Source organism: Cornus florida, unplaced genomic scaffold (genome assembly GCF_030987335.1).
Source record: "Cornus florida cultivar Cherokee Brave unplaced genomic scaffold, ASM3098733v1 CherokeeBrave_3.0.0_Hap2_Chr01, whole genome shotgun sequence".
NCBI classification, from domain to species: domain Eukaryota; kingdom Viridiplantae; phylum Streptophyta; class Magnoliopsida; order Cornales; family Cornaceae; genus Cornus; species Cornus florida.
Window position 1 is genome coordinate 111515637 of NW_026775571.1, and position 72089 is coordinate 111587725.

The 72089-nt window shown below is 35.2% G+C and overlaps 3 protein-coding genes, 2 long non-coding RNA genes and 1 pseudogene across 5 annotated transcripts; 5 read left to right on the forward strand and 1 right to left on the reverse strand.

Annotated features, from left to right (window-relative positions):
- Positions 1–1842: 1842 nt before the first annotated feature.
- LOC132280837 (stemmadenine O-acetyltransferase-like) lies at positions 1843–6996 on the forward strand. The gene is made up of 2 exons (XM_059782593.1): positions 1843–2144; positions 6825–6996. Exons 1-2 carry the CDS (start codon positions 1843–1845, stop codon positions 6994–6996), a joined length of 474 nt encoding a protein of 157 aa, XP_059638576.1.
- A 4894-nt stretch (positions 6997–11890) lies between these two features.
- On the forward strand, positions 11891–21737 carry LOC132280844 (stemmadenine O-acetyltransferase-like). Its single transcript, XM_059782603.1, has 4 exons — positions 11891–12046; positions 12091–12532; positions 12627–13091; positions 21640–21737. Exons 1-4 carry the CDS (start codon positions 11891–11893, stop codon positions 21735–21737), a joined length of 1161 nt encoding a protein of 386 aa, XP_059638586.1.
- A 7518-nt stretch (positions 21738–29255) lies between these two features.
- On the forward strand, positions 29256–33100 carry LOC132314060 (putative pentatricopeptide repeat-containing protein At5g08490; annotated as a pseudogene).
- Positions 33101–33471: 371 nt separating this feature from the next.
- Positions 33472–37486, forward strand: LOC132314070 (uncharacterized). The gene is made up of 4 exons (XR_009483476.1): positions 33472–33566; positions 35536–35615; positions 35752–35896; positions 37123–37486. It is a non-coding gene; the product is annotated as an uncharacterized LOC132314070 (long non-coding RNA).
- Positions 37487–41793: 4307 nt separating this feature from the next.
- LOC132314076 (uncharacterized) lies at positions 41794–45495 on the forward strand. The gene is made up of 2 exons (XR_009483477.1): positions 41794–44691; positions 45095–45495. It is a non-coding gene; the product is annotated as an uncharacterized LOC132314076 (long non-coding RNA).
- A 402-nt stretch (positions 45496–45897) lies between these two features.
- Positions 45898–47043, reverse strand: LOC132280851 (agamous-like MADS-box protein AGL62). Its single transcript, XM_059782613.1, has 2 exons — positions 46882–47043; positions 45898–46506 (listed from the first exon to the last, which is right to left on the reverse strand). Exons 1-2 carry the CDS (start codon positions 47041–47043, stop codon positions 45898–45900), a joined length of 771 nt encoding a protein of 256 aa, XP_059638596.1.
- Between the last annotated feature and the right edge of the window lie 25046 nt (positions 47044–72089).

Consider the following 72089-nt stretch of genomic DNA (forward strand, 5'->3'; position numbering starts at 1 on the left):
TCTATAAATTTTGAGGGTTCGCCTCACTAATAAACGTCAGTTTCTGCTTCTAAGAACATAGCTGTGTTAGTAGGGATCCAAGAGATGAGTCTTTAAAATTTTGCTTTCGAACAACACTCTTGACTTAAATGGTACGTGTGTTGTGGAACCTATACACGTGATATAAGAAAAAAAATATAATAAAATAAAATAAAGGTGAATTTCTTGCTTTCTTTTCATTTTTTTTTATACAGTATATTAAGGTTATTTAATTTTTTTTTTTTTTTGTTCGGGCAACGAACTCTGACAAATAGAGTTGGGGAAATTTGATATATCATTTTTTTATTTTTTACTCCTGGTGGTTATTGATAAATAAAGATTTCAAAGAGTTTTGTGAAATTAGCCATTCTTTTTATTTCAAAGAGTTTTGTGAAATTAGCCATTCTTTTTCTTTCTAGTTCTCTTCTTCACAAGGTGTTGGTCATTCAAATCAACCTAGAAGTATAGGGTTTAGGGTTTGGGATTAGTCGGGCTTTCTACCATTTTGTGCCCACCTATTCCTTGGACTCTAAGGATGCAAAAAATTGGGCCAGCTTAATACAGGCCCAAAGTGCAGTGTAAACCTCATGATATTCAATTTACAACAGTAAATGATTGCTGGATTGATGAGTTTTAGAATTCCGAAATAGCTTTCAAAAAGATTTCTAATGCTTATAAATTGTCTAAAATATAATAGTGGCTTCTTCTCTGGTTTAGATCTGAGTAATACTGTCATAAAATTTGACACTCTAATTTTTTTGAGGTCATTCTTAAATTTTACTTAAAATCGTACTACTATAAAAGTTTGAAAATGTTATTTTATTTATATATTAAATTAATAAAATTACAATATAATAATCATTTAACACAATTGGATCAAAGACTGAGTGTTGTATTTTTAAAATTATTAGAGAGGTTTTGACAATCTAGGTAAAGGTAAATATAATTAAGCCTTCAAAATAATACCAAACTTGTATTCTCCCCAGGTCAAAGAGGTAGGATGCTTAATATTAGGGGCAATTTGGTGGCTTAATTTGTTAATCAGAACTCACTTTGTAGAAAAAACAACTAATCATTTGAATTTGGGTTTTCACACATTTCTTGAAAACGATGATATGAATCGTTGATCGAGGTTAGGGCATTTCTTGGTGGTTGGAACCCACGTCATATTTGCTTGAAGGCCAAACCAGGAGCTTTTCTTCCTTAATTAAATCGGATATTCATAAATCAAAAAATTTAAAGCTATAAACCTAACAAATCGGATCAGATCAAATTAAATGATATTCATGCATCATTTAATATTTAAAATTAAGTGTATGTCTCTCATTCTATATATATATATATATATATATATATATATATATATATATATCATGCTGAATGTCCATCACCACTATGGTTACAACCACGATCCCCTCCTGTGGGGAACAGTACCACATTGATTCGGCATGGTAGTAGTTTACTGGTAAGAATATTAATTACAAATTGATGCCTTATTTTATGAAATTAGTAGTTATCACGATCAGCTATATATATAAGCACACATTCATTACCAGTACTGTCAAAGGACAGCATAACAACAACTCATCACATTCAAACACTTTAAAGATGAATATTGAAGTACTTCTCTCCAGGGAGACAATCAAACCATCATCTCCAACACCCCAACACCTCAGAAACCATAGACTTTCTTTATTAGACCAACTTTCAATCCAATTTTATATCCCCGTCATACTCTTCTATTAGGTGCTTTCAGCACTAATTTTGAAAACTTTCATGACCGCAATTCGATTAAAATCCAAACCGGGGAAGACTTGCGTTGCAATGCATACAGTGAACTTGCGGGAGAGGATGGTACCAACAGTGCTGAATCACTTCTTTGGAAATCTTTCAAAAACTACAATGGCACCAACAACGGTAGATGGCGACAAAGATTTTGGTGGCTTGGTGAGTTTGATAGGGAATTCTGTGAGGGAAATCAATGACGAGTATGTGAGAAGGATAATAATGGATGATGGTTTTGAGGATTCATACAATAAGGAACGTGAATCAACTATAGAGGGTGAAATAGAGTTCTTTGAGTTCAGTAGTTGGAGTAGATTTCCATTTTATGAGGCTGATTTTGGGTGGGGAAAGCCTACATGGGTGTGCACTCCAATTGTTCCATACAAAAATGTGTGTTTTGCAGAGCACTAAAGAAGGGGATGGAATTGAGGCATGGGTGAACCTATTGGAAACAGACATGGCTCTCTTCGAACGAGACCTAGACCTACTCTCATTTGTTTCCTCGGTATTCTAGTGATGATTACTGTATAATACTGTATTATCCTTATTTCTTCCTATAATTTCTTTCATTGTTGCATGTATTACCGTATATATTACAATGCTTTGTGATAGGAAAAAATAACCTACCTTGACCAGCCGCCAGACCTCTTCGACATATTTCGTTATCAGAGATAAAGATTTTCATCGGATAAGAATGATGACAATTCTTATCTAGGATAATGAATGACGACGTGGTTCAATAGGGTGAGGATAACCTTGGCAAAATTTGAGAAAGTCAAAGTAGTAAATCATATCCCCGACAAATCTGGCAACAAACAATCTCCTCTAATCTCGCACAAGCAGATCTCCCGCGGAACCAATTTGATTCCAATCGACAGCCATAAATAAGGCATCAAGCCGTTAAAGAAGGTATGTGAAAAAACCCCTAGACATGATATACATAATTATTATGTGATACGATTACAAGTACTAACTTGATCGTCGAAGGGACCTTAGTTGGCACCCCACCAGTGCCATATATTCGAGGTGACGTCCCTTTGTTTTGCAGGTAAACGCCGTCATTCCGAGTCGCGAGAATTTTTGCATCAAAAGCTGGCGCCGTCTGTGGGAACGATTAGTTCTCTGAAGAAATAATAATCCCGATGCGACTTGGCTCGGATGGCAAGACGAAAGTTTCCGATCATGGAAACCATTCCAAAGTCATCAGTTGACAACGGGTTTTCATGTTCTTATATAAGGACGGGACTCTATATCCTGACTACCCGTCCATTATACTGGGGGCAGAACGGTGGGTTGCGTGATGCCATCTAGTGTATGATGACAATAATCAAAATTTGGCACATCGACCCAGGCAGTCCAATATGTTGTTTTCCATCTAGCGATGCTTGTTCCCTCACTACTGAGGTTTGGTCGTCTAAGACCAGACTTTATCTCATATCGAGCAGCAGCTAATTACCAAGGCCCGATCGTTGAAGACTAAGGCCTGGTCCTCTTGCACCTACATAAATGGGTAGGTCTCCACCCATCAAGAAAATCACTACCAACAAGGGGGTCTTTACCTACTAATAAAGCCTCTACTTCTGAGGATGTCTCTAGCAACGGAGTCTTATTACTCCGTCCATTCGTGCAATTAGGGTGGCCTTCTATACCCAAGAATGTATCGAGGCCTTCAGGTCCAAGGATGTCCAATATCCCTCAAGATCCCATGTCCAATGAGGTCTGTATTCCCAAGGAGGTTCCTAAGTCTTTATTGGACCCAACGAGGTACGGGCTACCAAACCGTCATCTGGTACTGCTCACCAAACCGTTATCTATCAGCTGTTGGGTACCACGCCCCTATCCACTAGGCATCAAGCCAGTCGCTGAACATTAATCCTCCACCTACCAGACGACAGTCGTCACCTCTCTTCGCTTGCAGGAATTGCCTATCGACTTCAGATTATGCAGAATTTTGGATTGATAATCCATTACAGGTTAATTTTCAGTAATTATTTCTAACACAATCTAATATTTTTAGACAACTGTAAATTGTTGCAGCACCAGGCACTCCGTCCGCTGTATAAACATTTATAGAATGGGTCATCACCCAAGATCCCACCATCGAGGGCAGAATAGTGGATCATACGATATCAATCGTCGATCTACATATGATGAAAAGGTTTAGAAGATTGACGTACCAACCTTGGTACATTCGAGCTAGTCGGGTTTCTAGTATCTCTCCTTTAGCAACCCCTCGGGGGCACCAATAGTCCAAGACCGGTGCCCGATCCTCCGAAACCATAACCTGGTAAGTCTCTACACACCGGAAAGGGTACAACCCTTGGTTATCATAAATCAAGGCTTGGTTATCCGAAACCAAGGCCTAGCTAACCAAGATTAAGAATTGATTGCCCAAAGTCTACAAAGGCTAGGTCATCCAAGATCAGTGCCCGGTTACCCCAAGTCTAGTCATCAGAGACCAAAACCAGGGCCTAACTGACAAAAGTATGGTCATCAGAGATCAGGACTTAACCTACAAAGGTCAGGTCAAAAAATGATCCTCCCCCTCACATGTTATACCTATGTGGTAATTAATTCCTTTACTAAATGGACAAGCTAAGTGAAGCTCGTCAAACTTAATTCCTTTACTAAATGAACGAGCTAAGTGAAGCTCGTAAAACATAATTCCCTTACTAAAGGGACGAGTTGAGTGAAGCTCGTAAAATTTATTCCCTTGCTAAAGGGACGGGCTGACTGAATCCCGTAATCAATATCCCCGTATTATAAGGGATAGTACATAAATGTCCTGTACTAAAAGGACTCGGGCTGAATGAATCCCGTAATCAATATCCCCGTACTATAAGGGATAGTAAATGAGTGTTAAAATGATCCAGGCTGAATGAATCTTATAATCAATATCCCCATACTATAAGGGATAATAAATAAATGTCCTGTACTACAAGGACCCGAACTGAATGAATCCCGTAATCAATATCCCTTTATTATAAGGGATAGTAAATAAAAATCCCTTACTAAAGGGACGAGCTGAGTAAAGCTCATAAAATTTAATTCCCTTATTAAAGGAATGACGACCTGAGTGAAGTTCGTACAATTTATTCCCTTACCAAGGGAAGAGTACCCAATGGTACCAAAAAGAGTACCTAGAGGCAGAATACACAAGGATACTAAAAATAGTACCTAAGGGAAGATTACCCAAGAGTACAAAAAATAGTATCCAATGGTACCAAAAATAGTACCCAGGGGCAAAGCACCCAAGGGTACCAAAAATAGTACCCAGGGGCAGAGTACCAAAGGGTACTAAAAATAGTACCTAAGGAAAGATTACCCAAGAGTACTAAAAATAGTACCCAAGCGAAGATTACCCAAAGGTACCAAAAATAGTACCCAAGGGAAGAGTACCCAAGGAAAAAAATTACCTAAGGGAACCGTACTAGGGGAATAGTACCCAGGGCAAAAAAAATAAAATAAAATAAAATAAAATAATTATTCCAGTGAACAGTACCCGCGGGTACTGTTCCCTAGGGAATAGTGCCAAAGGCAAAAAAAAAAAAAAAATTTACATTCCCAAAGCTAGACCAGTAGGTTTGGAAATGGGGGGCAACTGATAGGGAAAAATAACCTACCTTGACTAGCCGCCAGACCTCTTCGACATATTTCGTTATCAGAGATAAAGATTTCCATTGGATAAGAATGATGACATTTCTTATCTAGGATAATGAATGACAATGTGGTTCAATAGGGTGAGGATAACCTTGGCACAATTTTAAAAAGTTAAAGGAGTAAATCATATCCCCGACAGATCTGGCAACAAACGATCTCCTCTGATCTTGCACAAGCGGATCTCCTGTGGGACCAATTTGATTCCAATCGACAACCATAAATAGGGCACCAAGTCATTAAAGAAGGTACGTGAAAAAACTCCTAGACATAATATACATAATTATTATGTGATACAATTACAAGTACTAACTTGATCGTCAGAGGGTCCTTAGTTGGCATCCCACCGGTGCCATTCGAGGTAACGTCCTTTTGTTTTGCAGGTAAATATCGTCGTTCCGAGTCGCGAGGATTTTTGCATCAACATTTTGGATGTTAAATGTTAATGATGATGAAAATAAATCTCGATTTTTATTTTCTATTTGGTTCTTACATCCCATGGCTATAGACCAATATGATGCTTATCTGAACAATGTTATTTTCTGTGTATTTAAAATGATGGTTCGCCACGTATTTTCATAAAGTAATGAAAGAGAAAGACGAGACGTCTTGACCTTTTTGTTGGGGAGACTAATTACGTACAACTATATATATCAACCTTTTGTTTCCTTTTAGCTGGGGGAGTAATTACGTACAACTATATATATTGTTTCTTTTTAGTTGGGGAGTTATTACGTACAACTACATATCTACCTTTTGTTTCTTAATAAAATATCACACCTACCATATAATATCGTAACGAGGTTTGTTTGTTCAGATAAAAATATTTTTTAAAAAATAATTTTTTTATTTTTTTAATGTTTGATTATCATAAAATATTTACGCAAAAAAAAAAAACAAAATTAAAATTTAATAAAAATAATTTATTCATTAATTTTTAGATAAGTTATTTTATATGAGCGGTGCTACATGACCCGACTGTATTGCACCCGACATCTACCAACTCATCTACATGGCTGTCCACGTTGCCATCTTCTTTCCGACTTATCCATAGCCACGCCGCTATTTCTCCTCAACCAAAATCGCCGCCATTATCTCCCTTCTTATACTGGTACCACTTCTCAACCATAACCGCCGCCGCCACCATCACTTCTCCTTCACCACAGCGGCCGCCACCATCTCTCTCCACACAGTATCACCCCTTGGGTTCCATAACCACCACATCTTTTATCCCTTTATTTCGTCTGTGTTTTATATACACAGGCCCATACACACATATATCCAACTGAAATAATAAACTGCCTAAATGGAGACGATGAATTCTTTGGATTACTTTGATTACCACTTGCTGGGTTTGGCTTCAGCTTCAGTGAGAACGTGAGCCGGATCATAAAAGCGCTGCTGGTGAATGCAAAGATTTCAAAGGACGCGAAGGAGACAGTGCAAGAGTGCGAGTCGGAGTTCATCAGCTTCATCACCAGCAAGGCCTCTGACGATTTGCTTTTTGCTTTCAACCCATTTGTTTCCTCAATTTGAACATCAATTTCAACAAGACGCTAGCTCAATTTCTTCTCCAATAACCCAATTTCAGACTCTTTCTCTTCCCCTTCTCAATCTCACTCTGCTCCCTCACAACTTCCCTCATTTCTCTCTTTAGTTTCTGCAATCTCCCCTCACTCTCTGCTCTTTCTCTCACAAACCCATTTCTCTCCTCCGCAATCACTTCAATCTGTTGATTGACATGCACAAAAACAAATTCAGAAACCAAGTTCCTCTCCAACTCCGGTCGCGCTATACCGTCTTGCAACTGAGTCAACTCGCCCTGCAAAACCCCTTTTTCCATTTCAGACCGTGTTAGCTGTGACACCCCTCGGATCCGAGACACGGGTTGATCAGACCCAGGCCCAAACCCGAGGGATATCAAACAATTAATATTTTATAATGAACACAGAATACAAACCGAAATAAGAAAATAAAGTTTAAGCTGATAGAAATTAAAATAAAATCCTCAAATAATAAAGATTCAATAATCCAGCTCAAAAACCTCTAAGGTTACAACTTGGGAATCCAACTAGTGGACCCCGAAATAAAACTCCAACTGAAACTGAGAACTGAAAGTAAAGATATTCCAAAACTAAACCATGAAGCGAAATCCTACATTGTCGGTAGAATGAATGAGAGTCCCTGCTTAGCATGATCAAGCTTGAGATTGGAACCGTCCGTTACCTGAAAAGAATAATAAAGAAGTGGGTCAGGCCCACATGCAAGTCATAGTCCAACTGTAATCCATACAGTGCCCGATACGCAGATACACCCTAGATACCCTCAACATAACTACGTAATCCATAAATATACATATATATCCACACTAAGGACATTCACTGAACTATAATAGAGGTCTCAACCTGAATAGAAAGCAACATGCGAAAACGCACCCAAAGGTGGGCATGAGTACCTAGACCTAACAGGGTACACCTACCTACTATATCCAGCTACGCATCCACTGCATATACGCATCCTAACCAACGACTCTGAGACTCACGCTCATATCGTGGTACCATAACCATATATTTAAAGTCCGTCCAAAATCATAGTATGTCATTCACTTATTCAATGAGGAGACATACAAAATACCGTCCAGATAAACACTCAACTTATTCAGTTGAAGTGACTTAACTACAACCAATTAATCCAGGAAGTCACTCAACCTAGTCAGTTGATTCGACGTAAACACATTAATGGATTCCATATTTTACAATCCATATTTTTCATCCGGTAGGTTAGGTTAGCGTTTTTAAGCTAAACCATCCCCTAGTATGCTACCGTCCCATACCGGTGCATACAATCCTCCATAATCATACAAATTATAACTTATAAACAATTATTAAGTGATTTACAGTTCAAATCCTCATCCATGTAATTGCAGAAAAACAGTTTATATTCTAGCAATTTAAATCCGAGCAAAAATTCAGTTAATTGCAGAAAAGATTTAAATTTGTCAACCATTAATATCCAGAGCATGCATATAACACATTTATTAAACAGGTAACCCTAACATGCATTTAGAATCAACATATAAGCTCATGTTAATCCACTGGATTCACAAAGTTTTGTCTAAGCAACTAAGTCTCCTTCCGTCGGTTAATCGTATATAATGTACATAACCTTTCTATAATTTGTTTTGTTAATTCAGAGGCAAGCTTTGATCAATCAAGGATCCTATTAGCACTTAAAATTAGCTTCTTAGTCACACTAAAAAGTCCTAGAATTTTTTAGACATAGTTCGGACCCTCAAAATTCCAAACAGCTCGTTAAAATTCAACTTCAGAACAAAGTTTGAGAGAGAGCCTGCTCTACTTTTGAAAGAGCAGGCTCTTGGAATTCCTAGAGCCGCCTCTAAGGAGGGTAGAGCCGGCTCTACCTCTCCTAGAGCCGGCTCTTTGCATTCCGGAGTCGGCTTTCTCCTCCTTCTCGAGCCTTCTTCAATCTCTGTTGCTCCTACGACTTCCTGCAGTGTTTCCGGCCATTCACAACCTGTCTAGTTGGTTTTAAACTGATCCTAAGAGTCCTATCTAAGACCAGTATCATTCCCAATAAGTGTTTATAGCAGTTAAATACAAAAAAAGAGGTTACATATTCATCAGATTTTTCATGCTTTAAGAAACAAACTGCTCACAGATACGCACCAACTGAAACATAACAACTTTTCACATATACAGAACATGGATATAACATCTATTAAACATAAGAAACTCATTTAAATGTTTAATTAAATCCTAGAGGCTATCTAGGTGCACAGAACACAGGCAAAGGGAAGAATAAAGAAAAGAACTTGCCTTTGAGTTTCAGACTTGAAACTCTAAATTCTCAGCTTCTGTGGTGATATGTTTGTGTCCTAAATTTCAAGTCTGCTCCCCCAGTACCTTGGTTCAACCCAGAGACACCTCCTATCTTCCTCTGTTCTCCCTCTGTACCTCACAGTTTCTGTGTCTTTTGCAAAACTCAATTCACGTCTCCGAGATAATTGCTATGAATCTAAAACCCTAAGCTTACTGCATGTAATATATTTATAAGCTTAACTCTGAACCCTAATCCTTGTAACCTTAAAGCCAGAGCCCATCTCGGCCCATAAACCAACCTAGGATATATACCTACGTCGGCCACCCATGTGAATTGCAAACCTAAATTCACGTGGAAAATAGAAAAACTAAATTCCATTAAATTTAAATTTCCATTAATAACAACGATTAAACAATTAAATAAACACAATTAAATAAAAATAACTAAATAAACAATTACCAAAACAATTTAAGCAAACAATTACATAACATGACTAATTAAACAAATAAACCATTAAGCAATTAATTAAATAAAACTATTACGCAAATAAGCAAATAAAATGCAAAAAACCATAAATTAAATTCCAGGAATAGCCTTTTAAAATTAGGGGTATTACATTAGCTCTGATTTCAAAAACGATTTTTCCTGGGGGAGTGAGTCCAGTTGTTTGCAGCCTCAGTGGTCTCCTTGAGAAGAATACTGTTTGGGGGTGGTTTGGTGGAATTAGTGGCGGTTGTGGTTGGGGGCAGTAAGAGGAGGAAGAGAGAGAATGAAGAAAGGACATATGAGAGAGAGAAGAATTGGACGAAGCTCTCTGGCTTTTGGGATCAACCCATGTTGTCCTTTTGGTGCAATCCTCAGCGTGAAGCTCGGACTCATCTGGACCGTGAAGGCATAGAGATGAGAGGCATTGCAGGAGAGAGAAGGGAGAAAGATGAGAAGAAATGCACTGGACTAAAATGGGTTTCGTGGACATCCTAAACCCATGAACGAACCCATTACCAGCTACCTCATCCTAGACTAATGGAAGAGAGAAGATGAACTAAAACGATGACACTATGGGTGTGTTTTTACTATTACAAGCTTGGGGGTATTTTCGGTATAACACATTTAAATACACAACACTTGTTTGGCTCATGTGACAACAGAGGTATTTTCGTGACAAAAGTCAATTTGTCAAAGCATTTGTTAACCACGCGCTGGGTTAACGGAGCCAATTGACAGAATTGGGGTAAAATGATAACGTTGTAATATTGTTGAGGGTTTTTAAAACTGGTTAGGGTTTTATGATCATTTTTTGAAAGTATTGGGGGTTTTGAGAAATTTGCCCTTGATTAATTGCATCAGGTGAAGATCCTTTGAGTTAGAGTTTGTAAAAATACTTTATATCTTCATAAATATATAGTAAAGCCAAGACTTAAAGTCCTAAATATAGAGTTACTAAAAATTAATTTGAAACATATAGAGCTCCAACAAATATAATTAATGTATTGTCTCATTTCAAATTATTAAGTTGTCATTTAAACTTTAAATATATATAATATTATTTTTTAAAAAATAGAAGAGTTATTATAAAAATATTGCATTTAATTTCATTGACTTTAAAAATTTTACAACAAATTTGGAATACCTAAAATGGAAAAATTGACCATTCATATGAGACAAAGGGAGTATAGTCATTACGCACACATTTGAAACCTGGGAGGACTATAATACATACATTGGGAAGAATACAAGATCGTGATGATGATGAACATTGAAGTTTTCTCAGTCCATATATACCCATTTCACTCATTTCATATATACTTATTTTACTTTCCATTTGAATCCGATGTGAAATAAGACTCCCCTTATAGCAATGAGGAACCACAGAATTAAGATTACTCATAGTAATGGTTAAAATATTTAAAATTGATACATTACTATTGTTTTATGGAAGTACTCAATTATCACAACTAGCTATATTATACTCCCTTCGCCCCATATTATTCTGTCCATCCCATATTAGATGTCCATGTTTAGAATTTAAAATTTTTAAGAGAACATACTATTAATTCATTGTTCCCTTATAAAGTTACAAACTTGTCTTTTTTTAGTTTAAATATGAATAGTTATCAAGTTTGAATTTTTTTGAAAACATAAAGGACAGTGATGAAAATAGTTTATTTGCTTTGACTTTTTCAAGGGAACAAATAATTTGGGACATCTAAAAATAGAATAATGGACTACTAATATGGGACATAAGTAGTAGTTGTCAATCTCTTTTTTTTCTTTTTTTTTTTTTTTTTAAGGGGAATTGTAATTAATGTATTCTCCTCTTTCAAATTATTAAGTTGTCATTTAAACTGTAAATAAATAAAATATTATTTGAATTATTTTTAAAAAATTAAAAGGATAATTATTAAAATATTGCATCTAATTTTTTTGACTTTTAAAACTTTTCAGATACCTAAAATTTAAAAATTGACCACTGACATGAGACAAAGGAAGTACAGTCATTACGGACACATTTGAAACCTGAAGGACTATAATACATGACATTGGTACACAAAACCGCAACTCACATTTCTCGGAAGAATACCAGATGGTGATGATGATGAACATTGAAGTTCTGTCTAGGGAGACAATCAAACCGTCATCTCCAACACCCCAACACCTCAGAAACCTTAGACTCTCTTTGTTAGACCAACTTTCAGTCCGATTTTATGTCCCCATCATATTTTTCTATGATCACATGCGGATTATAGCAATTCACATAGTGATGACGATCATCTTGAAAGATCAATCCAGCTCAAGAAGTCTCTAGGAGAATGCTTGAGTCGCTATTACCCATTGGCCGGGACAATCCGAGATGATATCTCAGTTGACTGCAACGATGCGGGCGCCGAGTATATTGAAGCCCGGGTGGGCTGCAAGCTATCTGAAGCTATAAAGAAATCGGATTTTGAGTTGTTGAAGCCGTTGCTACCATTTGATCCATATGGTAATGTGATTGGACGTAGAGAAGCACTGGTAGGTGTGAAATTCAATGTATTTGATTGTGGAGGAGTGGGAATTGGTATGTGTGTCTCGCACAGGATCGCTGATGCAGCTTCTGTGTCTGCATTTGTTAACGCTTGGGCAACTATGTCTAGAGGTGGCGGTAGCAGTACTGAAGCTGATGATCCCATTTTTGATGCCGCGTTGCTGTTCCCACCAATAGATATTGTGCCTGCAGGATTCAAGCTTGAGAGTACTACTGAGTACTGAGTCTACGACGACAAGGAATGAGAAGATCGTGACCAAAAGGTTTGTGTTCGACAAATTTAACATTGTTGCACTCAAAGAACGAGCATCATCATCTTCTTGTGTTGGGGTATTGAATAAGTACTCCCCAACCTGCGTTCAGGTGGTTTCAGCACTCATTTGGAACACATTCATGACGACAATTCGATCAAAACCAAAACCGGGGAACGAGTGTGTTGCAGTTCATGCAGTGAACTTGCGGGACAAGATGGTACCACCATTGCCCAATCACTTCTTTGGAAATCTTTTGCAAATTGGAGTGGCAGCAACAACGGTAGACGGCGACAAAGATTTGGGTGCCTTGGCGAGCTTGATAGGGAATGGTGTAAGGGAAATCAATGATGAATATGTGAGAAGGTTAAAAATGGAGGATGATCATGTGGATTCATCCAAGAAGGAGCGTGACCGATTTTTAAAGGGTGAGAAAGAGGTGTTTGCCTCCAGTAGTTGGTGTAGATTTCCACGTTACGAGGTTGATTTTGGGTGGGGAAAGCCTGTTGGGAAACGTGCTAGTTTAAAAAAAAACTTTTCATGGGATTTTTATTCAGATATCTTGATTCATTACATAGAGACAAGTTTTATACAAAAATAAAATATGATGTGTCATTCAATTAACAGATTGAATACTTACATCGAAGGTCTGAGTAAACCTTTAATTCTTTCCTCTAAAGTGAATGTTCTCACTTATTGTAAATCCCTTAGCAAGATGCCTTTTCCTTTGATCTCCATTTTCTTGGTAATTGTTTTGCCTTTAAGAATCACTCATAAGCCTCCATGAATGACCTTAGAAAATTAGGTTTGTGGGAACCTTCATTAGATGAGAGCATTAACCCTAATTTTTTAGAGAGAGAAAATATATTCCTTTTTCTCTTCTCATCAAAATCACCCCTCAAATATACATAGACCATGTATATTTATAAGCAACATAAAGATAAAGAAAATGAAATAACAAATCATCCTCAATCTCTAATTCACATGTCTCAAATCTAATATGATTCCAATATCAAGTTGGGCTATGAGTGATAATCCATTGGACTTATTATTCTATTGGTTACAATGAATTAATAATTGGCCCGATCCATGAATCCAATTCAATTAATTCATAAATCAATTTATACTCAACTAAAAGAAATTAATTAAACTCCAATTAAATAATAAATAACCTCTAAGTCAATGTTACACTTTGACCCCTCTATACATAATTAGTTATTGGATAAATAAAGCCATCAATCCGACTACTTAATTAATATATTTATTTTGGTATCATTGACTATTTCTGACTCGATCATAATAAAACATTTGTTTGACAAAAATAATAATTTAAATAAATAAATATATAATAAATCATTTTGTCTAAAAACACACGAATGCCTTCGAATTTACTTTGTGATCAATCATAATCAATACAAAAAAAATACAAGTAGTAATGATGCAAATATTGAAAATATAACCCTCTAACTATTAATTACATAACTACCCAAAGTGTCGGTCTAAGGATCCCGAAGTATCCGCTGAACAAATCAAAGTAATTATTAATTAATAAAAGAGTTTATATTTTTCTCATGCTTAAAAGTCAAATGTCATGACAGTGATAGGGAGCAATTGCATACGACGGCTCTCGCAATATATCTCCACCTAACGCGGATCCAGTTCAAGTCTTAATTAATTATGAGTCCATCCATAATTACTGACTATGAACAATTTATGATTACTATTTATATTCATGTATTAATCGCCATCACATACATATATAAATATCTCTTGTAATCAAGTGGACACTATCAATTCTATAATGAATCGAAATATAATACATTGAATTCACCAATTATATAAAGCATAAATATTTCAGAAACATCAGGAACATATGTCACTATTCCAGATAGGAATTTACTATGCCAGGGCATATAAATCCCAACAGCTCTCACTTGCCCTCATAGCCAATTCAAATTGCATCTAACTCCAATGTTATCCAGATGATGATCAAAATTATTGATCAATGACACCTTTGTTAATAGATCAACAAAGTTGTGTTCTAATGCAATGTTTTAGCCACAAGTACATTTTCTCGCCGGACAATATCATGTAGAACATGATACTCCCTTTCAGTGTACCTTATTCCTATATGGAACCTTGGGTCATTAGTTTGGACTACTTCTGCACTATTGTCGTAATATAGCTCGATAGGCAGGTTAGTATGCTCCACAACCTCTAAATCAGTGAGATCAAACCAAAAGGCTTCCTTTGCTGCCTTTAAGGCTGCAATGTACTCCACCTTCAAGTTTGAATCAGTAGTTGAAATCTGCTTAACAATCTACTAACTGATTTCTCTTCCATTGAGTTAACATACACTAAGTCATGAACCTCATAGTATCTACTTCTAATTGAAAATCAGAACTAGCATACCCGACTAGGACCATATCATCACATCCATAAATGAGTATGAGATAATCGGTACTCCTTAGGTACTTAATGATATTTTTCACAACAGACTAGTTATCAAGTCCAGGATTGGACTAATATCTTCTGACTATCCCTACAATGTAATGGATGTCCTGTTTGGTATAGACCATGGCATATATGAGACTCCCATATGCCAAAGCATATAGTTCCAGTCTTATTTGCTCAATCTTTTCTGTCAGTCTTGTAAAACTACCTACTGGAGAGAGCAATCCATGTCAATCAAGTAAGAACTCATTCTTTGAGTTTTGCATACCAAACCTAGTCAAAACTTTATCAATGTAAGATTATTAAGATAAGCTTATTTTCCTTTTAACCTGATCTTGCAAAAGCTTGATCCTAGGAATATAGCTTACATCTTGAAGATCCTCCATTTAAAAGTAATTGAACAACTACCTTTTTATTGATGACAAAACTTCCACGTCATTATAAATGAGTAGGATGCCATCAATATATAGAATTAGGAAAAATAATGACATTACCCTGTACACACATGGTTCATTCACTAAGAAATCTTCTGGTATCCTTATGTAGATTAACTTGCCTTCCATAGGTATCACCCTACTAGAAAGTTCTACAAAATCCCAGATTTTATTAGAATACATAGATTCCAACTCTGATTTCATAGCAACTCGCCAAAACGATCTGTATCTATATCGGTTCACGTTTCTGTGTAGCTTACTGGGTCCAACTCATGTTTGACAGGGATGTCCTTAACGGTCTCACCTAAAAACATGATTCTGTCGGATTGGATGATAATCCTCCCACTACATCAATTTACCGATACAGGAATCTGTGTACTAGATGATACTGACACATCAATAAGGAATTCATCTATAATTCTTAATCTTTATAATAAGTGTGTTCATATGTGGTACATCTGGTACTTATACCATATTCTCTAACACTATGCTACTAGGTATGTGATTCATAATATGATTCTTCTATAGATAAACAGTGAGTGTAAACAATCAACTTTTATCATTGAGATCATAAAATAATCCATCCTTGTGCCTTTAGAGTAGCTATCAAATTTATCATACGTATGATCTGTTTGCAACTTACTTGTCCATATCAAGCGCACATGTGTAAGACTACCCCATATGTGCATGTGATTTAAACTAAGATTTAGTCAAAAACACAGCTCAAAAGATATCCTTGAGACAGAATAAGATGGAATGCAATTCATAATGTGCATTGATATCGTCACAGCTAAACTCTAAAATGAAAGAGATAATGTAGCATAACAGATCATAGATCAAACCATGTTAAGCGGATTTCTATTATTCCTATTTGACACCTAAATCCATTTAGCATCAATTGCGGAAAACCTGGTACACCACACCCTCATTGACCATATAGTCTTTGCACTATCCCAAGAAATACTTATATCCACGATCAGATCGAAGTGTTTTGATAAGTTTACCTAATCTGTACTCCACGTCAGTCTTGACACTTTCAGAATATACCAAAAATTTAAGACTTGTGTTGCACCAGATAAATTTATCCAAAACGTGAGTAATCTTGCTTGGATGTTCATAAGACCACATGTGTCTGTGTGTACTGACTCCAATTGTCCTTTATGTCTATTTCATTTGGCTGATTAAGCACTTAGAGTTATCTATCCTTCAAAACAGGATTCACAAGTTTGGTTTAGGCTTCTTTGTCTCACTAGGTAATAAACCTTCTTTGACCAATCTTTGAATCTCATTTTGATTGATTACAACCCAAAAATAGACACTAAAAATACAATGAGTCAGGAATAACAAATTTTCTCTTAACATTCAGTCTAGAAGATGCAACATTAGTTTCTATATCCTACAAATCTTAAGAGCTTATGATTATAATATATTAACCATCTTTCAATGCACCAGAAGCAATCACATATCTATTCAATTTTATAAAACCAGTTTTACAAAACAACAATCCAGTTTTTTATAAACCACAAGTGAAACAAGAATTAGATAGCGTCTAACTTCTGTGCATAAAGATAGTTCTCTAATACTAATATCCTCATACTCTCTAATTTTAGATGTAATACTCCCACTGACTTAGCTACAACCTCGACATCAGGTCAAAAGATAAATATATATCTATATCATCGAGGCTTCTGGATTTCTGAAATCCTTGCAACGAATTACAAACATGTTTAGTGGCTCTAGAATTTATCCATCAGGAATTAATAGATACAACCACATAACATGGCTCAATGATTAAATATATATTTTCCTATGCCACGTCATTGCTTAGACAGTTCGTCCTTCAATGTTTTAGTTAGCGGCAAAAGAAACAATGTCCTTCACCCTCAACATACATTGCCTTATTCCCTTTAACCTTTTGGATACCCATGTTTTGTGCTAGCCTAGTCCTATTATCATCCTTCTTCTTTGCTTTGCCCGTCCACTTGAGCCTAGAAGAAGATGATATAGACTAGGTTAAATTGATAGGAACGCCCATACTCTTGATTATCCCTTCATCTGTTATCAATTCTATAAGAATATCAGTGAGTGTGAACTCAAACTAATTCCTTATTTAGTTTACTCTGAAAGAGCCGAACCAGTTTTGGTAACAAGGCAATAATCATATCAATATGAAACTTACCATTCAAGTCAGCTCTATTGACTTCCAGCTAATTTTTAAATAATAAATAATCATTTTCAAAATACAATTTCATACTAAAGTTCCTTAGGCTATCTTGATGGTGTTCAAGTCTAACATAATACGTAGGCATAAGCCCTATCTAATCTCACTAAAACATCTCATTAAGTATCTTAAAGTAAAAGAATTAGGTATAGGAGTATTAAATACATTTTGTACCCTTACGTTGTGAATAAAATATCTAAGTTCATTTTCCAGTCATTATAAAAGAGGTCCACATACATTGAATATGTTAGCAAGCAGATAACATGTATTAGACATAATTAATCTGAATATAGGTGCATTCATACAATATGCAAGGTGAATTATTAATACTATCATGCATATTTAAAATTAAAATGAGTTTGTTAACCACATAATATAATAAATCTCAATTGAATAAGAGATCATTATCATTATTGGTGAACAATTCCTTTTAATTAATGCGGATCCCTCAACTCTGTAGCATAATAAATCAACCAATCAATATGTCAATAATTTATCCTGTTGGAGAAGTTCATTATTACTATTGTTGAGATTCATTTGCTATTAGGCGAGTATTTCCATTAAAATAGTATGTGGGTCCCTTAACCACTGCATGAAAAATCGGATAACCAATACACCAATAACTTGTTCGGTTGGCAAAGTTCATTATTACTATTGGCGGACAAATCTCATCATCTCCATATTTCTTAAGACAATGCCTTGTCTATCTATATGAAATGATTCCCGAGTATGTTTAGCCTTTCTAAAATCACCTAATATAGATCACTCCGTTGGGGAACTAACACTATTGATTTTAGATTGAGTGTATAACGTTATTAAAGCTTTAATGAAAAGTAAAACATTAAATATCTTGTTATTATAATCTAGACTCTTTAAATCATGCGTAGGGCCTTATTTTTAAAGATTTAATTATAATGAACATTTAATATTTTTATTTTCATAAGACAACCATTCTTGTAATATTAAGACTCTTCAAATCATACGTGGGGCCTTATTTTTGAAGATCAAATTATAATGGTTTTAATAACGAAGGCCATGGGGTAATGTATAAAAATCTCCGCTCCCACTCAATTTTTAATCATATATTTAATTAGGGTTTTCAATTTATTCATTTACATGATATGATGCATGAAAAACGTCTTGATTTTAATTCAATTAAATTTAGAAAATAACTGGACTTTTAAATAATTCACTAATATTTAATTGGAGGCACACTTTAAAAATAATTTACAAAAATAATTTTTTGTTTCTCAATAAGTGCACTCTAATTAATTAGTAATCAAAACTAATTAATTTTCATAATTTAATTAATATAAATCAAGTAATTTAATTAAATATCATGGATTCAATGCATGAATAATAATTAATTAACAATTATCTATTCCATGCATGCCATACGTCTCATAAATAAATGACAGAAAACAAATAAATGAAATGGTCAATAGATTTAGCTTTTAACATTAAAAACTAAATAATTACTAAGTGCTATAATTATTGCATTCCATTAAATTCCCACTATTTTTAAATAATGGAGAATAATATTAAAATCCACTTTGGGGTAATAATTTACTCTTTAATGAGCAATAACAACACAAAATAATTATAAAAACAATCTAGGAGGTCCACCGTTGTATCTATGCACATGCAGGAACCAAGAAACTAGTCTCAGTAGCCTCCACGCAAGCCCACGCGCCCCACACCCTCGTTCACGCCCTTGCACGCGCTTATAGATAATGGTAGCGCGTGGCACGCGCTGCCACGCTCCTGAAGTGCACTGGTATGATCAGCGCGTGTATCTTACGCGTCCGGACGCGCTTGTGGAAGCTTGCAGTACGTGGCAAGCTCTGCCACGCGCCATGTGGCACTGATCTTTGCTGGCGCGTGGTCCTCACGCACCAGATCCTTGTGCACATGTTGTACACTCTCTCACGCGAAGCATTGGATCTTCTCTTCTTTTATTCATTTGATCCAGCGGCTGATCATGCGGTTGCACCCAATCATGGTGGACCGCGAAGCACTACATCTACCATCCTCCTTTCCAGCGTACCCCTTGCCGCCGGTAACTCTCCGGTCGCCGGAAAATCGCCGAAAATTAATAAAAATTTTCAGAAATTAAATTTAAGCCCAAAAAATTCCAAAAAAAATCTGAAAAATTCTGGAAAAATTTCAGAAAATTCCTGAAGCCTAATTTAACCCTCTTGGACCTTCTTGAAGCTTCATAGCATCCTTTGACGAAGATTACATAACTTTAAAAATATTTACAATTTTAAATATAATGGAAAAAAATTAAATTACATCATTAAACTTTTAAACGGCTAAATCAAAATCTTAATTACATTTATCCAAAGACCTATAAGCTTCATCCATGGCCCAAACATGCATCATCATTCATTCAAAATTATACATACATCATTATGTATCAATATATTAAATCATACATCAACATACATCAATATATATATAATTTAGATCCATGATGATGATTTTGATAAAAACATGATTTCTAGTAATGAATCAAACTATACTCTGATACTACTATTGGGAAACGTGCTAGTTTTAAAAAAACTTTTCAAGGGATTTTCATTCACAGATCTTGATTCATCACATAGAGACAAGTTTTATGCAAAAATAAAATATGATGTGTCATTCAATTAACAGATTGAATACTTACATCAAAGGTTTGAGTAAACCTTTAATTCTTTCCTCTAAAGTGAATGTTCTCACTTATTGTAGATCCCTTAACAAGATGCCTTCTCCTTGGATCTCCATCTTCTTGGTAATTGTTTTGCCTTTAGGAATCATTCATAAGTCTCCATGAATGACATTGGAAAACTAGGCTTGTGGGAGCCTCCATTAGATGAGAACATTAACCCTAATTTTCTAGAGAGAGAAAATATATTCTTTTTTCCTTCTCATCAAAATCACCCCTCAAATATACATAGGCCATGTATATTTATAAGTAACATAAAGATAAAGAAAATGACATAAAAAATCATTCTCAATCTCTAATTCACATGTCTCAAATCTAATACGATTCCAATATCAAGTTGGGTTATGAGTGATAATCCATTAGGCCTATTATTTTATTGGCTACAATGAATTAATAATTGGTCTGGTCCATGAACCCAATTCAATTAATTCATAAATCAATTTCTACTCAACTAAAAGAAATTAATTGAACTCCAATTAAATAATAAATAACCTTTAAGTCAATGTTGCACTTTGACCCCTTTATGCATAATTAGTTATTGGATAAATAAAGCCATCAATCCGACTACTTAATTAATATATTTATTTTAGTACCATTGACTATTTCTGACTCGATCACAATAAAACATTTGTTTGACAAAAATAATAATTTAAATAAATAAATATATAATAAATCATTTTGTCTAAAAACACACGAAGGTTTTCAAATTTACTTTGTGATCAACCATAATCAATACAAAATAAATACAAGTAGCAATGATGCAAATATTGAAAATATTTGCATTATTATTAATTAATAAAAGAGTTTATATTTTTCTCATACTTAAGAGTCAAATGCCATGACAGTGATAGGGAGCAATTGCATACGACGGGTCTCGCAATATATCTTCACCTAACGCGGATCCAGTTCAAGTCTTAATTAATTATGAGTCCGTCCATAATTATCAACTATGAACAATTTATGATTACTATTTATATTCATGTATTGATCGCCATCACATATATGTATAAATATCTCTTGTAATCAAGTGGACACTATCAATTCTATAATGAATCGAAATATGATATATTGAATTCACCAATTATATAAAGTATAAATATTTCAAAAATATCAAGAACATATGTCACTATTATTTAGATAGAAATTTGATATACCAAGCATATAAATCCCAACAAAGCCTACATGGGTGGGCACTCCCATTGGTCCTTATAAAAATGTGTGTATTTTGATGAGCACTAAAGAAGGTGTTGGAATTGAGGCGTGGGTGAACCTGTCGGAACAAGACATGGCTATCCTCCAACACGACCTAGACCTGCTCTCATTTGTTTCCTCGGTATATTAGTGATCATCCAAATATCACTGTATTCTCCTAAGAAACTATTATTTGCATGCTTGGTTGTATTTGTAATATACATATATAGTAGTTATACATAGAAAAATGAAAGCAATTACAGGGGGATGAGCAGTAGTAATATTCGATCAAACAATTAAATAGACAAATGGAAGAAGATAAACACACACACACATATATATATATATATATGTATATTACAAATATATGTGTGTGTGTGTGTTTATTATATATATATATGTGTGTGTGTGTTTATCTTCTTCCATTTGTCTATTTAATTGTTTGATCGAATATTACTACTGCTCATCCCCCTGTAATTGCTTTCATTTTTCTATGTATAACTACTAACGACTATAAAATGCTTGGATGTTGAATGTTGACTTTGAAAATGGATCCCTATTCTCTTCTTCTAATTGGTTCTTACATCTCATGGATACATATCTAAATGATGCTAGTTAAAATAATGAATGAGTTGTTTCTACTGCAGTTTGTGTTAGCCATCTCCTCCATTTGTGAAATTTTATTTTATTTTTCCAAAATCTCACACAACAAATATATATGCAATGATAACAACAGAAACAAATAAGATGAAAATAACACATATAACCAAGAATAAAATCTATGTAAGCTCGCTAAATTGTCTACTTTGGAGAAAAGAGAACATCACAATTCTCAAAGGATTACCAAGAAGTATTCCACACTACTTAAAACAAGACACACACTCTTTTAAAAAATATACACTCACTCTTGGGCCCTTAATAATCTTTTTCATCTCTTACTTTTTCTCTCTTTTCTTCACTTGGCTATTTATTTTTTCAGTTTGCTATATATTAGGAGAGTTCCTTCACAAGTGACAACAAGAGTAACGGAATCTTTATAAAAAGATATATTAAATTATTCATTTAATTTTTTACAAATTTCAAAAAAATTGTCTCAAACCCATATCAGTTTTGCACCGTGGACCAACCCTTTTGCCCGTGGTTTTTCACCTCACATATATAAGAAAGAAAAAGAAGATAAGAATCATTTTAACAAATAGAACAATGAAATGTAGTAAACTGTTTTGGCACATTTTTTACTTATATATATTCTCCAAATTGAGGGCTTTTTGAGATTGTTGGTCAAAATCTGTAAGGAATGGGTATAGGTGGGCTTTTACTTATTCTTTCTGGAAATGGTTGAAAGCCCAAGTTTTTGGATTTTAAAATTTTAATGATGAGTATATGAGAAGGTTAAAAATGGATGATGAGTCTGTGGGTTCATTCAAGCTGGGCCGCAAGACATTCAATAATAGCCCATTACAAAGTCCAAGACCATTGCTAATGGGATAGCCAAGTCCTTCAAGTTTACAACGTGTACGCTAGGCAATATAAGGAACAGAGGTGGGCACAAAAGGTTGAAAGCCCAAGCCAATGGATTTCAAAAACTTGGATCAGCTTAATACATGCCGGGCCAAAGTCCAGTGCAAACTTCATAAAATTCAAATTTCTAGCTAAATTTTCATTTCACAAGTTATAAACAACTTTGGTAGTTCACTAATGGAAATTAGTATCACATAATAATAAATAGTTACTTTTCCTTTTAGCATCCACTTGGAGAAAAATGATTACTGGACTGTCGGTTTCCTAAATGCCTTCCAATAAGATTTACAAAACTTCCTATTCGTAATTGCAATAAACAAAGTTGGTATCACTCTAATTCACATGGTGTAATTTTTCCAAATATATATTATATGGTAGCGGTTAAAATATTTTAAATTGATGCAATAATGTTGTATTATGGATAGAAGTAGTGTTTGACAAAGTTGACATTGTTCCCCTTAAACGTGCATCATCATCTAGTCTTGGCGAGTAAGGGTGGATCCAAGGGTGGGCACCCAAAAAAAAAAACGTACCACTTTAAGCCCAGCCCAAAAAAAAAAAAAAATAGTAATGGTAGCCCAGTCCAAAGTTAGTCCACCCCATTCAGAAAGGCTGGATCCGCCCTTGTTTGCGAGTGTTCCGAGGTAGTGAAGTACTCTCCAACTAGCGTTCAGATAGTTTCAGCACTCCTTTGGATCACTTTATGACGACAATTCAATCAAAATCCAAACTAGGGAAGGTGTGCATTGCAGTTCATGTAGCGAGGGGACAAGATGGTACCTCCATTGCCGAATATGTGAGTTGCACAAGGCGGAATCATTGTGGAATATAAAATGTAATTGGTATATTTTGGTGATTAAAACAAAGTACGAATCGGATTGTAATTTTCCGGTTTGACATTAAATAACATATAGTCAAGGTAAGAGTGTGAGAATCATTTAGAGTATGTATGAAGTTGGATCAGAATACATAGAATTTTTTTAGAAGTCCAATCGATTGCACTTCATTTTAGAACTGTTTGCATTCCCTGCACAAAAACTGTATTTGAGAAAAGTCTAACCGGTTGCACTTTCAAGTACAGCTAATCTCACTTACCTGAACCAAAAAGGAATGTTTTGTTTCTGCTAACCACTAATAGCTTTTTGAGTCTGAATTAGATGGGGTTTAGCATGAAATTGAGAAGATTTTCTAACCCTACTAGGCCTATCTAATTCTCTATATAAATTCATATACACACAAAATTTATCACGGCTTTTTCATTGAAGATTTCAAGACCCTAAAAAGAGCCTTTGTGTGAGACTTTGAGAGATTTTTTTTTTTTTTTCAAAGCACGCAACTATTAACTTGAATCATTTAGGTTGTTGTTCATCATCTGATCGAAGGTTGCTTGATTAAAGATTCTATTGCTACCGTTTGTTAAGCATGATTTCTTTCAACTTCAAAAATTCTGATTTTGAAAAAAATGATGAGAAGATCACACGTTGAACGGATCAAGAAACTTGTGAAGTATTGGTTGATCTACTAGTGATCCTTTTACCGAGATTAAGAGTAAGCATGAGATCGAGAGTTGTTGAATGGGGGAGTTGCAAAGCGAGGGATAGTCAACAATAGGTTTTTGGTAGAACGATAGGGTGTGAGCCTAAGACCAAGTCAATTGTATTTTGCTCCATACATAATAGATATTTTCATTCGAAATCGTGTGACAGTCTCTGATATTTTTCTAATTGTTGGATTTCACCAACTAGATTTCCTTGCTAAGAACTCGGTGTCTCTCTAAACTTACTTTACTTGCACTTTAAGTTATTGTTTTGTGGGTGTTTAATTTAATTTAATTTTTGTAAATTTAATTTAAACAAAAATCGGATAAAAGAACAAGTTGAACATATTCATCCCCCTTTCTGTTGCTTATCTATACTATATTCCATAGCCATTGTGCATTGTGCAACTTCAAATTGGTATTAGAGTCATCCTCTACACATTGAATTATTCCGTGTGGAATAGTTTTAAAATTGAAATTTGTTTCTATTTTCAAAAATTCGTTATGGATAGCACACTTAAGGAAGAAAAATCTATTCAATGTACTCATTTGTTTGGTGGAGACAACTATGCTTTTCTAATGACTCAAGGAAAATATGTTTGGGCTGTAATTGAAAAAGATGATAAAAACCTACAGTGATCACCATTGAAAAGGAAGAGTCATTATTGACTTAAATTGAAACTAATGTTGGGGAAGGAAACACTAAAGCCTTGTTTTCTATTTTTAAAGTTGTAATTGAAACTGAGTTGGCTAGAATTTCTCATTACTCCACAGCTAAGGAAAGTTGGGATATTTTTGAGCTCACTCATGTGGGTGCCAATGAAGTCAAATCCTCTAAAATTGAGATTATTGTGCTTCAATTTGAAAATGTTCAGATGGAAGAGAATGAGACTTTTTCTGAGTTTTACTTGAAACTCAACAATATTATGTTTGGCTTACGAAACCTAGGGAAGAAAGTGAAATATAAAATGATTAATAAGAAAATTCTTAGGTCTTTACTCAATAAGTTCAGAATCAGGGTTAAAACCTTGCAAGTTACTCGTGATATTGAAAAGTTGAAAGTTGACGAGATAGTCGGTCATGTCAAGAACTATGAGATGAAGTAGAATAGAAAATTCCAAAAACCTAAAGACTTAGCCCTAAAAGCTTCAAAGTCCGAGTCTTCCAAGTCAAGGTTCAGTATAATAACAAGTTTGATAAAGAGATTGTTTTCATCACTAAGAGGTTCAAAAATTTGATCAAATTTGAAAATATCAATGCAAATAAGAAGGGGGAAGAGTCGAAGTTTAGGAAAAGAGAGTTTTTGTCTAGGGGAAGAGACACACTATAAAACGAAAGAAGAAAAGTCTAGAGAAACTGAACTTACTTGTTGGACATGTGGTTATAGCAGTCATACATCAACAGTCTATCCAAGCCCTAAAAACAATTTTGTTGCTACAAATGAATTAATCAAAAGATAACAATAAGGGAAAAACAATGAAAATTTCAGTTTATGAGGATAATGATGCTTCTTTTTCTGACAATGATTCTTCTCATGCTAATGATAATTATTATGCTTATGTTGCTATTGTGAATAATGATACTGTTAAAAGTTCTTCTTTGTCTGATACGGATGACTCAGTTTCAAGCGATGAGGACATAGCAAAATCTGAAGATGAAGATTGCTATAAGGAAGCAAAAGAGAATTATGAAAAAGCCTTTAATGAACTTCTTGTAAAAAGAAGTTCAAAATAGAAAAGACTTCAACAAACAAGCTGAAAATTTGAAAGAAGTTGAAAGTCATAGAGATGTTTTGAACAGAAACAAAAGGAGATTCAAGAATGCAGAAAAAACATTAATAATCTCCAAGGAAAGTTAAAGTTCCTAAGGGGTGAAGTAAAACAAGTTAATTCCGCTAAAGTGTATTATTTTTGGATTAAGGTTTTTGAAATTGAATTGAAAAAGTCATAAGGGAATTTGATTGCATTTACTTCTGGACAGATTAAACTTGATGAGATGATTAATATTGACGAGGATGTGCATGATAAAACTAGCTTAGGATTTAAAGAGGTTTCGTCTAGTAATAAGGGTAAACTTGTGTTTGTGGAACCGAATAACTTGAATGTGCCTAAAAATAAATCTAAAGATGTTGATTCTTTGTATACACTTTTGTCCCTACTGTGTTGTTTTGCACTTTTTGCGGTGGGAGTAGACATAGTCCATATAATTGCTATAGGAAAATAAATGAAGTATTTTCAAGATCACACGCACAAAATTCTTATACCAGGAATATGGGTCATATTAAAAAGAAAAATAATGTGAATCAACCCAAAAATCCTCAAGCTAAGAATAAGAGGAAGAATGTGTTTGAAATATCTTTTCAAAATTTGAATGTGAGAACCATTTGGATGAGAAAATATGATTTAGCAATGTATATGCCTGATAATACTATATGACTAATTCCTAATATGTCTGTGGGTGCAAACCCCCCTAACCTAAGTCCTAAGAAGATTTTAATGGTCACGGATGTGCTTTGATCTTTATATTGTTCCATTGGATCATATATATATTAATTTAGGTTTAGGTTTTGCTTGTCTATTTTTAGAATTTTTTAGAGAATGCTATGATCATGCAATTCATTGATATCATTTCATTATATGGATGAAATTGATTTCTCTTATACTTATTTGATTTTTTTCTGTGGGATACATGATTGATTGATGATTAAAATTTCAAATGTGTAATTTATATTTTGAAAGACAATTTGATATGTTTTTTTTATTTTTAGATATAAGTCTCTTAGGTTCATATTTTTAATATGCACTAGTCCGCCCTTGAAGAGAATATATTTAAAAATCATTGAAATTTTGACTAGGCTATATTAGTTGAAAAAGCTATAAAGGTTATTACTTAAAAAAAAAAAAAATAGAGCTTATATTCTTAAAAATAAAAATGAAAATTTCAGCATAAAATGATTAAAAAAAAAAAAAAAAAAATTGTTGAAAATCGTTGCTAAGGAAAAAGTATCTATTAAGATTAGTTCGAAAGGGAGTATACTGAGTTAAACGATAGTTGGACAAACGAAGATTGATGTCTACTCTTTAATTATACTACAAGAAATTGAATTATTAGCGGCTTATATTTTGTTTGTTTGTCCCTTTGTTTGGCGCTACTGTAAGCGCACAAATACAATAAATTAAATATATATATATATATTTTTAAATTTTGCAAAATAGAGAAGAGATATTAAAACTACGTCGTTTTAGTCATAAATTAGACTCTTCGGTTTTCAAATGTTCCAATCGCTCAAACATTCCATACCTTTTCCATCGTCACCAAATCCACAAGACGCTTTGATCATCTACTGTCGGCTTCAGGTGTTAGGCTTCAATCTTCACCGAATTCAAAGCCTCTTCACCGGTCAGCGAACTGGGAGCGGAGACGCTTTGATTGCCGGTAGGCAAACTCTCTGCGATTCCTTTTCTTTCTCTAGCTTTTTATATACAGGCTATTAAAAGCTCTCTCTTATTTACATGATTTTTCGTTGTTCTATTACAATGGTGAAGATTATGATTGAAAGGTATGGCTTGCTGCTACTGAATAGGACAATGTTACATTATGGTTTTTTAGGGGTACAAGTCTGTTGAATAGAGGAAGTTTGATATTCTCGTCTTAGGAAGATACCAAATTGGAGTTTTTTTTTTTTTTTTTTTTTTTTTTTTTTTTTTTTTTTTTTTCAAGTAGTATAAATGACGTGGAACATTTTAGTTCTTGAGTCGGAGTGGTGTTCTTGTCTCAATGACAACATTTTAGCTAGCCTTTTATTGTCTTTATCGGGAAGATTTTGCTTCATGTTTATGGAAAAAAATATAGAACCTGAGAATCAAGGAGAATAGGTGAGCAGGGAAGAAATAATAAAGTAGCAGTAATAGACATAAGATATTATTCTGACTGTAAATTAATCAACTGCCTTGATTTTCTAGCCATTTTATTTTATTTTAGAAGGTCATTTATATGTTAGATTCCTTGGTGTCCTAGGTTTGATAATTGACCTAGTTAATGTTACAGTTCTAAACTCCAAGGATTGGTACTGCTTTGAATCGCAATTGTTTAAATTAGATGCTTCTCTGATATGCATCTTGAAAGCAAATTTTCGGTTGCCTATGTCTAAACTTGAGTTTAGAAAGTGAATATGTTTTCCTCTATCTAGAATTACATTTTACCTTTAAAATGGCTTATGTGCATTTTAAGAGGAGGGAAATTGAATGTAGAACTTTAAACTGTTTTTGTTGGGATCTTCATCCGTTGGATCTCTATTGACTATTGAAGTTTTTTGGTCTGTTTTTTTTAGTCTAAGGTATACATTCTCTAGTTCTTGAACTAATACTCTTTGAATTTTTTAATTTTATTATTTTTTTAATTAAATTGTTTAGTTTTTTTTTTTTTTTTTTTTTTTTTTTTTTTTTTTTTTTTTTTTTTTTGTTGCTTTACATACCTTTGAAAAAAAAAAAAAAAATTTGTTTGTTGACACTAGCGTCCCCATCGAAGTCACTCTACGTACCTCCTATATATTCTATTCACTCTCTGTTCAATGCCTTCTCTTGTATCACACTCAGTCGTGGGTTTAATGAATGGACCCTTTTTAATTAATATTATTTTTTTTTATGGTTATTAGCTTGTGTGTTTTGGGTTTGAAATTAAGGTCTATTGGTATATGTGTTGATAATTTGGAGTGTTTGTTTAATTATGCTAGAACAGTACTGAGATAAAGAAAAAGGGAAAAAAATATAAAAATAAATAAATAAAAATCAAAGCCTTCATTGGAGAAATTACGTCAAAGTCTTTTTTTCATTGAAAAGATAGAAAGGGCCTCGCTCAATGATGGTTTAGATTTTAGACACAATGCCTTTTTAAAAACGGTGCGTGCTTAAAATGGCCCAAAATGACCCAAGAACTTGTGTGGTGGTGGGATGAAATATTGGACCAAATGCCAGACGGCCCATGAGCTAAGACTGCAAATCATCAGAGAGAGTCGATCTCAGCACAAGTCAATTTCAGAGTGTTTGAGCTCGTCCTGAACATTACTACTACTTTTCGAGCTCAAACTCGTTTCATCAATTTCAGGATCCGATTAACCATGCAAGTATGGTCTCTCTCTCTCACGCGCGCACACACACATTGAGGCCCAGAGCCTAATGCTGTCTTCCACCATCAAGCGGTGGTCTTATAATTATATTCTATATACTTCTATGAGGTAACCAATCCTTCTTCTATAACCGTTGCTGTTGGAGTAAAGTGATAATGCTGTAGAGTTCAATCCTACATAGCTAAACTCTACTTTTGCATCTTCTGTATATATACATATGTTGTGTACGCTATTTTTGTTTTACTTTCTGTCTTTATCTTCCCCAATTATGGTTTTTGTGCTTAACCCATTACCTGTTCGAATAAAGGCCTAGAAAAAGATTTGTTATTTGAACTCTTTCATCAGAGTTCTTGCAGACCCAATGGAGGTTTATGATAATTACCTCCATGTGTGTTTCTACCTGCGCATTAATGCGTTTGCATGTGCTCTTTTGTATAGAGTAACATTTTGCAAAATTATCTTATGTAACTCTTTTGTGACTTCTGATATTGATTCTCCATGTTTTCTCACCAATGACTGATAGTATTTGGTCTCTGTCATAATTTTTAGTTGCAGGTAAAGGAAAAATCCCACTCATTTCAATCTCGTTGTATTGCCAGTGATGGAGTGATACAGAGTTTTCTCAATGTATTGATGAAACCCATGACAGAGAGTGTTGTTTTAAAGGACTGATGTGAATGAGAAGAAAACATGGTTGAGAATATGCTTGAACTAGAACTCCGATGCCAAGCATGATGAATGAAGCTTTTTCCCTTTTCTTTCAAAAGATACAATTTTCAATAGGCTTCAAACCTGAATACCAAGTTCTTGCAGACATTCTTAAATCCTGTGCTGCCATCAGAAACATCAATTTGGGGAAAGCTCTTCATGGTCATGTTGTTAAACTGGGCCATAGTTCTTGCCAGTGTGTTTCCAAAGCGCTGCTTAACATGTATGCCAAATGTAAAGCTTTTGATGATTGCCAGAAACTTTTTGGTCAAGTAAGTCACTGTGATGCGGTCACTTGGAACATTGTCTTATCTGGGTTTGCAGGGTCCTGGAATCATGACTCGGAGGTGGTGAAGTTGTTTTATGCAATGCATATTGGTGAGGACCCTAGGCCTAACTCTATTACTGTCGCTATCATTCTTCCTGTGTGCGCACATTCAGGAGCTCTTGATGCTGGAAAGAGTGTGCACTCTTATGTGATAAGATCTGGATTGGAATCTGATACCCTTGTAGGAAATGCTCTGGTTTCCATGTATGCTAAATCTGGGCATGTTTGTGATGATGCATATGCTGCGTTTCATAAAATTGCGGACAAGGATGTTGTTTCATGGAATGCAATGATTGCTGGGTTTGCAAAGAATAAATTGATGGATGATGTATTTAACTTGTTTCGCGGAATGCTAAAAGGTCCAACAGTACCAAATTATGCCACAATTGCAAACATTCTGCCTGTTTGTGCTTTAGAAGAGAATGTTGCCTACCACTTTGGAAAAGAGATCCACTGTTATGTGACGAGGCGGGCTGAATTGATTACGGATATTTCAGTCATTAATGCTCTTATGAGCTTCTACTTGAGGATTGGACGGATGGAAGAAGCACATTCATTGTTCCGGAGGATGAAGTTAAGGGATTTAGTTTCATGGAATTCTATTATTGCCGGATATGCCTCAAATGGTGAGTGGTTGAAAGCATTAGAGTTATTTCTTGAATTGCTCTCCATTGAGATAACCAAACCGGACTCTGTCACTCTTATCAGTATTCTTCCTGTCTGTGCCCATTTATATAATTGGCAGGTGGGAAAGCAGATCCATGGCTATATCATCCGACATCCTTGCCTGCGTGATGATACAACAATTGGAAATGCCCTAATAAGTTTTTATGCAAAATGCAGTGACATAGAAGCTGCTTTTAGAACATTCTCATTGATTTGTAAGAAAGATTTGATAACATGGAATTCTATGCTTGATGCCTTTGCAGTGAGTACATTTGACAATCAGTTTGTTGACCTGTTACATAAGATGCTTAGGGAAGGGTTAAGACCTGACTCTATTACCATATTAACTACGATCCAATTTTGTGTTATTGTATCTAGAGTGGATAAGGTTAAAGAAGCTCATGTTTTTTCAATAAAATCTGGTTTTTTTTGCTAGGGAATATTGAACCTACTCTTGGGAATGCAATAATTGATGCATATGCTAAGTGTGGTAACGTAGGTTATGCATTGAAGATTTTTGAGAGTTTATCAAGGAAGAGGAATGTGGTCACGTGCAACTCAATGATCTCAGGATACATAAATTGTGGTTTACATGATGATGCACGCATGATATTTAACAGGATGTCTGAAAAGGATCTCACCACTTGGAATCTAATGGTTCGAGTCTATGCTGAAAATGATTGTCCTAGTTCAGCTCTGAGTCTGTTCCATGAGTTAAAAGGTCATGGAATGAAGCCTGATGCCGTGACTGTTATGAGCCTCCTTCCTGTTTGTGCTCAAATGGCCTCAGTCCACCTGCTAAGGCAATGCCATGGATATGTGGTGAGGGCTTGTTTTGAGGATGTTCGCTTGAAGGGAGCTATTTTTGACGCATATTCAAAATGTGGGAGTATAAAATGTGCATATAATCTCTTCCAGTCAACTCCGCAGAAGGATCTGGTTATGTTCACAGCTATGGTTGGAGGATATGCAATGCATGGAATGGGAGAAGAATCAGTTGGGGTTTTCTCTCACATGCTTGAGTTGGGTGTAAAACCAGACCATGTTATAATAACTGCGGTTCTGTCTGCTTGCAGTCATTCTGGCCTGATGGATGAAGGGTTGAAGATTTTTGATTCAGTAGAGAAGGTGCATGGGATTAAACAAACTATGGAGCAGTATGCTTGTGTAGTGGATCTCCTTGCTCGAGGAGGTCGAATTGAGGATGCCTATTCTTTTGTGACTAATATGCCCATTGAAGCTAATGCCACTATATGGGGCGCATTGTTGGGTGCTTGTAGAACCCACCATGAGGTGGAAATAGGACGTGATGTGGCAGATCGCCTTTTTAAAATTGAAAGTAATAATATTGGAAACTATGTAGTCATGTCAAACCTATATGCTGCAAACGCTAGATGGGATGGGGTCCTGGAGATGAGACGGCTAATGAAGACAAGAGCTCTGAAAAAGCCAGCTGGGTGCAGTTGGATCGAAGTAGAAGGGAGGAAAAATGTTTTTATTGCTGGAGATTCTTCTCACCCGCAGAGAAGTACTGTTTACAGCATGTTAAGTACCTTGGATGATCAAATCAAAGAGAAATTTCAGTTCTGATTAATCGACTCAAAAACTAGCATTTGCAGTGCCCTCAAAAGCAGGCATGTGTTATGTACTCAAAACCAACATTTATTGAATTGTCTAGAAATCTAAAAGACAGAATTGTTAATATGCTCTGGTGTGAAGATGCTCAAATCTACTTGCTTAAATCTTCTCCATCAGTCCTTATTACTGAATATTCTACTACACTGTACTTGTACATTCATCTTTCTTAACTCGAACTAATAAGATGGATGATTTGGGTCTAACTGAATCATATGGTTTTTTGCTACTACAAAATTTAGACCTTTTCAAACAGTATGCTGTCTCAACCCAAAGGAAATTCTAATATTGATACATGTTAGTACTTAACTTCAATCACCCTATATTCTGGTCGACTCATGCTCTCTTTTCCATTTTGTAGGTGAATTCACATTTTGGCAAGGCTTCTAAGTGACAATGCCATGAAGCCTGGACTTTGGCCATGAATTTCTTTTCTTGGCACATGGGCCTGGGAGGTGAGGTGAGTTATGTCAAGAAGTTTCAGAGAAAGTTCCTTGCTATATCTCTATCAATGTTTATATCTCAGTAAAGGAATTCAGGTTCTCAACTCTAAGCATTTCCTACCTGGAATTCTTGTCATACTATTATTAGTAAATGAATGTCACCTCTTTCTTTGTGCACTAAACCAAGGGCTTCACAGCACTTCATTTGTTGGAGCATGAGAAACTAGTTTGCTAACCATGACGTTTGTATTGTCTCAAATTGTAATATTTTGAAATTTGCATCCTGAATATGTTATTTCTGTGTGAAAAAAAGGGATGATCTTGTGCCTCTTTGACATTCATTCTTTAAAAAAGTAGGATTTTTTTTTTCCCCTTTTCGACACATACCTGTTTTCATATGCCAATTTTTAGAGTAGACAAGCGGAAACATAGTTTTGAAGGTACAATCTCCATTTTGGTTTTCATTCTTGGAATAGTGGTGATTGAGATAAAATTTGTAGTTTTGACTCTCTAATTTTTGTATTTAATTATAGTCCTTCATCATCTGACTCTCTTCTCTCTCTACGTCCTTGGAAATTTTGCTGTAAATTTAACCTAATTCTCATTCCACAGCGATGAAACAAAAAAGAATCTTAAATGTGGATTTGCCGAAAGTGCAATTCCCAGCAGCTTAGGGTTTCACAAACCTTCTTTTTCTCTTTGCATTTACATTTTTGAAGGACAAAATCCACCATGTGATTTATTGGTTTCTGATAATTTTACTCATCCACATCCTAGATCGGTAAGTGGGCTGAGCTCTAAAGTTTATGTTTAAGATTAACTATTTCTGTATTATATGTATATATTGAGTGTCAAGACATTTTTAGTAATTTTACCATTACAAAATTCAAGACATTTTTGTTCATATTTAGTACATTTATAATTTTCATTTCAAATCTCATTAATTTAGTGCTGTAGGGACCTTAAGCTGGAATGAGAAGTACAGATTACCAGTATTTGCCAAATCCATGACTGTTATTCTATTCTTAGTTGATTGAAAAAATTACAAAAGTAGGCAGAGGATTTTAGAGAGAAAACGGAAAGATTTTGTTTGCATGTGAAGGTATCAGGAACAGGGGTTTGGTATTCTGTATTGAGGGACTTTTCCTCCACCAAATGGGCTCACATCATTATTTTATTTTTCTGCATTGATTCTCAATGAAGGTTTGTTTCACACTAATTTAGCGAAACCCGACTTAATGTCAATTTGGCCGCAATTTGAAGTCATTACTAGATGCAATTGGATACCAGCTGAACCACTGTTACCTAATTGAACCATGGGTCAAGCTTGTAATGGCTTGCTAATGTTTTTAAGGCCAAAATCTCCGTAGACATGTACATCTGTTTATTTCATTGCATATGATTCAACTATCTTGAATTCATCTCTTGGTCTATATGTTGTTCGACTTGCACTTCAGTCTCTCAAATAGATTGAGCATCAAAGAAGATCTCTCTCTTAAACCCCCCACTATTTTGCTATCATTATCTGTATTATTATTATTATTATTCTTTTTTCATTTTCTTTTTCCTTTTTGTTGTTGTTATTGTTCCCTTTTTTTTATCACCAATGTCTAAAGTTACCTCACCAACAGATTTATAATGGTGATTCTTATGATGACATTAAATGGTTGTAACAGTACTCATTTATTGAATTCTATCTAATCAAAGTTTCCTCGGATAGCTGGAGGTTATTTTTGTTCTTCTTCTCATGTGATCTTCTTACAGCTATCTGTGGAGTAGAAAACTTTCTGCTTTGACGGCATAATATGTGGAGTATAACTCTGTAGTTCCTAAATATTCCTCTGTTTCTAATTGAGAAGCATTCCAGAGGGAACAACCATGGGAATAAATTTTAATTATGCCCCTTTAGGTAGAACAGTTTTCTTGCTGAAGAATGGCTATTCTTGTCGTATATTTGTATCATTGTTTTATGATTTTTTATGGCAGAACATAACAAGGTACTTCATGGATATTCTTAACTCTTCTCACATCTATGCAACTGGAGGGACATCATACAACGAGATGTGGTACAAAAAATTGAAACTTTAAATAGTGTTTAATTATAGCACCTATCAGTGGAAAGCTTTATACTTATTTATTGTCTTGATTGCTGAATTTCCTATGTGGTTCTGGTTTGTTCTCATTTCCTCAACCCATGAACAGGACGGACTCAAACCAATTCACAACCACTCTGACTATTGAAAATGAAGAATCATGTTCAAATTATAATATGCTAAAGGTCTGCTGATCATCAACTGGAGATGACTGCAAATGGGGATGGATTGAACCTCAGATCGTATTTTCGAAGGTACAATCTCCATATTCATTTTCATTCTTGGTATATTAGTGATTGGGATAAAATTTGCAGTTTTGATTTGACTCTCTAATTTAGGTATTTCATTATAGTCCTTCATCATCCGACTCTCTTCTCTCTCTACGTGTTTTGAAATTTTGCTTTAAATTTAAGCTAATTCTCACTCCAAAGCAACAGAACAAAAAAAGAATCAGAAATGTGGGTTCGCCGAAAATGCTATTCGGTTTCACAAACCTTCTTTTTCTCTTTGCATTTACATTTTTGAAGGGCAAAATCCACCACTCCATTGATTGATTTCTGATAATTTTTCTCATCCACATCATAGATCGGTAATTGGTTTGAGCTCTAAAGCTTATGTTTAAGATTAGCTATTTCTTTATTTTATGTATACATAGACAGTCAAGACATTTTATTACTTTGCTATTACACAATTCATGGACATTTTCCTCCACAAAATAAAGTTAACCCAAAATGGGCTTAACAGGGGTAGCAGGAAAAGGGGTTTGGTATTCTGTATTGAGGGGACTTTTCCTCCACACAATGGGCTTAACAGGGGTTTATTTTTCTGCATTGATTCTCAATGAAAGTTTGTTTCACACTAATTTAGCGAAACCCGACTTAATGTCAATTTGGCCACAATTTGAAGCCATTACTAGATATGCAAATGGATACCAGCTGAACCACTGTTACCTAATTTGAAGTCATTACTACATGCAAATGGATACCAGCTGAACCACTGTTACTTAATTGAACCATGGCTCAAGCTTGTAATGGCCTGCTAATGATTTTGAGGCCAAAATCTCCGTTGACATGTACATCTGTTTATTTCATTGCATATAATCCAACTATCTTGAATTTCATCTCTTGGTCCATAATCCATATGTTGTTCATGTACTTCAGTCTCTCAAATAGATTGAGCATCAAAGAAGACCTCTCTCTAATCCTCCACTATGCTATTATTATCTGTAGTATTATTATTATTCTTTTTTCTTTTCTTTTCTTTTCTTTTCTTTTCTTGTTATTGTTCTCTTTTTTTTTTTATTTTTTTTATTTTTATCACCGTTGTCTAAAGTTAACCCAGCAACAGATTTGTAAATGGTGATTCTTGAGATACATTAAATGGTTGTAACAACACTCATTTGTTGAATTCTATCTAATCAAGGTATCCTTGTATAAATGGAGGCTATTTTGAATCTTCTTCTCATGTGATCTTCTTACAGCTATCTGTGAAGTCGAAAACTTTCTGCTTTGACGGCATAATCTGTGGAGTAGAATACTGTAGTTCCTAAATATTCCTCTTTTTCTAATTGAGATGCATTCCTGAAGGACCAACCATGGAAATAAATGTTAATTCTCCCCCTTTAGGTGGAACAAACAGTGTTCTTGCTGAAGAATGGCTATTCTTGCCGTATATTTGTGTCAGTGAGGTACTTCATAAATATTCTTAACTCTTCTCGCACCTATGCAACTGGAGGGACATCACACAACGAGATGTAATGATTGTCACAATTATGTTTTTGTTATGAAAATATCATGGTATGATTCACTTGTAACCAGGTGTATAATGTCAATATATATAAATGTTTGAGACACTGAATTTTTTTTGTCATATTGTTTCCAAGATTTTTGATGGCTACTATAGATGTGTTTGTGCTAGGCAAGTGCTTAGGGAAGTGTCAGTTAAGTGTCTAAAATAGTTAAATTTATTTTTAAATTGTGGACACGTACATGAAGTGGCAGACGCATGGTAAAAAAATGTCCTTAAAGGGCGATCGGTATTCAACAAAGATACAACTCCTTAATGTCTAGTGCATGTGCTTCTTAGCTGCTCTGCATGTGGTTTAGAATCTTTTATTTGCAACTGGATGAACACAGTTGGAACTTTAAATAGTATTTATACTTATTTATTGTTTTCAATATGCTGAATTTCGTATGCGGTTCTGGTTTGTTCTCATTTCCTCAACCCATGAGCAGGACAGACTCAAAGCAATTGGCAACCCCTCTGACAACTGAAAATGAAGAATCATGTTCAAGTTATAATATGCTAAAGGTCTGCTGGTTATTATTTTTTTTTTGAAAAAAAAAATTAGGAGAAGACTCGTTTCTTTTTTTCCTTTTCTTTTCTTTGGGTGAAAAATTCATTTTATTACTCATAACAAAACTAAAGAAAGCCATCACAAATGTAAGTTGGCAGGGATACCGGGAAATTTTTTAAAAAGGTTGAAAGTGAGGTATCATTTAGCTCTGAAGTATAAAAATGTTTTCGGTTAGCAAGGATACTCGGGTTGAAGTTTAAATTTTTTACATCAGTTTTGTTTTTTTATTATCATCAAATGGCATATAATTTGGTAAATGGAGGTGAAGATTAAAAAATTAATAGAAGTGTGGGGTTGAGGTTTAAAAATACACATATAAGAATTTTAATCGTTATGTTTCTATTGAACGTGTTATAGGGGTCATGCTGTATATATATTACTCATCTATCAAATTGAATCTTCTTCTCAAACTGCAGCATCACATGGATTCTAGGGATAACCAGAACCAACAATTTACCCCAATTCAAGCTTACCGCAATCGATCTGAGCCTATTGATACCCATCTGATCTGGTAATGTTGAAATCATGGTTGGTTTATATTTAAATGCTATAGTATTATTATGTTCATTTTTATAAATTAATCTCTATAATTTTCAAGGCTGGCACTTCTCTATCGTTAGATCTACAGTTTGAATTTATGGCCTTGGTAGTAAAATTTCATTCATAGTTACCCTCGTATGTTGGTAGATGTAGGCATATTGATCGCAATCAGCCTTTTCGTTGGTGCTTTTGCTAGAAGCTCGAGTAATTTATTTTGAGGTTGGAGATTATTATTAGTTTGGATGTCTTCTATGATTGTAGAACACTGAATATTTTGCATTCTATTGTATTAGATCTTTAGCCCTGAATTTGATTTAGGGCATGGTCAAGATTGCCATGACTCAGTAGCTTTAATGTCGGTCTCACTTGGGATTTGAATTCAGCAGCTTGTCCATAAATATGATTTTTATTAGCTGTACTAGGTCCAATTTTCTCAGAAAAATTTAAGGTCATGTTTGGTGAAGAACTATTATTGTAGCTGCTTTAAATAAGAATTTTCAGAAAATTGAGATAAAGAGACCAATCTTCCAATATATGCGTGAAATACCCTCAAGTTTTTTTTTTTTCCTCGATAATTGGTAATTAGCATAAAAGATGAAAACTTTACAAAGAGCAACCCAACACGGAGGAATTAAAGCTTAAAAACGAGCATAGGAGTCCCAATTTTAGACCTTGGAAGTAAAAGAAGGCAAACTAAAGCTTAAAAACGAGCATACAGAAAAACTCACAAACACATAAAGTTTGTAGTTTTGACTCAATAATTTGGACCGTCAAATGGAGACGACAGCAAATGGAGATGGATTGGAGGTGTATTCTGCTACTGATTATTGAATAGATCTCAGATTATTGAGCTCCGATCCTAGTTTCGAAGGTACAATCTCCATATTGGTTTTCATTCTTGAAATATTGGTGATTGAGACAAAATTTGCAGTTTTGACTCAATAATTTAGGTATTTCATCATAGTCCATCATTTGTCTCTCTTCTCTCTCTACGTCTTTAAAAATTTTGCTGTAAATTTAACATTTTTGTTCATATTTAGTACATTTATAATTTTCATTTCAGTTCTCATCAATTTAATGCTATAGAGACCTTAAGCTGGAATGAGAAGTACAGATTACCAGTATTTACCAAATCCATGACTATTATTCTATTCTTAGTTGATTGACAAATTTACTTTAGTAGGCAGAGGATTTTAGAGAGAAAACAGAAAGATTCTTTTTTTTTTTTTTTTTTCCTTTCCTAAATGAAGAAAAAATTTTATAAGATAAAACAATATAGTACAAGAATAAAGTGAAGACATTTCTTCACTAAGACACACAAGCACATCTAGGGTAGAGCAGACAAAACCTGCAACAACCTTAAACTCCTATGAACTTAAAAAATCTTGAAGACTAATTCCAGCAATATCAAGAGCATCCCAAACAATGCATTTGACTAGGAATGAAGGAGATCGAATAACATCAGTATGAAGTCTACCATTCCGTTCATTCTGTTTGCATGTGAAGGTATCAGGAACAGGGGTTTGGTATTCTGTATTGAGGGACTTTTCCTCCACAAAATGGGCTCACATCATTATTTTATTTTTCTGGATTGATTCTCAATGAAGGCTTGTTTCACACTAATTTTGCCAAACCCAATTTAATGTCAATTTGGCTGCAATTTGAAGTCATTACTAGATTCAAATGTATACCAGCTGAACCACTGTTACCTAATTGAACCATGGGTCTAGCTTGTATTGGTTTGCTAATGTTTTTGAGGACAGAATCTCCGTAGACATATACATCTGTTTATTGCATTGCATATGATCCAACTATCTTGAATTTCATCTCTTGGTCTATATGTTGTTCGACTTGTACTTCAGTCTCTCAAATAGATTGAGCATCAAAGAAGATCTCTCTCTTTAACTCCCACTATTTTGCGATCATGATTTGTAGTATTATTATTCTCTTTTCTATTTCCTTGTTTTTTTTTTTTAGTAGTTGTTGTTGTTATTGTTCTCTTTTTTTATCACCGTTGTCTATAGTTAACCCACCAACAGATTTGTAAATGGATAGCTGGAGATTGTTTTGATTCTTCTTCTCGTGTGATCTTCTTACAGCTATCTATGGAGTAGAAAACTTTCTGCTTTGACGGCATAATCTATGGACTATAACACTGTAGTTCATAAATATTCCTCTGTTTCTAATTGAGATGCATTCCAGAGGGAATAACCATGGGAATAAATTTTAATTATGCCCCTTTAGGTAGAACAGTTTTCTTGCTGACGAATGGCTTTTCTTGTAGTATATTTGTATCATTGTTTTATGATTTTTAATGGCAGAACATAGCGTGGTACTTTATGGATATTCGTAACTCTTCTCACACCTATGCAACTGGAGGGACATCACACAAAGAGATGTGGTACCAACAGTTGGAACTTTAAATAGTGTTTAATTACAACAACAATCAGTGGAAAGCTTTATAATTATTTATTGTCTTGGTTGCTGAATTTCCTATGCGGTTCTTGTTTTTTCTCATTTCCTCAACCCTTGAGCAGGACGGGGTCAAAGCGATTGAAAACCAGTCCGTCAACTAAAAATGAAGAATTATGTTCAAGTTATAACATGCTAAAGGTTTCCTGGTTATTTTTATAAAATAATAATAATTGATAAGGATAAAAATAATAGGCAACTCAAAATCAAATGAGAAATAAGATATGGGGAGAATCTCGCTTCAACAACTACTACCATTAATGCTTCTATAAAAGAAATGATCGGTCAACCTAAAAAGGTACGCCATAAATTTCATATGTAATCCTTATCGGATATAATCGTCAAGGACTAACTTGACCGTCGGAGTACACCCGGTCGGTACCACATCGGTCATCACTTTTCTTGTTTTGCAGGAATTGCCAAGGGCTCAACAGTTGACGTCGTCTGTGGGAACCGAAGAAACAAAAAAGTCACTCCAAGTCCCAATTCCAGTCACGTGACTTGAAATTAAAATTTTTAAGTTAGCAACGTGATGAAGTCGAAGGAGAGTATGGATTTGAATCCAACTCTTTTCAGACGTCTAAAACCCGTGTTCCGAAGCCCGTGTTCCTCATATGGCTGAAGGATCTGTGTTCCTCACACGATTGAAGGATCTACCGAAGGATGTAGATCCGGCCAATGCGTTTCAACCACAATGCAACACCTACGTTATGATGGGTCTCTAATCAGATAAGTTTCCCAACTTGATTTTTACTGTTAAATCTTTATTAAAAATTAAATACATATATATTATATATATATATATATATATATATATATATATATATATATATTTACACATGATGCAATCAGATTTTATTAATCATGTATGCGATCATTATACATAAAAATTTATGACTCAGTTTGGTATAACCTATCAGGACCAAACACATAGAATAAGGTTGAATCTTTGGTTTGATTGCTTACTCAGTATACGCTACTGTGTATTGAATGCTTAATTGAATATTTGATTAATATTTAATTTTCATTTAGATGTATGTACAATAACTATTATATGAGATATTTGATTAAGATTTTGTAGAATACAAATTGTTGCTGAATGGGCATTGAATCATGACAATATGCATGCCCCAAATAAACCTACAGTCTACCACTTAAAATAATTTTTTTTCAAAGGCCCAGATTACTTTCCAATTATATATATATATATATATATATATATATATATATATATGGTAACACAAATCTCGTGCGTAGGACCTGTGCAACAATTCCCCAAACCCTTTGGGCTTGTTGATACCACTTTTGTAGGATGGATTGTCCAAAGTGACTTGGCTTTGCCACACCCACTTAAGATCTGGACCACCCAAATACACTTCCAATGTGGGATTTGGAAATAAAATGTACCTCAGTACCATGGTATTGGGCTGAAAGTTTATTTATTTATTGAAAAATATTTGTGTATCCTGCTATGAGTTCCCCAAAAATCATATCTTATGGGATTACCCAAGGGAATAGTATCCGCGGTACTGTTCACAAGGTTAGAAAAAAAAATTGTGAGTACTGTTCACATGAACAGTACCCGCGGGTACTGTTCACAGGGTTAAAAAAATACAGTTTGGGGCTGTTTTAATGTGTCCAGGAGAATGTTGAATGGTCATAATCATTTGATATCTAAATTTTCTTAAATGAAAATTCTTTGTTTGGTGTCATATGAGTGGGTACAAACCACATCATAATGACTTTGTTATTGCGACTTAATTTTTAAATTTTCTAACTCATATTTTGTTTGAGTGAGTAGTCATAAAATAAATCATAAAAAAAAAGAGCAGGATTACACTTTCTTATTTTAGAGAACAATTGCTAGCTCCATGGATGATTTTGGTCCTATAATGCTCAATGATAAGTTTTTGCCTTAATTGTACCACTTCTGATATATATATATATATATATATTATCCGTTCAAACTGTACATCTGTTCCTCTATTTTTGCTTTACTAACTTTGCAAATAGAAAGAGAACATTAGTGTTCCTTGCGTGTGAGAGGCAAGCTTGGGAATGGGGGCAGAAAATTAACCTCTCTTATTAAAGATACGAGCTCACGAAGCTCTGGAAAATCAATTTCTCTTATTAAAAAGATGAGGTGACTCACGAGGATGAACCTCTCATATTAAAAGGATAAGTTCATGAGGCTCGGAAAACGTACTCCCTTTTTAAAGGGCGAGTTGAATGAAGCTCGTAATTGCCATTCCGCGTATTATAAGGGATTGATATAAAAGTACCCCTTATTATAAGGGCCCGAGCTGAATGAAGCTCGTAATTGTTGTCCTCCGTATTAAAAGGGGTCGAAATCAACTTGTAAAATATACTTCCCTTTTTAAAGGGCGAGCTGAGTGAAACTCATAAAATATATATTCCTTTTTAAAGGGCGAGTTGAATGAAACACGTAATTGTCATTCCCCGTATTATAAGGGATTGATATAAAAGTTCCTCGTACTATAAGGGCCTGAGCTGAATGAAGCTCATAATTGTTGTCCTCCGTATTAAAAGGGGTCGAAATCAACTTGTAAAATATACTTCCCTTTTTAAAGGGCGAACTGAGTGAAGCTCGTAAAATATATTTTCCTTTTTAAGGGGCGAGCTGAGTAAGGCTCGTAAATATACTTCCCTTTTTAAAAGGTAAGCTCATTCAGCTTAAGAAAGCCTACTCCCTCAGCTCATGAAGTTCGGACAAATCTGCATCCTTATTAAAGGAGTAAGAGAGGTCAACCAAAAAGAGGTCGCCCAACAAGGGTTAACCTAAAAAGAGATTGATTTCTGCCAAAGAGATGTTAATCGAAAAACACTTTGACATTCTCGATCATTGACAAGCAAGCACGAGAATAGGGGGCAACTGATAAGGATAAAAATAATAGGCAACTCAAAGTCAAATGAGAAATAAGATAAGGGGAGAATCTCGCTTCAACAACTACTGCCATTAATGCTTCTATAAACGAAATGATCGGTCAACTTAAAAAGGTACGTCATAAATTTCATATGTAATCCTTATCGGATATTGAATCGTCAAGGACTAACTTGACCGTCAGAGTGCACCCGGCCGGCACCACACCGGTCATCACTTCTCTTGTTTTGCAGGAATCGCCAAGGGTTCCGGAGCGTACAGATTCTTGCATCAACAATAATAATAATAAAATAAAATAAAATAAAATTAGGAGAAGACTTCTCTTGGTTTCCTTTTCTTTTCTTTGGGTGAAAGAATCATCGTATTACTCATAACTTCACTCAACCAAAGAAAGCCATCACAAATGTAAGTTGGCAGGGATGCTGCGGAATTTTTTGGAAAGGGTGAAATTGAGGTATCATATAGCTCTGAAGTTTAAATGTTTTACATCAGTGTTGTTTTTTATTGTTATCAAATGGCGTATAATTTGGTAAATGGAGGTGAAGATTCAAATATTAATAGAAGTGTGGGTTTGAGGTTTAAAATACACGTTTAGAATTTTTAATCGTCATTTCTTAGTGAACAAATTATAGGGGTCATGCTGTATATATTACTTATCTATTAAATTTAATATTCTTCTCAAATTGCAGCAGCATATGGTTTCTAGGGATAACCAGGACCAACAATTTGCCCCAACTCAACGTTGCCGCAATCAATCTGAGCCTACTGGTACCCATCTGGTAATGTTGTAATCATGGTTGGCTTATATCTTAAATGCTATAGTACTAGTGTGTTCATTTTTTAAAATTAGTCTTTATAATTATCGAGGTTGGCACTCTTCTGTTGTTAGATCTACAGTTTATGGCCTTGGTAGTAAAATTTCATTCATAGTTACTCTCATATGTTGGTAGAGGTAGGCATATTGACAGCGATCAGCCTTTTCATTTTTGCTTTTGCTAAAAGCTTGAGTATTTATTTTGAACTTGGAGATTATTATTGTTTCTCTGATGTCTACTATTAATATTTTGCATTCTGTTGTATTAGATCTTTAGCTCTGAATTTGAATCAGGCTAAAGATTGTCATGACTCACCTCCATTTACAATATATAGCAAATAACATTTTACTTTTTTCTTTTATTGCAGGTACTCGGTGATGGTACTGATGTAGATACCATGTTAAGGATTTTTGCTTTATTAATAATGAAGATGACGCTGCAAACCATTATATACATTGATAGAGTTTTCTGAAAATTCTTTTGTATAATAAATATATCCTCCAAGTCTCATCATGGCTCATGAGCTGACCAATCCACCATAAAGATGGAAAGCTCTCCAGCCCATAATCTTTCATCTGTATAGAGTAGAGGTGCCTCGGGCAAGCGTAGGTAGGATCGAATGGTAGAGCTCTTTATTTCCTTTCTGTACTGGTAATTGAATAGGGAATTCTGACAAGCAAGCAAGCATGTCAATACATTTGGAAAGGGGGCACAAACAAAGCAAGACGCGGCGGAACGGGTAGCTACTATAACACACACACACACACAGCGAGAGCACACTTCGAGAGACTTGTGTTGGAACACCAATCCTTCTTTGTATAAGATTTCCTCCTAGTCATGGTGGTTTACAGACAAGTAGTGCGAAAGCGGAGCATGGATTTGGTGGATTGGCACCTGATTTGGCAAAACAAAAAAGCATAGCGAGGACGGTGAAATTATTGATTGGATATAAGTATATTTATATTCCTTTTTAAATGTATGATAACCATTGTATACGTCGACAGAGTTTCAGTCAATTTGAAGTTTGATTCTTTTTTTATCAAATTTCAGTGTGGGCATGATTTTAGCATTGTATAATATTATTGCTGCAAAAAGTAAAAACACAGGCAGAAAACTTCATTATCAATATTAAATTCATTTTATACATCAAAATCACACACTGTAGAGACCCTAATTATTAATGATCTGATTAAGAAAATCAAGATCAGACTCAGTAAAGTCAAATTCTAGACCATCGCTAAAAGGATCAATATAAGAATAAGCAGCCGTCATGGGCATCTCATTGGAGGAACAAGCACTCGCCATGGTCATCTCATTCGCCCGAGCCACCACGTTCTCCCTCAAACCTTCGAGTGCAGTCATGTACTCCTCAAGCTCATTCAACCCTAATTCATCAATCCCTGCGTCCCACCAAACCCTATCCCTATCTTCCTTTACTTTTTCTTCTTCATCTTTCTTGCCTTTGCCTTTGTCCATGACTTCCTGATCATGATGATCACTAGGGTTTTGGTAGAGAAAGCGGTTGAGGACGGCGTCCACGGATGGGCTTCCGAAGGAATGAATCCTCCCGGCGTTGGGGGACTTGACGACGACTGCAACATTGGCACCGCACAATGCACTTAGCTGAGCAGCCTTATTGAAGAGTCCGCCCCTGCGCTTGGAGAAAGAAACCATTAGATCGTTTCTCTTCTCTATTTTCTTGATTTCGATCTTTCTGCGCCCCAAAGTTTTCTTCTTCTTGTTCTCCATAAAGCAACTCGCACAGAGTTTGATAACACACTAATACTAAATATAGAAACAAAGTATAGAAAGAAAGAAGAGAGCTCTTCCATCTATATATAATGGTAGTATGGATAGTCAGAGTAAATCAACTCCACTTGTAACTAGGATAAAAAAACAAAATACTCCAATTGCAACTAGGAATTAAAAAAGGATAAACTATAATAACCTCTCATCAAGTCTAATTGGAAATTTTTTTTGAGGTTTGTCAATTTTTACACAGACTCCTATGTCAGATTTTGTGGTGAATTATCTTATTTATCCTTATTATTATATTGTTAAATTGTTTAAAATATATGGGCATGTTAAATGAAACTTTTGCCCAATAAAATATTCTTTTTTTGTTTTATTTTTTTTTTTTTTCTTTTTTCCCACTATTCCCCTCTTCTTCTCTCTCCCCTTCTTTCGCTCTCCTCTCCACGGTCCACCTCCTATCACTAAGCGCCACCACCGCCCTTTAACCACACCGATTGAAAATTGGGATCCAGTTTTCACATATCTGGCAACCACCGGCCGCCACCGCACCACCATCTCCATCGCTGTAACTGCCACCACCAGCGGCGCCAACCAACACCAGCCGAAACGCAACAATGGTTTGTTGTACCCAATGGGAAGTAATTGGTATGATGAATGAGATGCCCTTGTTGGTAGGGTTGAGAGAAATAACAATACCATTTTTTTCTTTTCTATGTTAGCGATGGTTGTGGGTTCTAAGTAGAGTTTTTGATGCTGGAAAGAGTGTGCACTCTTATCTGGTTTCCATGTATGCTAAATCTGGGCATGTTTTTGATGATGCATATGCGGCGTTTCGTAAAATTGCTGACAAGGATGTTGTTTCATGGAATGCAATGATTGCGGGGTTTGCAGAGAATAAATTGATGCATTTAACTTTGTTTCGTGGAATGCTAAAAGGTCCAACAGTACCGAATTATGCCACAATTGCAAACATTCTACCTGTTTGTGCTTTTTTTAGAAGAGAATCAGCTTCAATCAGCTTCAACTTTCAAAGTCGACAAACAAAACACCTCAAAAGAAGCAATGCCTCCATTTGAACAAGCTTTATTATTGTGTCTATGGATTAAATCAGAATATACAGATACTTATGATATAGGTTACACCTCACTTTGGATGGTAAGCTTATATCAAAACCGGAATTCCAAAACCCCATTTGTTACGGGACAAGACATTAAATAAACTTTTAACATTTGTATCCTTCATCATATCTATCTATTTATTAACATTATATTATACTTATCTATTTATTATCATTATATTATATTATAAGGTTAATTACACTGACAATGTTTGGCGAAATATCAAATTAAAATACTTTTTGAAAATAATTATTTCTTACATTACAAATAATTATCACTTAGACCGAATCAAATTGAGTTCGTGAATTTACTGATTATTTGCCTCTGAATGGTGAAATGTAGAATATATTAAAAGGCACGATACCATTATATCACAACGGTCCAAAAGTAGGCAAAACACGAGGGGTCCCTATTTTTTTGAAATGTGCACCAAAACTGATTGGTTTCTCTAATTAAAAAGTTATAACAACTAGTAGGTTTTTTGTTTATAATTGAAATTTATTTATTTATTTATTTTGTATAGCCATTTACATGGTTAATTCTTTGATTCATCGTCACACTAGGTAGTCGAGAGTATTTTGATGGCATAGAAAACTTCTTAATGATGGCTAGTCGTCATGCAAGGACAGATGGTAAGTCCCGATGTCGTGTGGTCATTGCAAAAACAGGCAGTATCTTGACATTAAACAAGTGAAGCAGCATCTCTTGAGTAGTGGGACGGATAAAGGTATACCAATTGGATATAATGGTTATGTATGGGATATATAAAATAATTATTATAAAATTTCAATTTATTATCCATCTAAACCATCTAATGTCCAATGTCAACCATTACTTTGTGTGCAGCTGAAAAAAGGCGCAACGAAGAAGATGAGGAAGTTGAGAGTAATCAGGAGGATCCTTCTATTCACGTGTACAAGGACAAGTATTTTACGAAACAAATTGGATGGGTAAATGAGATAGCTAAGCAGAACTACGTAAGTTAAACCTAGCGGAACTATATATTTTATTTTGGCATTATGATCTTCCTTTGTTTCCTGGCCCGAACTGTCAATGATGATAGAAAGGGTAAATTAAATTGATCTCTGACCCAAAAAAAAAAACAAAAATTAAACTGATCTCTTCTCACAGTACATAAATTTCTGTTAGATTTAGAGTTGTCATAAGCTCATTCTTTAATCTATAATTTTTTTTTTATTTTTATGTGGGTGACTGGATTTGTCTAGTGTTTTTGTTGAGGCATTCTTATTTCATGTCTGCACATACATTATTTAATAAAGCTTTCTCATTCTTGTTCTAGCCTGTAAGAAGCTGTTTTCTATATTTTTCCAAGTATATCTTGCACTGTTCTTTCAGCTCAATAGCTCAACCTTTGTTGTTTAACATGAGATGACTTGGTAATGGATTATACCATTTCTTTGATTGATGTGAAAATAATTTTGAATTCAACTTTGAATTTTTATTAAAAGGATAACACCATCTAAGGCCTTTTTGCATCAATGCTATAAAGCCACTTTGATAGGCAAGCTCTTGTATTTACATATTTTCTGTGCATGATGGAAGGATGTAAATTTCACAAGAGGTTTTTAATTTGTTTCATACAAAGTTATGTACACCAGATTTGGTGGCTTAGAAGACCATAGAAAAGAAATAAATTGGCTTATATATAGAGTTCTTATTGCTGCAAGATTCCCAGGAATCCTTTATTGACAACAAATGGAGGTATATCATATGCTTGATAAGGTTCAATTTTATTTTATTTTATTTTATTTTTTATATTGAGCCTGTTTTCAGTTGGCTTTGTTAAACCCCTGCCATTTCATTTTTTAGAGAATTTCCTAGATTCATTTGATCTAGATTTCTCTTCCGGTAAATTGTAAAGATTCTAAATTGCCCATTGAAATATGTGACAATCTATCAATACGCAAGTGGCCTAGTGGTACCAGACTCTTACTTCTCATAGGGAGGTCAATAGTTCGAGCCTCAATGAAGACGTGTGTAAATATCAACTACGAAAAAAAAAAAAAAAAAAAAAAAAAAAAAAAAACGTGACAATCTAAGCTGCACAAACTTTTTAGTGTAATTCAAAGACAAAAAGGCTGGATTTGAGAACAATACCGAAAGAGTTAACCATAAAGCTGCAAAAAATTCAACACCACCCCTATGCCTACAATCCTTCATTTCCTATCCCATGTTGGCTTTAAAAGAGGTCTGTTTTGTCTATATTTGACTTGTTTCAATAGCTGTATGTATAATGCATGTGTTGCTTTCTCTTTCAGTAACCATACAGTTGAACAGACTGTAGAAGTCCAATTGGTTTTTATCCATCAAATTGTTTGCACTATTATCTGCCAAGAGTATAAAGTGAACTAACAATAGATTAGAAACTAATTGACTGTGATAACAATTACATCTATGCTTTTAAATGTCCCTATTCATGACAATGAGCACATTCAGAAACTTTGGAAAGAAAAAAAAAAAAACATTAGATCAACAGTGTTTCTCAAAATTTCAATCTTAATTGTAGGATGAAATGAAAGAGAAGGCTTCACAAGTTTATCAAAATTCTGATGGTACCAGTCGATCCAATCAGAAATGATGTTGAGATACCAAAGCCAATTAGGTATCAGGAAGGGATACCTTCGCGGGTTCGAAAATAGTTTGCTGTTCTAAGCCGTCAACGTGCTTCCTCATCTTATGAAGAGGCTTCTGGGAAAAGGGTAGAAATTGCTGAGGAAAGAAATGTACAACTGATAGATAAAGTAACAAATTTAGAAGAAAAGTTTGATATAATTCAAATGATGCTTGAACAGCAACAGCTACTGCAACACATGCAACCACCACCATGGTTCCACCAACATCAACAATCTTTATCACATTCCCAACAACAGCGGGCCCCACCAAGCTGGTATCAGCAACAACCGCCACCAATATGATGAAAATACCAGCAACCGCCGCCAACATGGTGGCAATATCAGCAACACCACAACCATCACCTGAATGAACTATAAAGAGAGATTTTTTTATACACGTGATTTTGATGACTAACTGATTTCTAGCATTTTATCTTTTTGCTTGAGATTATGTTAGGTTGCATGCATTTGGTTTAACATGATGTTTTGATTTTTGAGGATGTTTGGAACCATTTGTTGTTAAAGCTGCCAGTAGATACTTTTAGCTTTTGTTTAACAAACTGGAGATTTTATTAGCTTTATTATGAAATTAAGAGCTATTGTTTGTGGCATGGAATAGTGACCTTTACCTGTCCCCCTTCATTCTAAAATGATATTGTGGATAATGATTTTATTGTGGTTTAGTTTTTCTTATAAAAAATTGTAATATATATATATATATATATATATATATATATATATATATATAGAACAGCACACAAATGCGACAGAGCGAAAAATAATAATAATAATAATAATAATAATTAAAAAAAAATTATCTCTAATATATAAACTATTAGGGTATGATATTATTTACTGTCCCTAATAGAGTTTAGGGGATGATATTATTTAGGACAGTATGTCCGTCCCTAAAGGTTGAATGTTTTGGCGATGGTCCTGCCATAACCCAACCCAAGTTGCCCAATTCATAGTAAAACAAATGATAAATAGAGTCTAGGCCAAAAACTGAGCCCAAACAAGGCCAAACCCATTAGGCTGGACGAACCATTATTGACCAACACATGGACGAATTGTAGCTTGAAACAAAGACATACTCTAGGAACCCATTTCTAGATTCCTCTAAATGTAAAAATATTGTAGCCCATTTGTCTCCTTCCCAATTCGTTCTCTTTGACACACACTTATCAGTAAACCCAAAAACTGTTTTGAGTTTATTTCATTTTGCTTTTGATTCTTATGGGTTTAGATTAAGTGTTAGATCTTATTGCGTTTTCATTCGTTTGCTTATTGGTTCAAAACTTGATAATGCCGCTCTTGCTTTTGATTCGGTTAATTGATTTGAAGCTTCCAGTTTTGTTAATGACACCAAAAATAGGCATCTTGAAATAGCTATTGCACTGGTGAATTTGAATACGGTGTTTGAGTTTGCTCTTAGTGGACATTTGATTTATTGATACATGTCTATTGTACCCAATTCAAATTCATCAGTGCAGACTCAGACACCGTATTAATTCTGGTGTTTTACATCAAACCTGAGTCATTAATTGAAATCAGTTGTACTTTGGGATTTTTCATATGCTGACTCAATTTACCATTATTTAAATGTTCATCGATATTGTTGTTGTTATCATTATTATCTTTTTTGTTTGAATTTTTTTTTCCTAGTAAATCCTCCCTTTAATTTTTTTTTTAGCCCCCCCTACTTTCAGATCTTGACTCCGCGCCTCTGTACACACGCACATGAACTTGCTAGACAAAATTCTAAATTTTTACAAAAATTACAAGTTGAATTTCATGTTGTGATTACATATATTAGAATGGAATTCATTAAACGATGCGTAGTGTTTTAAAATATCGCATTCTAAAAGTGCCTTAAATCTTTGAGAAATTTTTGGATGCATGCAAATTGTTTTTTTCATATTTTTTTAGGTATTTTTATTTTCTCAATTGAAAAAAATATAAGAAAAAAACCATGGAAAATACAAAAAAAAAGAAAGATTTTTTGTTTTAGGATGTGATTGTGTTTTTAAGGATAGCGTAGTCATTTTGAAATGATAACTAACTTGTGTTTGAGCTTCAGGTGCATTGAGGTAATTTTTTGCAGGTTTGAATTGTGGAACTAAATCTACTTCAAGAAACAATTGGTTCTATTTTTGCCGAAGGCAATTTGTGTGCAGAAATGAAACTGGTTGAATTTAGCACTCCAACCGATTGCACTTGCCTGTTTCAGTACGCTTAAGTCAACCACATGCGCAAACAGTTGGTATTGGTTTCATTAATCCAACAGTTGGTTGCCTATTGTTTGTCTGGTTAGAAGTACCACAAAAGTAAACAAGGTTAAAAGAAGTAAGGTGACGTTCAATAAATTAAAAATTAAGTATTGAAAATTTTAAGAATTGAATTTTAAGTATTAAAATTTTTAAGTAATAATTGAAAAATATATATATTTTTTAAATTCTTTTAAATTTTTATCAAATCCTGAATAAACATTTAATTTGTTTAAAATTAAGCAAAAAAAAGTGAAGGAGATAAGTTCGATGGCTTAAGCTTAAATCCCACGATGAAAATAAGTTTACAAGGTGTTCGCGCGGTTTTTTCGGTCTTACACCAGTCGGTGGACTCTTAGTGGGCGTGCCAGAATATTTGTATAAAACACTTAAAATTATGATTCGAACACTAGCCTATCACTTTTTCTGATGGCTGACTTTCAGGCGAATGTGTGGGAGAGAGACTAGTAAGAACTCCAAGTAAGGTTCTTTTTTGCCTTGTTTGTAGCAAGGACTTTTTATCTAGGTGCTAAAAGAAGTAAAAATGCGATGAAAAGTAAAGTAATTTAAATGAACTGGCTGAATTTAAATTGACTTTAAAATAAAGATGGCTGAAACAAAATGGATTGAAAAGTAATGGTGCAATGGAATAGAACAGGCCGAATTAAATTGACATAAATCTAATCAAAGATTTGTCATTTGAATTCGTTGCATAAAACAAAGATTAAATTTATAAATAGCATAATTAAGCATTACAAAATAAGAATAAGTTACTCGAACTTAGTTTCTTCGAATGAAATTTGCCATTTGGACAAATGAATTGAAGATAAAGATGACGTTGAGTCATTTGATGAATTTTTGATTCATGCTGATTTGTGGTTGGTGCTGAACAAATCAGAATGAAATTACAACACTTCTATTTATAGTAGTCCTAAATCAACTTACTCCCTAATTAATTGCTCTGAAAATCATCTTTTCCTTGATTTTTTTCTCTTCGTAATTCAAACTGGGTCACAACCCAGTATACTTTGCCTTCAATATCGATGCTTTCAGTTTCCTCAACCGAATACTCTTCTCTGTTATGTACGAATTCCTTCGACTTGGTCAGCTCTTGTTGCTATAAAGTTTGATAATTTTTAGTGACTTCCATATTCTGACAACCATAATATTTCTCTTTAAACCCATTATTGAATCACGGCTGCCGTCTTCTACTACCTTCCGTCTTCAACTAATATTCCTGCTTCATAGAGATTTAGTTATTTATTATAACTAAATCTCTAAGTCTTTCCTTTTTCATTAATGACCATATTTGAATTGATTCCAATCTTTGTAAATATATTCAACAACAGCCTTATCAATAAAGTGGCTAAAATATATTTCCCTAGATTTTCTCCTCTGGTTTCTCTATTGGCCGACTCTCCTTGAAATAATATCACACACTTGTCTGCTCCTCACTGGTCCACGTCACCGCTAAGGTGGCTGTCAAGTTTTGGTGCCAACACAAGGTAAGTTAAAAAAAGTCAAATTCACACCGGATGAGAATGCATTGTGCTTGTCCTATTGTTGGCACCAAAACTTGGCAGCCACCTCAGCAGTGACGTGGACCAGTGAGGAGCTGACAAGTGTGCAATATGATTCCAAGGGAAGTCGGCCAATAGAGAGACAAAAGGAGAAAATCTAGGAATTCAGCCACCTCACCCAATAAGGTTGTTGCTGAAATCTTGGTAATTAATATTTGAATTAATTCAAATTGTAAGAATTTAACGGTCTTATTATAATAATTAATCTTAATTTTATTTAAATTATTTTATTATCCATATTTAGGAGATGTAACGTTGTATCATAGTTATTTAATTATAGAGGGATGTGTTGGTTGATGGAACCAACATGTCTTCTCTTGGCAATGCTTAGAAACGGTCCCAACCCTCTATATATATACGTGAAGGAAAGGTCTGAAACCATTGTTCAGTTTCACAAATAAAGGTAGAGGGTTGAAGAATGTTTCTGTGTGGTGTAGTGTTTCTGTGTATCAGAGTGTTTCTATAATAGTTGTTTTCAAACACAAACGGCTAAAGATGGCAGGTATGTTTCTAAACTATATTTATGCATTAGAACCATGTATTTTAATTATCGTTGCATTTGCTTACATGTGGTATCAGAGCCATACATGGACTTTGATGCACAAATCTATTTTATTTTCATCAGTACTCTGTATATATATATATATATATATATATTATATTTAATTATACAGTACTCTGTCTTGTGTGTGTGTGTCTATATATATATATATACTTGCGACGTTTCCTTTTTACATACATATACTTAAACTGATTCAACAAGTTTTTAATTGCTATTCTATACTAGGTTTATCTTGGTAATGAAATTGGTATGCGTGTTTTATGGTTTGGGAATTCTTGTGTGTACGGGACACCACCTTTAAAGATGGCAGACGGCAGCAGTTTTATATGCATTTATAAAAGTGGTAGAAATAATATATATATACATATACATATGCATATACATATACATATACATATACGACACTATGTATAAAACTCTAGTCAGTATATGTGTGTGTTTTTGCAATGAAACTCTAGTCAGTTTCATGTGTATATATATATATACACGCAACTATAAAAATGATAAAAATAATTTATATATGTACGGCACTATGTATAACAGTATAATGTAAACTTGACCCATGTGGGAGCATTAAGGCCTTGGAAAGTTAGTTGGGTCTGTATGGTGATGGTATGTAAGGGGAACTGATGGCATTGGTCACCAAATCCAATACAGACTTCGATTGGATTTTGTATGGGCCGTACATATTGTTTTCAACAAGTGTTTTAAACAAGTATAATGACCAATATTGTTTTAAAAAAAAAAAAAAAAAAATTCTCATGCCTCAGTGGTTGTGCGAGATATAGTAATATATTATTATAAGTGTTATGAATTATTTGTAAATGATACCATGTTGTTTTTGTTATCATTTGTCTAGTTATAAATAAATATAATAAATGATTTAAATGGTATCATTATTATATAAATATATTCAAATTGGCATAATACATATAATTATGCGTATTGCTTCATGTTTAGTTTTGATGCATACTTGTATGTTAGGCAGATTCGTTTGGGAAAATTGAATCATTTTAAATCTTAAGCACAAATGTTAATGAAATTAGATTGGGTGTTTAGTCACCAAAGTGACAAGCTCATAATAATTTTAATAGTATTTGAGGCTAGTGGTAAAATTATGTTTTTTCTAAGGTTGAAGGATTTGAATTGCGTTTAGTAGAGACGAGTAATGATCAAACCCAAAGGTGGATTATTGAGATTTGTCCAATTAAACGGATTGAGATAATTAATGTAAAATATATAATAGATAATATACTATTCCCAAAGGAATTTATTTTTGATATTGTATTATCTATGATTAATTAGTCTCAAAGGTAAAATTTATTTCACTAGTGGGAGACTAACATTTAACAATATTGGCTTAAAGGAAATATTGTTGAATGTGATGTTGATCACATTCGGTGTCAATTATTTTGAGGCATTATATATTGATTCTGGAAAGTTTGATTGTTTCCCATCAATTAAACTATTTAATTATGGCCTTAATTATTTTGATTTTAAATTTTATTTTATGTTATGGCAGTTGGTTCATTACCGTGTGTGAAGGCCCTGACAGGGTCTAATTTCTCAAACTGGAAAGATGAAATAATTTTTAATTTGGGTCTTGGGGATTTAGACTTAGCCATTAGGTCAGATGAACCACTTAAGCCTACTGACACTAGTGGTGCAGAGGTGAAAAAAGAATGGGATAAATGGGACAGGTCTAATAGACTTAGTCTAATGTATATTAAGAATAATATTCCTAAATATATTAGGGGTGCCATTCATAATAAACCATCAGCTAAGGATTACCTTAAGGCTCTAGAAGAACATTTTACTATTTCGACTAAGTCATTGGCTAGCACTCTTATGACCCAATTAGTAACCGCAAAATATGATGGTTTAAGTGGTGTGCGTGAGCATATCATGAAAATGATTGATATTGTATGTCAATTAAAAAATCTGGATATGGAAGTTAGTGACTCTTTTCTAATCCACTTTATTATGACTTCTCTTCCCGCGCAATTCGATATTTTTAAAACTACTTATAATGCGCAGAAAGATAAGTGGAAATTAACAGAACTAATTAGTATGTGTGCACAAGAGGAAGAGTGAACCCGACACAATAAGCCCGATATGGCACACATTGTGGATCAGAAAACAGTCAAGAAAAATAATAAGAAAACTGGGAAAATGGGTATAAAGGTTAATGATGTTGGACCCAGTCAGGCACATAAAGTGGGGAAAAAAGAAAGTTCAATACTTCTGGTGTCACAAGCGAGGCCATGTCAAAAAGGAATACTTTAGTTACAAAAACTGGTTAGCAAAGAAATGTAGCACCCATTGTCTAGTGTGTTCAGAATCTAATTTAGCCATTGTTCCGCCAAATACTTGGTGGATTGATTTCGGGGCTACCATTCATATTTCTAATTCCTTGGAGGGATTCATAAGGAGCCGGAAAATCAATCCCAACCAAAGGACACTCACCATGGGTAATGGGGTAGAAGCACAAGTTAAAGCTGTGGGAATTGTTCGTCTTGTCCTTAGTAGTGGTTTTGTATTAGAGTTAGAAGATATTTTGTATGTTCCTTTAAAGTCTAGAAATTTGATCCCTGTACCTAAACTTGATATGTTGAACTATGAATTTCGTTTTAGTAATCGTAATATCAATATCTTTTATGATTCCAAATTTATTGGTTCTGGTTCATTAGATTTTTCAGAGTATGGCATATGCATTAATTGTGCTAAAGGAAAGTTAACCAAGTCTAGACATAAGGGTGCTACTAGAAGTAATGGCCTCTTAGAGCTTATACACACAGACATATGTGGTCCTTTCATTCCTGCTACACTAAACGGGAAGAAATACTTTATTACATTTATTGATGATTGTTCTCGTTATGGTTATGTGTACTTGATTGGTGAGAAATCTGAGGCACTGGATATTTTTAAAATTTATAAGACAGAAGTCGAGCGTCAACTTGATAAGAAAATTAAAGTAGTACGATCTGATCGTGGTGGTGAATACTACGGAAGGCACGATCATACAGGTCGTAATCCAGGGCCATTTGCTAAGTATCTACAAGAGTGTGGCATAGTTGCACAGTACACCATGCCGGGTACCCCTGAGCAAAACGGTGTAGCTGAACGAAGGAATCGCACTCTTATGGATATGGTGCGAACTATGATGAGTAATTCATCTTTACCAGATTTTTTGTGTGGTGAAGCTCTTAGGACTGCTGCATATATCCTAAATTGAGAGTAAGCTCTAAGGCAGTTTCAAAGACTCCTTTTGAGTTGTGGATAGGAAGAAAACCCAGTTTAAATCACTTGCGTATCTGGGGATGTGCAGCAGAGGCTAAATTATACAACCCACATGAAAGGAAACTTGATCCCAGAACAGTCAGTTGTTATTTTGTAGGATATCCAAAAAGGTCAAAAGGTTATAGGTTTTATTATCCATCACATAGTACCAAACTTATCGAGACCCTAAATGCTAGGTTCATTGAGGATGGTTATACCAGTGGGAGTATAGAGCCCAGGCACATGGTATTTGAGGAAAATAGAAATATAAATTTAGTTCCTCGGGATGACATAGTAGTCCCACTCGCTACCATGCAAGATGGTGATTTAAGTCATCAAGAGCCTGAAGAGCAAACACCTCACATAGAAGAAGTCTCAAATGAACCAATAATTGACATGCCATTACGAAAATCAAGGAGAGAAAGGAAAAGTGCTATTCTGGATGACTATGAAGTTTATCTACAAGAGATTGAGTTTAACATTGGTAAAGAAGATGATCCACTATCATTTTCAGAAGCCAGAAGTAGCACTTTTGCTCAACAATGGTCAGATGCAATGAAAGATAAGTTAGATTCTATGAAAAATAATAAAGTTTGGGATCTAGTTGACTTATCAGAAGGAGTCAAACCCATTGGTTGTAAATGGGCATTTAAAACTAAACGAGACTCAAAAGGTAAAGTTGAAAGATATAAAGCCCGACTTGTTGCTAAGGGTTTTACTCAACAAAAGGGTATTGTTGTTGGTTTCCTTGATGGAGTCGCCGCAACCAACAAAGCTTGAAAGTTGTGTGTGAATTTAGAAGGTGGCCAAGTTTTACATTTATAGAAAGCCACTACTACCTTTCTCTATATAAAATATAGATAGGGCGAGTAGGGATCATCCCAAGGGATTAGATGGTGTATCGAATTGTGAAACTATGATAATTAGGGTTAGTAGGTCGAATGATCACACAATTGTTGATTGATTGGTTGATTATACTAAATGAGCTAAACTATAATAAAGCAATGCAATAAGATAAAGAGTAAGTAAGAAGGAAAGGTCTTGGGGTGTAGAGATCACCACCAAACAATACTATTCCAAACCATAATCAAGTGACTAATGAGGGAAATGAATGTGTTGCAACAATGTTGTGTGTGTAAAAGACATTCAATTGGTAAGGGTGACTCAACAAGTGCAAATTGTCTCAATCAACATGTGTGAGGCCACAATACATCTATTGGTAGAGGAATATATTGTCTAAACATCATGTGAAGATAACAAAATAACAATTCAAGTCATTGAACCTTTCATTAAGCTCATAGTCCAAGCAATCCATAAGGATGACTTAGTTAAACATGCATTGTCTAAACATCATGTGAGAGGTACAAAATATCTATTGGGAGAGGAATAAATTGTCTAAACATATGTGAAAGATACAACATATCATAACTAATCATTAATCTTTCATTAAGCTCAAAATTCCATTACACCACAATATTAGAGCATATGCTTCTTGCATTCAAAAGCATGGAACATCAAAGAACAAGCATGAATTATTTCCCCAACTAACACTACACTACTTAAAAGAGAAACACAATCCATCAAGGAATAAGTATGAACCATCTAGAGACATAACAAGAGCATTACATTAAGAATTTCATATTTTGGCAATCTCAAGATTAAAGGCATTAATACACATAGACATGCATCAATAACATTAAATCTAGAGGTGAGCATCTACTCTAGCATACATAGACATATAGATAGAGAAAATGATCAATTAGAAGATTAATCCATAGAACTCAATGAATAATCAAGATCTTCATAAGTTCAAGAATCAAAATATGCATTACAATATAAATCCCTCAAAATTACACAAGATTAGGTAAAGAAAGCATGTTTGGGGCTAACTCTAGCCCCAAGAGGATGTCTAGCCACTCATGATGATAAAGCTCCAACCCTCAAGGGCTAAATCCATGGTGAAAATCTGCTCCTTAATGATGAAGGTCTCCTCCAAAGGTTGCTCTAGCTTCCTCCCTTCTTCCTCTCTAAGAATAGCCTCCAAGATGATTTTCAATGTGTGACAAGAGCCTCTAGAGAGCTTTCCAAAAAGTGTATCATATTCTTTATATAGGTAGGTCAAATACATCCTATGATGAGCTGTGGTCGTGCAAGGCATATTCTCCAATGATTAGGTGAAGGACGGAATAAATGAGCTGGACTTTAACTTTTTCTCGCTAGAGGAAGTTCGATCGATCGAACCTTAACTTGGATCGATCGAAGATGGGTTCAATCGATCGAACTGCATCTTGGATCGATCGAAGTGGTCTGACTCCTCCGGATAAAGACAAGGCTGAGATATTTCGAAAATATTTATGGGGAAAAGGACAAAAGTGGTTGGTAGGCGTACAGCTATGGATAAGATCAATCATTTGAATAGGACAAAATAGGGTTCGATCGATCGAAGGTGATGTTCGATCGATCGAACTTGGAATTTCAGCAAAGGCCAAGGTTGGATCTATCGAGAAGTACTGTGATAGATCATAGATGTTCAGTCGATCGAACTTTTCAGCTGCACAACTTAATTCCTTTTTGCTCCTTTCTTTCTCCACTTTGCTCCCTCCTTTGGTTTATCTCAGGATTGCTTCAATTAAGCTCTTATTTGGCTGAGTTAGCTCAATTTTGGGATTAGTGCCTAAAATTATAAATAACACGTAATAAGTCTAAAACGGCAAAGTAAGATAGATAAAGGTACTAGAATGCTTAAGCTTAACGGGTTTAAATGCGCACTTTTCGGTGCTCATTACACCCCCAAACTTAAATATTGCTAGTCCCTAGCAATGAACTAAGAAGTAAAGGAATGAAATAAACAACTATACAAGTATAAACTAGAAAGCAAGTAAAATGATAACACCATTTTCGTAGGGAACACAATTGCATTTAGCATATGCAACAAGCCTTTTAAACCCCTAGGTTACCCCTAGTGGATGAGTAAAGTCTCGTGAGGGTTTCCAGAAATAGTACCCACAAACATTAAGCTCATTCTTTCCAAAGATGCACCAATATTGCAAACAAGCATTGGGAGAAAACTACCTCAAGTGTGCAATTTTTCAACCGTTTCTAAGCAATCTCCCAAAATTTCAATATCAAGCAAGCAAGTATGATCCTCCACATATCAAGAAAATGATCATGAAAATCGAAACAAGTCTAGAATCCATGTGAGAGGTCCGGCATCAAGTATGTTGCTATCTTAGCCAACTAGAGAAGTAATCACATCCTTACCCTCAAACTAGCACACAAATCTAGTACCGATCATCAAGATAAGAGAGTGGACCTTTTATTAAAGCTTTATTGTTCTAGGTGCGCTTATTCTTTTCACTCTATTATTTTTTTATTTTTTTTATTTTTTTTTTTTTTTTGAGGATCAAAGATGGAAATATTGTGCAATGTGTTGATCTCTTAAGCTTTCTAAAAGATTCATGTAGCGAGCGTTAGGTCAATGACTCCCAAACCAGATGGCTTTAGGGCATTCGGTGTTAAGACACCCCTACGGACTTACAAACTCAAATCAACTAGGCTACAAATCAAGACAACAACCATCTAATCATTTCCCACTTCTCGCCTTTTGGGAGAAGTCCTCACTTTTATTACTTTTGCAACTTTTTTTTTTTTAATCAATTATTAACCTAGAGTTTGGGCCCTCCACCTTTCCGCGCGAGAAGTTCACTGTTTAATGAGGCAAGAATCCCGGCTACTCAATGAAAAGGGGTTGTTATCCACCTTTATCAAGAATGAAAGCTTTCAATGCACTACTAGCCCAATTGGGATATAACCAATTCAATAATCAACAAAGCATGTACCCCACAAATGAATGCTAGTGTGCACCGGTGCTAGTGTAGAATCCTAGAATGAATCTCAAAACAATCACAAATTCAGGATGATGTGGACCATAAATGCAAGCAAGATATCAATCTTTTGAAAAATTTACTCCTAAATGGCATCCTCAAGGCATACAAGGAGTATTGGACTCTCAAGTCAAGGAATTTTTAAATTTTAAGCAATATAGTCCTCAAAAGATCAAAATCATAGCTAGAAATGGACAAAGTATAGAAATATCCCTCAAATACACAATACATGCTCAAAATTTGAATTTTAAAGTAACACTGAAATATACACCAATACCCCCAAACTTAAACTGCACATTGTCCTCAATGTGTGAAGAGAACAAAGGAAAGAGTATACCAGTGCTTTAGACATGAATGATCGGGATAGAAGTATCCAAAGTGGGTGGCATGGCCCCCCCAAACTTGGGATAAACTGTGGTCCTGAAAAGTTTGCACTCAGATAAACTCATTAGATAACAAGATAAGATAATCAGTGCACAGTGGACATGCAAGTGTAAAATGGGATAAATAGAGAATAGAGAGAGAGAGGTGTAAGAGTGGTCCTGAAAAATTGGGCAGCACTCTCTCACTGAAGTCACTGTGGTGTACCTGATGGAGTCAAACATACAAATATGAGATACTAAGAGACATCCATAATCAAAAAGCAATATATAGAGAATATAAAGTGCAGGTACATCAATAAAATAATAAAGCCGACAGACCGGCCGCAAAGTATAATACAGTAACAGTGACAGTATAATACAGATCCAGAATAAAAGAAATGAAAGCATAGAACAACTGGAAGTGGAGTCTCAGGAAGCCTGATCGTGAAGATCTGCAGTGGCTGGAGGGATTGGCAAAGCAAGCCATGACATCCGCCCTGAAAGAGGTGAACTCAGCTCGGTGGGCAGTGATGTCGGCTCGCATGGCTGCTACGGCATTTTAAAATCCTCAAATAGTTCGATCGATCGAATCCGAATTTGGATCGATCGAACTATTTGCTCTCCCAACTATTTTTTGTTTTTTTTGAATGAATTTTGAAAAATCAAAGGAAATTAAATTAATGAGATGCAAATTTCGATCGATCGAAGAAAGATTTCGATCGATCGAAGAGGATAAAGAATGTACAAGTTTAAGGGTTCAAGAGTTGACACGTGTTAGAACCTTGGATCGATCGATCGAACATGAAAAATTTTGAAAAGTCCCGAGAGCATGCATTTTGGAATTTGGATGCAGGTCCAAAATTTTTCTAAGTGTTGGGACTCATGATCGATCGAACCACATGTTGGATCGATTGAAAGGTAGTTCGATCGATCGAAATGGTTTACGATCGATCGAACTTTTGAAAATTTGGAGATCCCGAGAGCATGCATTTTGGAATTTGGATGCAAGTCCAAAATTTTTCTAAGTGTTGGGTGCAAAATGAGAGCTGGATCGATCGAGTCCATAGTTGGATCGATCGAGTCCATAGTTGGATCGATCGAACCAATGTTCGATCGATCGAACCAAAACTTGGATCGATCGAACCAAAACTTGGATCGATCGAAATTATGCCTAAATGCTCAAAATGACTTGAATGCTCATGCAATCCCTTACTCAGTTCCTTTCAATGTATATGAACCACAAAACAGTATCTAGACTTCGCAAGAATCAAAATGCAAGATAGAAATGAGGGAGGAGTAGGGTTTTGACATCCTACGAATTTCGGTGCTAGTCTATAACGTCTCTAGCAAGACCCTAGGGTTCTTTTAACCCGAATCAAAGATCTTGCAATGCATTCCCTCCTTTTTGGGGTGAGAAATGTTTTGAGTTCCACCCAACAAATGGTACTTGAAAGAACTTGTTGGATTTAACTCAAAAGATGTTTTTAAGTTCTTATCAAAATCTTCATCAATATGTTCATACACCGGGTCAATAAGATCTGCAGCCTCTAAATGTCTTTGAAAGACTTGACCCTCTATGTATGGTTTCAATCTTTGCCTATTCACCTTGAAGATGTTCCCCTTTCTCAAGTCTTGTATCTCTACCGCTTCATGCGGTGCAACCGAGATAATTTCATAGGGACCTTCCCACTTGGTTCTCAATTTGCCGGGAAAGAGTTTTAACCTAGAGTTGAAAAGCCAAGCTTTTTGACCGGGTTCTAAGGACTTCTTCACAATATGCTTATCATGGAAGGCTTTGGTTCTTTCTTTGTAGAGCTTAGCATTATCATAAGCATTGTACCTTAGCTCTTCCAATTCACTCAATTGAAGTAGCCTATTCTTTCCGGTTTTGGCTAGGTCAAAATTGAGCTTTTTAACTGCCCAAAAGGCTTTGTGTTCTAGCTCAACCGGAAGATGGCAAGGCTTCCCATAAACAATTCTATAAGGGGACATGCCAATGGGAGTCTTATATGCCGTCCGGTGAGCCCACAAAGCATCATTTAGCTTTCTTGACCAATCTTTCCGAGTGGTGTTAACCGTTTTCTCAAGGATATGCTTAATTTCCCGGTTAGACACTTCAACTTGTCCACTTGTTTGAGGATGATAGGGAGTGACTACTTTGTGAGTAACGGAGTACTTAAGAAATAATTGCCTCAAGAATTGATTGCAAAAATGCTTTCTTCCATCACTTATCGTAGCCCTTGGCATACCAAAACGAGCAAAGATATTGGATTTAATGAATTGAATGACCACGGAGTGATCATTCGTTTTGGTAGCACAAGCCTCAACCCACTTAGAAACATAATCAACGGCAAGAAGAATGTATTGATAACCATATGACATAGGAAATGGACCCATGAAATCAATGCCCCAAATATAAAAAATTTCAACAACCAATATATTGGTTAATGGCATCATATCTCTTTTAGACATTGTTCCCATCTTTTGACACCTCTCACACGACTTGCAAAAGTTGTAGGCATCTCTATGAATAGTGGGCCAAAAGAGCCCACTTTGAAGAACCTTTAGGGCGGTCTTCTTTGCACTAAAATGCCCACCACATGCAAGTGTGTGGCAAAACGCTAGGACACTTGGGATTTCACTCTCCGGAATGCATCTTCTCACAATTTGATCGGGACAATAGCGGTATAAAACAGGGTCTTCCCAATAGTAATTCCGGATGTTGGCAAAGAAACGATTTTTGTCGTTCTTTGACCAAGAGGTTGGAAGCTTGCCTATTGCCAAATAATTCACAATATCAACGAACCAAGGCATTATTCTATTTGAGACTTGAAAAAGTTGTTCATCCGGGAAGGAATCATGAATTGGAGGACTAGGGAAAGGCTCTATTTATAATCTGGAAAGATGATCAGCAACCACATTTCGGTGCCCTTTTTGTCCTTGATTTCAAAATCGAATTCCTGGAGGAGTAAAATCCATCTAATCAATCTAGGTTTCGTTTCCCTCTTTGTTAAAAGATGTCTCAATGCAGCATGATCAGAGTAAACAACAACCTTAGATCCTAGTAAATAAGAGCGGAGCTTATCAAGAGCATATACTACAGCAAGTAATTCCTTCTCGGTAGTGGAGTAATTCAATTGAGCTCCTGAGAAGGTTTTGCTTGCATTGTATATGGCACAAGGGAGCTTACCTATTCGTTGGCCCAAAACTGCCCCCATGGCATAATCAGAAGCATCACACATAATTTCAAAGGGCAAAGACCAATTAGGAGGTTGCATGATAGGAGCATATGACAATGAAGTGCGCAATTTATGAAAGGCGTCTAGGCATGCTTGATCAAAGATGAAATGAGTATCCTTGACAAGAAGATTGCACAAAGGTCTAGCGATTTTGCTAAAGTCCTTGATGAAGCGGTGATAGAAGCCGGCATGACCTAGAAAAGAGCGAACTTCTCTCACCGTTGAAGGCGGGGGTAGTTCAGAAATGAGTTCAACTTTCGCCTTATCTACCTCAATTCCTCTTCTAGATATGACGTGACCCAAAACAATTCCCTCTTGAACCATGAAATGGCTCTTTTCCCAACTAAGAACAATGTTTGTTTCACGGCATCTTTTAAGCACTAAGTCCAAATTTTTGAGGCAAGCATCAAAGAAAGACCCAAAAACAGAAAAATCATCCATGAAGACCTCAAGATACTCTTCCACCATATCCGAAAAGATAGACATCATACACCTTTGGAATGTAGCAGGAGCATTGCACAAACCAAAAGGCATCCGTCTATAAGCAAATGTGCCAAATGGACATGTAAAAGTGGTTTTCTCTTGGTCTAATGGGTCAAGGGCCACTTGGTTGTAACCGGAATATCCATCTAGGAAGCAATAGTATTGTTGCCCCGCCAATCTCTCTAAGATTTGATCAATGAAGGGTAAAGGGAAATGATCATTTCTAGTGGCGGCATTCAATTTTCGGTAATCAATGCACACACGCCATGAGTTGGCGGTGCGCTTAGAGATTTCCTCACCTTTAGCATTTTCAACCACGGTAATTCCCGACTTTTTGGGAACTACTTGTGTAGGACTCACCCATTTGCTATCAGAGATTGGGTAGATGATTCCGGCATCTAAAAGCTTCACTACTTCTTTCTTAACTACCTCTTTCATGTTAGGATTCAATCTCCTTTGGGCATCTCTAAAGGGTTTTGTATCCTCTTCCATGAGTATATGATGCATACAAATGGAATGATCAATTCCTTTAAGGTTCGCCACACTCCACCCTATAGCTTCTTTGTTTTCTTTAAGTACATTAAGTAGAGCATTTTCTTGGTCCTCATCTAGGCTTAAAGAGATAATAACCGGAAGAGTGTCGTGAGGACCTAGAAATGCATACTTAAGATTAGAAGGCAAAGTTTTTATCTCAAGAGTTGGTGGAGATACCAAAGATGGAACCGGAGGAGTACTAGAAAGTGAAGGAAGAGGCTCAATTGGAGTTTTCCATGGTGGACAATTCAAACTTGCTACGGATTCCATTATATTGCTTACTTCATTGATTGAATTTTCATTATCAAACCCACAACTCTCATACATTTCAAGAAGACATGAGGCAAGAGGATCATCGGATAAAAGAGATGAGATATCATCCTCAAGCGGTTGTTTCATGATCATTGTGGGAATTGATTCCTCAACAACCTCATCTAACACATCAATAACATAACACTCATCTTCATCTATGGGATGTCGACTTGCATTGAAAACATTGAGTTTGACCAACATGTTGCCAAAAGAAAGATCTATGATTTCGGACTTACAATTGATAGTGGCATTGGCGGTGGCAAGGAATGGTCTTCCCAAGATGATTGGGATTTTGGTAGTGGAATTAGCAACAGGTTCGGTGTCTAACACTACAAAATCAACCGGAAAGTAGAATTTATCTACTTTGACAAGGATGTCCTCAACCATACCCTTAGGTGTTTTGACGGATCTATCGGTCATTTGAAGCACCACTGAGGTTGGCTTTAACTCATTTAACCCCAATTGGACATACACAGAATAAGGAATCAAGTTAACACTTGAACCTAAGTCAAGAAGAGCTCTACGGATCTCGTGATTTCCAATTACACATGAAATGGTTGGAGCACCGGGGTCTTTGCATTTGAGTGGAGTATTTTGTTGAAGAATGGAGCTCACTTGCTCCGTGATGAACACTTTCTTAGGACCTTGTCCTTTGTTCCTCCTCTTTTGTGTGCAAAAATCTTTCAAGAATTTGGCATAAGGCAGCATTTGCCTAATTGCATCTAAGAGGGGAAGATTTATGTTCACTTACTTGAAAACATCCATCATGTCAAGTATTTTCCCATCTTGCCTCTCTTGAGGTGAGGTTTCTCTCAAAGCATAAGGGAAAGGAGCTTTTGGCTCATGACATTTTGGCACTTGAGAAGATGATGAAGATTGAGTATTCCGATTTGGAACATTCTCATCCAAAGAGATAGGTATGGAATTGGAATTTTGATGAGTGACAACATTTGGTTGCACCGATTCACTATCCTCCTTTGGCAACTCAACCTTATTGTCAACTTGCTTACCACTTCTCAAAGTAATGATTGCTTGTGTTTGAACTTGTGAGGCATTCTCCGATGTAGAGTTTGCCTCCACACAAAATTGAGCTTTTGGGTTCCTCTCGGGTTGACTAGGTAACTTACCCACTTCCCTTGCATTCAATGCATTAGTTATGATCCCGATTTGGGACTCTAGCTTTAATATAGATTGAGAGTGTGAATGCAACAAATTTGTGTTCTTCTCTAGGCTATCCAAAGCCATTAAAACCTTATCTTCAAATGTAGAATTATTATGAAGTGTATGAGGAGAATGATGCTCCGTTTAAAATTCATACATTTGAGGATGTGAAGAATTATTCATTCTTTGATGATATGAAGGAGTGAACCCTTGAAAACTTTCATTTCTCTTGTGAGGTGGAATGTACTTGTTTTGAAAATTCTGAGCTTGAAAAGAATTTGGATGTTCATTCCACCTTGGAACATAAGCATTGGAATAGGGATGAGCAAATGTAGCATTGACTTGTTCATAGTGTTCATTATAAGCATGTCCGTGGGGACAATCAAAAGTAGTGTGCAAAACACTTGAACATGTCATACAAGGCTCATACATTTGAGAGGTATGATGATGAGGATATGAATTGTTAGCCGGTTTTTGATTTAACAAGAATTGGTCAAACTTTTGAGAAAGAGTTTTAATCTCAGCTACAATTCCCATTGAACTCTCTATTTGACAAACTTGAGAAATTTTCTTCTTCTCTTTTCTTTCATGGTCAATTTGAGAAGTATAAAATTTTTGTAAAGAGTTTTCGCTCATCTTCTCAAAGAGTTACCAAATGTCATCCTCATGTTTCCCAAAATATGATCCTCCACATGATGTATCAACAATGTCTTTATGAATGTCGGATAGGCTCTCATAGAAGGATTGAACCACTTGCCATTTTGGAATGCCATGATGTGGGCATTTCCCTAGCAAGTCATTCAATCTTTCCCAAGCCTCATGTAATAATTCCCCTTCTTTTTGAGAAAAAGTTCTAATTGAAGTACGCATAGCATTGGTCAAACTCATGGGATAAAACTTTTTTAAAAATTCATTTTGCATTTGCATCCAAGAAGTTATAGAATTTGCTTCCAAAGTACTGAACCAATGCTTTGCCTTGCTTTTGAGTGTGAAAGGGAAAAGGAGTAGTCTAATCACTTCCTCCAGAACATTCATGTATCTAATGGTGGAACATATTTCAAAGAATTCATTTAGATGCTTATAAGGCTCCTCATCATTTAGACCATAGAAAAGTGGACATAATTGAATAGTTTCGGGCTTGATTTCATATTGATTTGTCTCGAAATTAGGCAACATGATACAAGAAGGTGCATGGTATGCATGGAGATCATAATAGTCACGAAGTACCATTGGAGGCATTGGAGCTTGAGCTCTGAGACCGTATTGGTCGGGAGGGAGGTTTTGCATGAAATGCGGGTCTAGGTAGCCAAGATTACCCTCTAGGTTTTCCATGTGAATGCCTAGAGTGAATGATCAAGTAAAGACTACAAATCACAACAAAGCATTCAAACAAACACTTCTCCTCCTCAACAAGTCAAATATCAATAACTTCCTCCGTATACAATAATTCCCATACTCCCATGCTTTCAATGATATGCAATGCCACCACGTGGGCCCCCGATTTAACTAAGGAGATTGAGTAAGAAGGTCTCACAATGGTCCTTTAGCACTTCAACTCCAAATTTAAAAGCTTAGCTTAGCAAAAACTCTTCATTTTTATCATTATCATTTTTTTTTTCTTTTTGCTTACTTTGCTCCTTAGCTTTGAAGTTCTTTGCTAGCTCCTTGCTCAATGCACCTTGTTAATGAAGAACAAACTTAATAAGTAATCAAAAATAGAAAATAAAAAGAAAGTAAAGACACGATCAAAAGAGTACTAATCCTAATTGAATTTCACAATTCGACGTTGCCAATTTAAAATCCCCGGCAACGGCGCCAAAAACTTGTTGTTGGTTTCCTTGATGGAGTTGCCGCAACCAACAAAGCTTGAAAGTTGTGTGTGAATTTAGGAGGTGGCCAAGTTTTACATTTATAGAAAGCCACTACTACCTTTCTCTATATAAAATATAGATAGGGCGAGTAGGGATCGTCCCAAGGGATTAGATGGTGTATCGAATTGTGAAACTATGATAATTAGGGTTAGTAGGTCGATTGATCACATAATTGTTGATTGATTGGTTGATTATACTAAATGAGCTAAACTATAATAAAGCAATGTAATAAGATAAAGAGTAAGTAAGAAGGAAAGTTCTTGGGGTGTAGAGATCACCACCAAATAATACTATTCCAAACCATAATCAAGTGACTAATGAGGGAAATGAATGTGTTGCAACAATGTTGTGTGTGTAAAAGACATTCAATTGGTAAGGGTGACTCAACAAGTGCAAATTGTCTCAATCAACATGTGTGAGGCGACAATACATCTATTGGTAGAGGAATATATTGTCTAAACATCATGTGAAGATAACAAAATAACAATTCAAGTCATTGAACCTTTCATTAAGCTCATAATCCAAGCAATCCATAAGGATGACTTAGTTAAACATGCATTGTCTAAACATCATGTGAGAGGTACAAAATATCTATTGGGAGAGGAATAAATTGTCTAAACACATGTGAAAGATACAACATATCATAACTAATCATTAATCCTTCATTAAGTTCAAAATTCCATTACACCACAATATTAGAGCATATGCTTCTTGCATTCAAAAGCATGGAACATCAAAGAACAAGCATGAATTGTTTCCCCAACTAACACTACACTACTTAAAAGAGAAGCACAATCCATCAGGGAATAAGTATGAACCATCTAGAGACATAACAAGAGCATTACATTAAGAACTTCATATTTTATCAATCTCAAGAGTAAAGGCATTAATACACATAGACATGCATCAATAACATTAAATCTAGAAATGAGCATCTACTCTAGCATACATAGACATATAGATAGAGAAAATGATCAATTAGAAATATTAATCCATAGAACTCAATGAATAATCAAGATCTTCATAAGTTCAAGAATTAAAATATGCATTACAACACAAATCCCTCAAAATTACACAAGATTAGGTAAAGAAAGCATGTTTGGGGCTAACTCTAGCCCCAAGAGGATGTCTAGCCACTCATGATGATAAAGCTCCAACCCTCAAGGGCTAAATCCATGGTGAAAATCTGCTCCTTAATGATGAAGGTCTCCTCCAAAGGTTGCTCTAGCTTCCTCCCTTCTTCCTCTCTAAGAATAGCCTCCAAGATGATTTTCAATGTGTGACAAGAGCCTCTAGAGAGCTTTCCAAAAAGTGTATCATATTCTTTATATAGGTAGGTCAAATACATCCTATGATGAGCTGTGGTCGTGCAAGGCATATTCTCCAATGATTAGGTGAAGGACGGAATAAATGAGCTGGACTTTAACTTTTTCTCGCTGGAGGAAGTTCGATCGATCGAACCTTAACTTGGATCGATCGAAGATGGGTTCAATCGATCGAACTGCATCTTGGATCGATCGAAGTGGTCTGACTCCTCCGGATAAAGACAAGGCTGAGATATTTCGAAAATATTTATGGGAAAAAGGACAAAAGTGGTTGGTAGGCGTACAGCTGTGGATAAGATCAATCATTTGAATAGGACAAAATAGGGTTCGATCGATCGAAGGTGATGTTCGATCGATCGAACTTGGAATTTCAGCAAAGGCCAAGGTTGGATCTATCGAGAAGTACTGTGATCGATCATAGATGTTCGATCGATCGAACTTTTTAGCTGCACAACTTAATTCCTTTTTGCTCCTTTCTTTCTCCACTTTGCTCCCTCCTTTGGTTTATCTCAGGATTGCTTCAATTAAACTCTTATTTGGCTGAGTTAGCTCAATTTTGGGATTAGTGCCTGAAAATATAAATAACACGTAATAAGTCTAAAACGGCAAAGTAAGATAGATAAAGGTACTAGAATGCTTAAGCTTAACGGGTTTAAATGCGCACTTTTTGGTGCTCATCAGGTATCGACTATAAAGAAACTTTTTCTCCTGTTTTAAAAAAGACTCTTTTAGAATCATAATGGCATTAGTAGCTCATTTTGATTTGGAGTTACATCAAATGGATGTAAAAACTGCATTCCTAATGGTGATTTGCTCGAAGAAGTTTATATGGAACAACCCAAGGGTTATGAAATTGAGGGCAAAGAACATATGGTGTGCAAGTTAAGAAAATCTATTTATGGGTTAAAATAAGCATCAAGAGAATGGTACATAAAATTTGATGAGATAATTACTTCATATGAGTTTAAAGAAAATATTATTGATGAGTGCATTTATA

Coding starts and splice junctions, on each gene's coding strand:
- LOC132280844 (XM_059782603.1), top strand. CDS start 11,891: ATGATGATGAACATTGAAGTTCTGTCTAGGGAGACAATCAAACCGTCA. Junction 12,047..12,090: donor ATGATCACATGCGGATTATA/GCAATTCACATA, acceptor AGATCAATCCAG/CTCAAGAAGTCTCTAGGAGA. Junction 12,533..12,626: donor TGCAGGATTCAAGCTTGAGA/GTACTACTGAGT, acceptor TTGCACTCAAAG/AACGAGCATCATCATCTTCT.
- LOC132280837 (XM_059782593.1), top strand. CDS start 1,843: ATGCATACAGTGAACTTGCGGGAGAGGATGGTACCAACAGTGCTGAAT. Junction 2,145..6,824: donor TTTTATGAGGCTGATTTTGG/GTGGGGAAAGCC, acceptor GTTTGGCTTCAG/CTTCAGTGAGAACGTGAGCC.
- LOC132280851 (XM_059782613.1), bottom strand. CDS start 47,043: ATGGAGATGGTGGTGCGGTGGCGGCCGGTGGTTGCCAGATATGTGAAA. Junction 46,507..46,881: donor GAGAGAAGAAGAGGGGAATA/GTGGGAAAAAAG, acceptor ATTTAGTATTAG/TGTGTTATCAAACTCTGTGC.